Source organism: Nycticebus coucang, chromosome X (assembly GCF_027406575.1).
Source record: "Nycticebus coucang isolate mNycCou1 chromosome X, mNycCou1.pri, whole genome shotgun sequence".
NCBI lineage: Eukaryota > Metazoa > Chordata > Mammalia > Primates > Lorisidae > Nycticebus > Nycticebus coucang.
This window is the reverse complement of record NC_069804.1, coordinates 14481286-14553374: the sequence shown is the minus strand read 5'-3', so window position 1 is coordinate 14553374 and position 72089 is coordinate 14481286. Positions and strand designations below refer to the sequence as shown.

General features: G+C 39.6%; 1 protein-coding gene across 1 annotated transcript; it reads right to left on the bottom strand.

Annotated features, from left to right (window-relative positions):
• Nucleotides 1–14830: 14830 nt before the first annotated feature.
• On the bottom strand, nt 14831–62986 carry LOC128578024 (RNA-binding protein EWS-like). The gene is given in 3 exon segments (XM_053580428.1): nt 14831–16106; nt 16109–16819; nt 62876–62986. Coding segments are annotated over 3 exon segments (2067 nt in total). The 3' UTR covers nt 14831–14861.
• Between the last annotated feature and the right edge of the window lie 9103 nt (nt 62987–72089).

Sequence of the window (72089 nt, the reverse complement as noted above, 5' to 3'; positions counted from 1 at the left end):
TTATAGAGGTCCTTCACCTCCTTTGTTAGGTGTATTCCTAGGTATTTCATTTTCTTTGAGACTATGGTGAAGGGAGTTGTGTCCTTAATTAACTTCTCATCTTGACTATTATTGGTGTACACAAAGGCTACTGACTTGTGGACATTGATTTTATATCCTGAAACATTACTGTATTTTTTGATGACTTCTAGGATTCTTGTGGTTGAGTCTTTGGGGTTCTCTAAGTATAAGATCATGTCGTCAGCAAAGAGGGAGAGTTTGACCTCCTCTGCTCCCATTTGGAGTCCCTTTATTTCCTTGTCTTGCCTAATTGTATTGGCTAGAACTTCCAGCACTACGTTGAATAGTAAAGGTGACAGAGGACAACCTTGTATGGTTCCAGTTCTAAGAGGAAAAGCTTTCAGTTTTACTCCATTCAGTAAAATATTAGCTGTGGGTTTGTCATAGATAGCTTCAATCAGTTTTAGAAATGTGCCACCTATGCCTATACTCTTCAGTGTTCTAATTAGAAAAGGATGCTGGATTTTATCAAATGCTTTTTCTGCATCTATTGAGAGGATCATGTGATCTTTATTTTTGTCTCTGTTAATATGGTGGATAACGTTTATGGACTTGCGTATGTTAAACCAGCCTTGCATCCCTGGGATGAAGCCTACTTGATCATGATGAATGACTTTTTTGATGATAAGCTGTAGTCTATTGGCTAGGATTTTGTTGAGAATTTTTGCGTCTATCAAATAACCCCTTTTCTATGTGGGCAAGAGACTTGAAGAGAATCTTCTCTGATGAGGACAGGAGCATGGCCTGTAATTTGTTTTCTTGCATGCTCTTCCTTGGAGTTACAGCTTGCTGAACTTCTTTCTTGGCTCAGCTTCCCACCTTGGCTTCATAGAGTCCGAGTCCATCCAGTTTTTCTTCCTCTGCTCAGGACCCTCTACCGAGGGTTGCTACCAGTTATTCATCTTCCTAGTATTCAAGTGAATGTTCTGCCTCAGCCTCCCGAGTAGCTGGGATTACAGGTTCCCACCACAATGCATAGCTAATTTTTCTACTTTTGGTAGAGATGGGGTCTCTCTTTTGCTCAGGCTGGTCTTGAACTCCTGAGCTCAAGGGATCCTCCTGCCTTGGCCTCTCAGAGTGCTAGGATTACCTATTTTATTATTATTATTTTTTTGAGACAGAACCTCAAGCTGTCACCCTAGGTAGCGTGCTGTGGCATCACAGCTCACAGAAACCTCCAACTCCTGGGCTCAAGCGATTCTCCCGCCTCCGCCTCCCAAATGGCTGGGACTACAGGCACACACCACAACGCCTGGCTATTTTTTTTGTTGCAGCCATCATTGTTGTTTGGCGTGCTCAGGCTGGATTTGAACCCACCAGCTCAGGTGTATGCAGCTGGTGCCTTAGCCACTTGAGCCACAGGCACTAAGCCAAGAAGAGATATTTAGGAAAAGGAAAAACAGGGCTTGCTGTTTTCAGGTATAGCTTATTTTGTAGCATAATCCTTAAGAGATGGGCTCTGGAGTTTGAGCCCTAGCCCAGTTTATTTTTAGATATGTGACTTTTAACCTCTCTGTACCTCTGATTCTTCAGCTGTGAAATGAATGCAATAATACTACCTACTATACTGTGTGGCTGTAAGGATCAACTAAATCACGTGTAGCTTTAAGTCAAGACTTGGCATTGAGCAATATTCAATAGATCTTAATAGTGATGGTGGTGGTGGTGATGCTGTGGGACAGCTCAACCTTGGGAATTCTGGGAAGGTTTTGCAGATAAATAACAGTTGAACTTGGCATTAAAAGTGAGAGGTTTGCTAGGTGTAGGAGAGAGTAAAGAATATTTAGGGTATTTCTAGAAATGTGTGAGAAAAAAATTATAGAGTATAAAATAAAAGAGTTTACCTATAAAGAAAAAGCACTTCTGTGTAGCTAAATTCACTGCATTTTAATTGTTTTCAGAATTTCTTAAGGGGGGGATGTTAACTTGAGATTCACTTTCATGGAGGAGGCTTTTGAAAACACAAAATTTTATATTAATACAGAAATTTCTTGACTTATGGTGGGGTTACTTCCTGATAAATTCATTGTAGGCTGAAAAATATTATAAGTGGAAAATACATTTAATACACCTAACCTATCAAACATCATTGCTTAGCTTAGCCTACCTTAAACATGCTCAGAACACTTACATGAGCCTACAGTTGGGCAAAATCATTGAACATAAATGTTATTTTATAATCAAGTGTTGAATATTTCATGTAATTTACTAAATACTGTAGTGAATGTGAAAAATAGAAAGGTTTGGATGGATGGGTACTCGAAGCATGGTTTCTACTGAATGTGTATCACTTTTGCACCATGGCAAAGTCAAGTCAAAAATTGTTAAGTTGAATCATCAAAAGTTGGGGATCTTCTGTACTGAGAGACCTCGCATGTAACAAAGAAAAGAGAGAGAAACAAAGACATCATCCAAATGATTGGCCTCTAAATTTGATTATTTTCCTCCACTTTCAATGTTAGAAGTATCAACAAAGTAGATTTGGTTCCTGTGCCAGATGGGCCCTCTCTGAAAAGCAGAAATTAAAACAGAATTAAGTGCAAAAGAGATATGTTGCGCAGGTAATGCCTGTGAAAAATGAAAGGGAGATGAAGCAGCATTGGCTAGGGAGAGCCTTGGACCATGAATCAGCTCTAAGTCTCCACCAACCCAGTGGGAAGCTCTGGGGCAAAGATCACTGATGAAAAGAGTCCCCCACCAGGCAAAAATAACCAGATCCTAGTGCTGTGGTGATGCTGAGCCTTTGGGTTGAGGGCTGCCTAGGAAGAGTGTGGCCTCAGCTAGAAAATCAAGGTGGATCTTGAAGGCATCAAAGGATCTAAGTTAAGTGAACTCTTTGCAGCTGAGCATGTTTTGTCCTGATGAAAGATCTGAGTGGTGCATCACTGTGGATGCCATTGTTCTTCTGATGAAAAGTCTCCTGAGAGAGCATCATCCAGGTGGAAGAAAAAATATATACCTAAGCTCACAGGAGACCTGATTATTTCTTCTCATTCTTTTTCTTTTCTCTTCTTCTTTCCCCTTCTTCTTCCTCCTCCTCCTCCTTCTCTCTCTCTCTTTTAGTGGATTGAAAGAGCAATCATTTATTTAGTTTCCAATTCTGTGAGCCAACAATTTGAGTTAGACTTAGGTGATGGTTCTTCTCAGTGAGTCTGAGCTGGACCCATTCATGTTTCTGTAGATGATGATTGGCATACCTGGGAGACGTGTGATGTTTATGGCCTTAGATGTGATAGTCTGTCCTTATTTCATGTTCTATTTTATTCTCCAGCTATCTAGCCTGTGTTAATTTTGCAGTGGTAAAATTTAAGCATGTTAAGATTCTTAAGACCAAGGTTATAGCAGGCACAAATCCACTTCTACCACATTTCATTGAGGGAAAATATCGTAAAGGGAGGGCAGAATAATAGAGCGATAACCTCTGTATTTTAATGGGAAGAGCCTCAAAGTTGCATTTCAAGGAAGCATGGATATAGAGCTGGAAGAGTATGTGGACATATTTCTAATTTGTCATGGTCCGTAAGAGAAATATTAAAATTAGGTTTATACATAAGACACGGTCTTTGTATTCTAGAAGCTCCACAATATGATTAGAAAATGGTGCATGTTGTAGGAACTGGATGACAAAAACACAATAAGAATGTAGATAAAATCAATATTGTATGGGGACAGTCCCTTAACTTCTCTAGGTCTCAGTTTGCTCAGCTATGAAGGTGTGAAGACCTATTTGAGAGTTAAAAAATATCTGATTCCAGATAGCAAGAATTCTTCTCCAGAAACCCAATGAAACTAGAATGGTATTAAGAGCATGAAATCTTGGCCAGATTGCTTGAGTTTGAACCCAGGCTTTAGCATTCACTAATTGTGTGACTTCATTAAAACCTCTCTGGACCTCACTTTCCTCATCTTTAAAATGGGACTAATAATAGTACCTTCCTAATAAGGTTCAAAGCCCAAAGAGATATAAAGCATTTTGAATGGTGCCTGGCACATAGTCCATATTCAACAAATATTAATTCTAATTCCTACCTTCCTACATACACATGTATGCATACAAATTTTCTTGAATAGACCTGGAGATTGGAGTGAGAATTTAAGGGGTGAATGTGCCCAGGTTAGGTGTGGCAGTAGTTATATCTAAGGAAAAACTTTAGTGCTATTAATATTTTTCATGTATTCCAATTTCTGGGAAAAGGTAAAAAACATTTTTCATCTGGAGTACAATTTGTGTTGCTTAGTAACAAAAGCCTCTCCTCATTCTTTTTCTGCTCTGATTTGTTTTTACCTCAGTGATTTTTAACTGAAAGTTTTAAAAAAATTATTGAGTTCCGCTTCTTTGACCATTTGAAGTCACCAAATCTCAAACAGAATGTCTCAGAAGCCTATAGACATCATCATCTATTATAACCTGCTCAGAGTTATTAACTTTCTACTTTAAAAAAAATGTATATGCTTGGCAACCAGGCTTTCTTTGCTGTAGACATACGGGGGTCTCACCCTGAAGTCTGCCTCACAGCCTGGGAAATCTGGCCAATTTTTTTCAAAGGCGGGGATCCCATATGTTCAGACCTTTGATGAAGGAAAGAAAATATACTTTGGTAACTGATTCTAATGGTACAAACCTCCCCCCAGAAGACTCTTGTCAATCATAATCATCTGAAGGCAAGTTTTTACAGATGAAGGAAGAGGAGTAGATGTTTTCAGATTACTATAGTGAGTTCTCTTTAATCCCAACAAAGCAGAACAGCTGTTCATTTTGAAAGGGAGCATTTCATTGCTGGTCAAGGAATGGAGATGTGGGATTAGGACTGGGAGTGGGGTATGCTAGCGGGAGATGAGAAACCATGTTTCAAGCCTTGCTCTAATCCTACCAGAAGCCTCTTTACCGTGAGTTAAGAAATGGGGGCATGTTCACTGTTGCTAAGAGTTGCCCTGAAGCCTAGAAGTGTTTTCAGCAAAATGTTGCATAATTTGCTTCATGTGTCAACAAGGATGTTTCATGTTGTTTATTGAAAAAGGAAGCACAGTTGCAGTCCTGTTAGCGTTAGGAAGCTGTGAGCCTCTGCTTCTTTCTACTCCACATCTTAAATTACTTTGATATTAAAGAAATGTGACTGTAGATATAAGACAGGAACTGAGCATCCTGTTTATTTCCCTAGAGGCAACCCCCCAAAACAAAAAACACAAGATACCATTGCCGAGGTAGAAATAGAAGCCACAGCTGCTGAACAAAGTTAGGTTTTTTCCACAAGTCTTTCAGCTCTCTAATTCTTTATCCCTAGTTTCTACTTACTCTTACCCTTTTTTTCTTTTTCATATTTGTCCATTTTGCCTCCCAGCGGAGTGCTGAGGTGTGGCTGTGTCTCTAGTTCTCCCCCTCATGCCCTGGGAGGCAGTGCTGTCTAATGGTTAAGCACCCCATTACAGGAACACATTTATTAGCCTGTAACTGCAGGCAAGTCACTTTCTCTCTCTATGCCTCATTTCCTCATCTATAAAGGGGTAGAGAGTGCTATGTCGTAGGGTGGTTGTAAGGACATCACAAGGGAATACACGGACAGCATCTGGAATCAATGTCGACTCTATTATTATATCCGCTGTGCTCATCCCTTTTCACAGATCCTGTACTGCTCCTTATCTATTTGGCTATCTATTTTCCTTATGTGGGACACAAGCAGAATTGGAAATACACTAATATGTTGATGGGGAGGTGAGGAAGGATGGGGGGGCAGTGAAAAGAGCAAAGCGTTCCATTTTCCCACTGCAACTAAGAGCCATTTTCCCTAGGCTGATCACTCTGAAACCAAATCCATTCCGAATCACCGGCACCCCATGGCACTTTAGTCTTGGACCTTCAGATCAGTTGGATGACAGAGGAAATATGTATCTGAAAGGCCAGAATGATACACTAAATATGTATCTGAAAAGTCAGAATGATACACTAAGACTTTGGGGAATTTTCACTGTTAACTACTCAGCCACGGCCTCCAAGACATGTGAGTAGTTACGTGGTTGGCATTTAACCATGTTAATAAGAAATCACATTTTTAACAGTGCAAAAACTTTATATAGTAGATAATTTAAAACGTACACAAACATAGATGCATAACGTGGACCCCCCCACCCCCACATACTTTTCACCTGCCTTCACCAATTATCAACCCTGTTTCATCTTTACCCCTATCCACTTCCCATATAATTTTGAGGCAAATCCTGGCTGTCATATTATTTCATCCTTAAATATTTTAGCAAGTTTCTCTGAAACAGTGCCATCAAATTCTGACCTGTGCGCCAACGCCCAGTTTTGTAAATAAAGTTTATTGGAACAAAGCCACACCTGTTCATTTGCCTAGTATCTACTGGCTGCTCTCCAAGCCAGTAACAAAGTCTAAAACATTGACTATTTGATCCCTTATCAAAAAGTGTGCTCACCTTTGCTTTCAAAGATGAGAAACTTTAAAAGCATTCCAATACTGTTAGCACACCTAAAAAAATTGTAATAATTCACTATAGTCACTTAAAATTGTTTAGGACTTTACAGCTTTTCCAATGCCTTCATATTTGCTATCTTGTTTGAATTTTACAACAATCTCTATGAGATAGAGAAGGAAAATGTAAGCATAATTTAAATCCCATTTTTCGTGAAAAGAAATGGAAGCATAGAGTTTAAAAGTGACTTCATTAAAGGCAGACAGCTAACGAGCAATTTGAATAGAATTCTGCCTCTGATATCTTATAGTGAGGCAAGGGGCAGCTTGAATTTTACAATATGTGAATGATAAATTCCCTGTGTATTTCTCACCTGTTCCGTTTCAAGAGTATTTGACTTGAAGAACTTGGTATGGGCTATATATTTCAGATATGACTTGGAGTTAATTTAAGGTGAGCCTCTTTCAAGTAGCAAAAATAACAGGATTTTTATATTGAGTAAGAGTTCCCATGGAACCACTCTGAGTTTGAAGTGCTGTAGTGGCATCTGGAGAAAAATCTATGGATAAGCTTGTTTTCCAAGATCTTCCTTGGAAAAGAACATGGTGTGTTATTTTACAGGCCAAAGACAAAAGGTGAAATGTGAGGTTTGGATTCACTTTAGTTACATGAGCACCCAGCATCTGAGGGTACATCCTGGTTATTTTGTCCCATAAATCTGGCTGGAAAGAAAATAAAAGCCAGACTTTATCATGAGAAATTTGATGGCATTTTTATTGGTTTGCCCATGAGATGATAATACACCTCTGAGAAAAGAATTCAAGAGAGCATATAAAAGTGGAAAATAGTCGCAGAAAGTCCAATGATACTTTAGAAGCCATAAGAACATTAGTTTCCATTCTTATATGACCTTAAACCCACTATCCAATCAAAGGTGATTGCTGAAGCAGCTTCCAGATTGTTTAAAAAGGAATGCTTGTTTATATGTTTATAAAATAGCTTTCTTTAAAAAAGTTGAAAATGGTATCCTAGTGAGGCAATTAGCTCCTGAGGGTAGGGACCATTGCTCACTAATTTTTGTATTTTCTAGAACTAGGTCTGGCGGAGAGAAGAACTTAATATAAGTGGTGTTGAATGGCTATGAAATGTCAACATCATTACTTATTTAGATGGGAGTAAAATCCTATTTCTAGCAATTAAAAGTAATCTATCACCCCAAATATAACTTTATAATGAAGAACCCTAGCAGATACCACCTTAACCAAATGATCAAGGTTTACATCACCACTGATAAATTCTATGGATAATCATGTACCATGTGGTAGGCTGAATAATGGCTCCCAAAGATATCTACATCCTAATCCCTGGAACCTGTAAATATGTTTCCTTCCATGACAAAAGGGACTTTGCAGACACAATTAAATCAGAGAAGATTCTCTTCAAGTCTCTTGCCCACATAGAAATGGGGTTATTTGGATCCAGTGTTGTTAAACACAGAGAGGCTGCAAGTTCTAACTCAGAAGCAGCAGTAAAGTTTGTGAAGGAGTTTGAGGACTCTGTGAACAGTGAGGGGCAAGAGCTGCACCTCGACTGTGATTGGTGCCCACTGGTACTTCCATAAGAGCTATGCCACGCAGCGATAGGCGCCCGCCCGGACCTCCTGTAAGAGCTACGCTGCTACCGCAATCAGCGCCCGCCCAGACCTCTATAAGAGCTGTGCTGTGACCCTGATTGGTGCCTGCCTGGACCTCGGTAAGAGCTGTGCCCCGACACAAGACCCGGGCCTGCCGGGCCTCCGCACAACCTGACCAGGAACTGTGGGAGCCGTGCAACCCCACATCCTCCCTACTGTACCCTCCCTGCCTCCACACTGGCCCGCTCGTCTGGCCAGGGACTCTGGTAGCCATGTGCCCTCCAGAGCCCTCCCTGCCTCTGCGCGGAGCCCTTCTCCTGGCCAGAGACTGCTGGAGCCTTGGGCTCTCTGTGCCGAAGTCACTGGGTGCCAGGTACTCCAAGAACCATGAGCACCACCCCTGTCCCTGTTGCTGGATGCGGGTGTGTCACACTCAGGAGCTGCTTCCACAACCAGAACTCCCTGGCTGGGGCAGCGCCAGAGGAACTACACAGGGTCACTCCCTACAAAGATCCAGCAAAAATAGAGTGATCCCGCTGGGGCGTACTCTTGGAGAGTCACCTCCCCAACTCTGAGGACGGCCAGAGGCAACAGTGAAAAACAATCATGAGGCAAAATCAACAGAAAAACTCTGGCAATATGAATAATCAGAGTAGATCAACTCCCCCAAGGATCAATGGGGCAGACACAGCACAAGAGCCCATGCACAAACAAATAGCTGAGATGTCAGGAATCAAATTCAGAATCTGGATAGCAAATAAGATCGAATTAGAATTCCAAGCAGTAACCCAAAAGATATCTCAAGAATTCAACGAATTCAAAGACCAAATGACCAAAGATTTTGACACGTTGAGACAAGAAGTTGCAGCCCTCAAAGATCTGAGAAACACAGTAGAATCCTTCAGTAACAGAATGGAGCAAGCAGAAGAAAGGATTTCCGACATTGAAGACAAAGCTTTCAAACGCTCCCAAACTCTCAAAGAGGAAGAGAAATGGAGGGCAAAAATAGATCACTCTCTCAGAGAGCTCTGGGATAATTCGAAGAAAACCAATATTCGTCTTATAGGGATCCCCGAAAGTGACAAAGTGGCTTCACAAGGCACAGAGTCTCTTCTCCTTGAGATTATGAAGGAGAACTTTCCAGACATGCCAAGCGATTCTGATATTCAGATAGCAGACAATTTCAGAACTCCAGCATGACTCAACCCAAATAGGACATCCCCCAGAGACATCATAATCAATTTCACTAAAGTTAATATGAAGGAGAAAATTCTGAAAGCAACCAGACGAAAGAAACCCATCACCTACAAGGGGAAGAATATTAGAATAACTGCAGATCTCTCTGCTGAAACCTTTCAAGCTACAAGAGGATGGTCATCGACTTTTAATCTCCTAAAACAAAATAACTTTCAACCCAGGATCCTGTACCCAGCTAAACTGAGTTTCATTTATGATGGAGAAATTAAATACTTTAATGACATTCACATGTTGAAGAAATTTGCCATAACTAAACCAGCTCTCCAGGATATTCTCAGACCTATCCTTCATAAAAACCAGCATAACCCTCCACCACAAAAGCAAACCCACCCAGAAAATTTTGATCAAATTCCAACTTCCACAGTCACAAAAGGATTAAAAATGTCCACCGGACTCTCGAAAGGCTTATCAATATTCTCAATTAATGTGAATGGTTTGAATGGTCCTCTAAAGAGGCACGGGTTGGCTGACTGGATACAAAAACCCAAGCCAGATATCTGCTGCATACAAGAATCTCATCTTATGTTAAAAGACAAATATAGACTCAAGGTGAAGGGATGGTCATCTATACTCCAGGCAAATGGAAAGCAGGAAAAAGCAGGCGTTGCAATCCTATTCACAGACGCAATAGGCTTTAAACCAAAATAAGGAAGGATAAGGATGGACACTTCACATTTGTTAAAGATAATACTCAATATGATGAGATTTCAATTATTAATATTTATGCACTCAACCAGAATGCACCTCAATTTATAAGAAAAACTTTAACAGACATGAGCAACTTGATTTCCTCCAGTTCCATAGCAGTTGGAGATTTTAACACTCTTTAGCAGTGCTGGATAGATCCTCCAAAAAGAAGCTAAGCAAAGAAATTTTAGATTTAAACTTAACCATTCAACAACTGGACTTAACAGACATCTACAGAACATTTCATCCCAACAAAACTGAATACACATTCTTCTCATCAGCCCACGGAACATACTCCAAAATCGACCACATCCTAGGCCACAAATCTAACCTCAGCAAATTTAAAAAAATAGAAATTATTCCTTGCATCTTCTCAGTCCATCACAGAATAAAAGTTGAACTCAATAACAACAGGAAACTGCATACCCATACAAAAACATGGAAGCTAAACAACCTTATGCTGAAGGATAGATGGGTTATAGACGAGATTAAGAAGGAAATCACCAAATTTTTGGAACAAAACAACAATGAAGACACAAATTATCAGAACCTCTGGGATACTGCAAAGGCAGTCCTAAGAGGGAAATTTATAGCACTGCAAGCCTTCCTCAAGAAAACGGAAAGAGAGGAAGTTAATAACTTAATGGGACATCTCAAGCAACTAGAGAAGGAAGAACATTCCAACCCAAACCCAGCAGAAGAAAAGAAATAACCAAAATCAGAGCAGAAGTAAATGGAATTGAAAACAACAGAATTATACAACAGATCAATAAATCCAAAAGTTGGTGTTTTGAAAAGATCAATAAAATAGATAAACCTTTGGCCAACCTAACCAGGAAAAAAAGAGTAAAATCTCTAATTTCATCCATCAGAAATGGTAACGATGAAATAACAACAGACCCCTCAGAAATTAAAAACATCCTTAATGAATTCTACAAGAAACTCTACTCTCAGAAATATGAAAATCTGAAAGAAATCGACGAATACCTGGAAGTACGCCACCTACCGAGACTTAGCCAGAATGAAGTGGAAATGTTGAACAGGCCTATATCAAGTTCTGAAATATCATCAACTATACAAAATCTCCCTAAAAAGAAAAGCCCAGGACCAGATGGCTTTACGTCAGAATTCTCCCAAACCTTTAAAGAAGAACTGGTACCTATATTACTAAACCTCTTCCAAACTATAGAAAAAGAAGGAATATTACCCAACACATTCTACGAAGCAAACATCACATTGATCCCCAAACCAGAAAAAGACCCAACAAGAAAAGAAAATTATAGACCAATATCACTAATGAATATTGATGCAAAAATACTCAAAAAGATCCTAACAAACAGAATCCAACAACACACCAAAAAAATTATACACCATGACCAAGTGGGATTTAACCCAGGGTCTCAAGGCTGGTTCAATATACATAAATCTATAAATGTAATTCAGCACATAAACAAACTAAAAAATGAAGACCATATGATTCTCTCAATTGATGCCGAAAAAGCTTTTGATAATATCCAGCATCCCTTCATGATCAGAACACTTAAGAAAATTGGTATAGAAGGGACATTTCTTAAAACGATAGAGGCCATCTACAGCAAACCCACAGCCAATATCATACTGAACGGAGTTAAATTGAAATCATTTCCACTTAGATCAGGAACCAGGCAAGGTTGCCCATTGTCTCCATTGCTCTTTAACATTGTAATGGAAGTTTTAGCCATTGCGATTAGGGAAGAAAAGGTGATCAAGGGTATCCACATAGGGTCAAAAGAGATCAAACTTTCACTCTTCGCAGATGATATGATCGTATATCTGGAAAACACTAGGGATTCTACTACAAACTTTTAGAAGTGATCGAGGAATACAGCAGCATCTCAGGTTACAAAATCAACACCCATAAATCTGTAGCCTTTATATATACCAACAATAACCAAGCCGAAAAAACAGTCAAGGACTCTATTCCTTTCACAGTAGTGCCAAAGAAGATGAAATGTTTGAGAGTATACCTAACAAAGGACACGAAAGATCTCTACAAAGAGAACTATGAAACTTTAAGAAAAGAAATAGCTGAATATGTTAACAAATGGAAAAACATACCATGCTCATGGCTGGGAAGAATCAACATTGTTAAAATGTCCATACTACCCAAAGCAATATATAATTTTAATGCAATTCCTGTTAAAGCTCCATTGTCATATTTTAAAGATCTTGAAAAAAATAATACTTCATTTTATATGGAATCAGAAAAAACCTCGAATAGCCAAAACATTACTCAGCCATAAAATCAAAGCAGGAGGAATCACACTACCAGACCTGAGACTGTACTATAAATCGATAGTGATCAAGACAGCATGGTACTGGCACAAAAACAGAGAAGTAGATGTCTGGAACAGAATAGAGAACCAAGAGATGAATCAGCTACTTACTGTTATTTGATCTTTGACAAGCCAATTAAAAACATTCAGTGGGGAAAACATTCCCTATTTAACAAATGGTGCTGGGTGAACTGGCTGGTGATCTGTAAAAGACTGAAAGTGGACCCACACCTTTCTCCATTAACTAAGATAGACTCTCACTGGATAAAAGATTTAAACTTAAGACATGAAACTATAAAAATACTTTAAGAAAATGCAGGGAAAACTCCCGAAGGAATCGGCTTGGGTGAATATTTTATGAGGAGGACTCCCCAGGCAATTGAAGCAGTATCAAAAATACATTACTAGGACCTGATCAAACTATAATGCTTATGCACAGCCAAGAACATAGTAAGTAAAGCAAGCAGACAGCCCTCAGAATGGGAGAAAATATTTGCAGGTTATACCTCCGATAAAGGTTTAATAACCAGAATCCACAGAGAACTCAAACATATTAGCAAGAAAAGAACAAATGATCCCATCTCAGGCTGTGCAAGGGACTTGAAGAGAAACTTCTGTAAAGAAGACAAATGCACGGTCTACAAACATATGAAAAAAAGCTCATCATCCTTAATCATCAGAGAAATGCAAATCAAAACTACTTTGAGATATTTCCTAACCCCAGTAAGAGTAGCCCACATAACAAAATCCCAAAACCAGAGATGTTGGTGTGGATGTGGAGAAAAGGGCACACTTCTACACTGCTGGTGGGAATGCACACTAGTACGTTCCTTCTGGAAGGATGTTTGGAGAACACTTAGAGACCTAAATATAGGCGTGCTGTTCGATTCTATAATTCCTTTACTAGGTTTATACCCAGAAGACCAAAAATCACAATAGAACAAAGACATCTGTACCAGAATGTTTATTGCAGCCCAATTCATAATTGCTAAGTCATGGAAGAAGCCCAGTGCCCATCGACCCACGAATGGACTAGTAAATTGTGGTACATGTATACCCTGGAATATTATGCAGCCTTAAAGAAAGATGGAGACTTTACCTCTTTCATGTTTACATGGATGGAGTTGGAACATATTCTTTTTAGCAAAGTATCTCAGGAATGGAAGTTAAAGTATCCAATGTACTCAGCCCTACTATGAAGCTAATTTATTGCTTTCACATGAAGGCTATAACCCAACTATAGCATAAGAATATGGGGAAAGGGCCAAGTAAGGGGAAGGGGGAGGTTATGGTGGAGGGAGGGTAATGGGTGGGGCCACACCTACGGTGCATCTTAGAATGGGTACAGGTGAAACTTACTAAATGCAGAATACAAATGTCTAATACAGTAACTAAGAAAATGCCATGGAGGCTACGTTGAACAGTTTGATGAGAATATTTCAGATTGTATATGAAACCAGCATATTCTACCTTTTGATTGCACTAATGTACACAGCTATGATTTAACAGTAAGAAAAATATCTTTCCATAAACAAGAAATTTTAACCCAACATCCACTTAAAAAAATAGTAATAGAACAATATAAATAAATAAATAAATAAATACCTCTTCTTAAGCAATAAGTGACTTTCAGTTAAGTCTGGTTCATAGTCAATAGGACTATGGCAGGAGAAAGGGTGAGAGGGAAAGACTCTGATTTTGCCATTGATAAAGTTCATCTTGCAGATTTCTCAGAGCCCTCTTGTCTTCCATTGCCTTTATATTCCTTGGTCTGCAGTCTCCTCTCCTTTATACTCCTCAGTTCCTTGAAATTTAAAGTGGAAAACTGAAACAGTTATGCTCCTGGGTTCAAGTTATTGATGTTATTAGGGTCTATGTATTGGGGAGGAATGGTAAAGCTCTGGTTTTCTTGATTTAAAGCTTTGATGTAGAAACAGTGCAATGACTTCCTAGTTCTTATTGCTGGGTGGTGTCCATGTGTGCATCCCCACATAGTGAGGAGGAAAGAGCATGCATCTGAAGTATGTTAAATTGGTAGCAATAGTGTAACTGCCCATCCTGGTTTCTTCATATATATAAGATGTGAGACCTTGGGCAAGACTAACAACCTCTATTATTTCTATTTTACCATTTATAAAAGAGGAATAACATTTTCTAACTCAGAAGATAGCTGTGAGAATTAAATGACACATAGTGATACTCAATAACAGTAGTTCCTTCCCCCAAGATCATTGTCAAATTTTGCACTTGAAACTTGCAGTCAGCTCCAAGTCTCTTGAACCATATTTGTTCTTTTTTTTTTTTTTACCATTTAACTTGTTTTAATGTTTCTTCACAAATGGTGAAAAATACTAAAGTACAGACAAGGAATAGTCATATTGTTGTGGCCAACATTATAAATATGGAATTATAAATTTAAAACATTTTCTGGTTTAAAAAATAATTCTGGTAGTCAATGCAGCTCTGTGGGATCTCTGCATCTAGTAGGGCCGGTCTCTGCACTCCTGACAGTGCTCACCTTTATCCATTTTTCCAGGTCCTCCATGTCCGTCTCTTCTTCCTCCCATCTGTTCCATCAAAGGTCCAGGAGGGCCTCCAGGGCCACCTCGTCTTCCTCCACCAAAACCACCTCGGTCCATACCCCGGCCACCATGGAAGCCACCTCTGTCTTCACCATGACCACCTCTGAACATTCGACCAGGGCCACCATGGTCCATGAGACCACCTCTTCCTCCCTGCATGCCACCAAGGCCACCTCTGCCATGATCACCACCCGAGGGTGGGAAGGGTGGTGGGAGGAAGCCTTCAGGCTTTGGGGCCTTACACTGATTGCATTCTGTTCTCCAGGCAAAGTTCTGGTTTCCACAACCTGGATTGGGACACTGCCAGTCTCCAGTTTGGTGCTGGACGTTTCCTTCTCCTGAGGGGTTCCCTCTGGAGCCCTGGAGGTCCCTCAGAGGGAAAACTCCTCTGTCTCCTCCATGGCCTCCCATATGACCCATGGGTCTCCCAGGACCTCCTGGGCCTCCAGGACCTCCACAGAGTGGTGGTGGCACCCCTCTGCCCTCACGGGGTGGCATACCACCCTGCATGCTGTTCATTGGAGGCTTCTTACGAGCAAGAGAGACTTTAAGTTTGCTCCCCTGAAAATCTTTACCATCAAACTACTCCATGGCAGCCTTTGCAGTTGGTGGGTCTTCATAGGACACTGTGGCATCACCTTTGGGCTTTCCTGTTTCCTTGTCCAGGTAGATGTGGATCATGGGTTGTCCAGTTCTCTTGTTCATCTTAACAACCCCACACTGCTTAAAGAAGTCTGCCAGATCATCTAGGGTCACATTGTCATTTAATTCTTGCACATAAATTGCACTGTTGTCAGAGTCTTCATCTGGATCTACAGGTGGGCCTAGATCAAAATCTGGTCCTTCATCCATGGGTCCGCCAGGCTTATTGAAGCCACCTCGCTCTCCAGCGCCCATTCCACCGCGTTCTCCTCCCCGCCCACCTCTGCTCATGCCTCCATGATCAAATCCCCCTCTTCCCCTGCCCCGGTTATCAGGGCCACTCATGCTCTGGTTCTCTCCTGGTCCGGAAAATCCTCCGGACTCCTGCCCATAAACACCCATGCTACTGGGGTGGTCCTGTCGGAATGAACTCTGCTGCCCATAGTTGCTGCTCTGTTGGCTATATTGACTTGGAGCCTGGCTGTAGGATCCAGTTTTGGGAGTGGGTAACTAGTGGGAGGCTGCTGCCCATAGCTGCTTTGTTGACCATAGCTACTCTGCTTTCCATAGCTGCTTGGCTGCCCATAGGTGTTCTGCTGAGAGTAACTGCTCTGATCATAACTAGTCGGCTGTGTAGAAGAATAGCTGGTAGGAGGGTAGGATGGAGGTGCAGTGACTGGCTGCATGGGATAACTCCCAGGTACCTGGGGATAACTGTAGTTACTCTGTCCGTATCCTAGATTAGGCTGGTTGTAACCCCCTGTGCTAGATTGAGGTTGACTAGTCTCAGCAGGCTTGTTACCATCCTGGGGTCTTGTAGGTGCAGTAGCTGCCGGCTGCTGCCCATAGGCTGGGTAAGCAGGTTAAGTGCCATAAGCAGACTGAGCTGCATAGGAGGCCTGGGTGGTGGTGACTATAGCAGTGGTGGTATCATAAGCACCAGTGTCATACCCCCGGACAGGCTGGCTGTATGCCTGGGGGGCAGTTGGATTAGTATAACCAGTGGGAGGCTGTCCATAAGAAGTCGCATAGGCAGTCTGACCGTAAGTTGCAGTAGTCTGAGCTTGGGTATAGCTGACATCAGTGGGCTGTCCATAGGTTCCATAGCTTTGCTGCCCAGTGGTCTGTGCATATCCTTGAGTGGGCTGGGCAGTATAAGCACTGTAGCCCTGCTGGGCTGCAGCTTGGCTGTAGGTACTGTAATCCGTGGATGCCTATTTCTCTCCTTCCTCCTTGTTCTCTCAACATCTGTCTCCCTCTTGCTTTCCTCTTGAACCATATTTGTATTAAATTAGCTATTTCCTATTTTTAATAGAAAGGTTTGATTTTTCTTGATAAGCACACTGCATTTATGTGACTAATAAAATATATATAATAAAAATTGCATATCATAACCAATATACTTTTTTAGATGCTCACATAAAATTATTTGATAAGGAGGTTGATGTGTAAATTTGACTAAGAGAAACATATCTTATTGGTGAGGAGAAGATATTTTGTTCTAATTCATGATATGATGAGAAGGGATGTTAGACTTCTAATAAGGCATAGAATGATAAAATGGCTGTTAATTGAATGTGACCCTGGGGTAATTTATGCCTACGAGGCACTAAAATATTGGGGTAAATGACTTTTTAAAAAGCTATTACATCTATTCACACACCCACTCATTCATCCATGTACTTCGTCATCTACCCCCCATTTATTATTCACTCATCTTCCATCTACACATCCATCTTTCAATCCATTTATCAATTTATCACCCAGCTAGTCATCTATCCATCTGTCAGTCCTTCTGTCCACCCATCCATACCACTGACCCACTCAAGGTAGTAACACTGCAGTGCATGTAACCACATATAAAATGTAGTCCTTATTATATGTAAACTTTCTACTCAATAGGGGAGAAAAGAAAATAAGGAAATATGAGTTAAGTTCCCCTGAGAATTGTATAAGTCTACAGAGTTCTCTGGGCATGAGAAATCACATCTGACAGAAGAAAAAGACAAAATTCTTGAATAGAAGAAACAGAGTTTCTTCATTTAGTTATTGAAGATTCTTAAAGAATTTGTATAATACTTCTCTTAGCCCATTTGAGTTCCTATAAAATAAATACATTAAACTGGGTAACTCTGCTAACAGAAAAAATCCAACTATGTAAAATAATTTAAAGAGGTTTATTCTGAGCCAATGTATATGACCACAGTCCAAGGAACACAGTCTCAAGAGGTCTTCAGAAAATGTACATGAATCAGCAAGATTATAATTTTGGATTTATACATTCATAGAGATAGAAATTACAGGGAAAATCATAAATCAATATGTGAAAGGTTTACATTACTTTGGTTCAAAAGGCAGATCATCTTGAAGTGGAAACTTACAGGTTATAGGTAGGTTCAAAGATTCTTTGAATTGTAATTGGTTAAAGAAATAAAGCTTTGTCTAATGGTTTCAAATGTTTTAAGATAAGAAAGTCTGGGCCAGGCATGGGGCTCATGCCTATAATCCTAGCACTCTGGGAGGCTGAAGCAGGTGGCTTTCTTGAGCTCAGGAGTTTGAGACCAGCCTGAGAAAAGTAAGACTCCATCTCTACTAAAAACAGAAAAATTAGCTGGGCGTAGTCTGTAGTCCTGGCTACTTGGGAGGCTGAGCCCAAGAATTTGAGGTTGCTGTGAGCTATGACACCATAGCATTCTCTCCAGGGCAACTGAGTGAGACTCTGTCTTAAAAAGAAGGAAGGGAGGGAGGGAGGGAGGGAGGGAGGAAGGAAGGAAGGAAGGAAGGAAGGAAGGAAGGAAGGAAGGAAGGAAGGAAAGAAAGACTGACTGTTAATCAGAGATAAGGCACCTGCAGGTTATTTAACCTTGCCCTGCATGGCCTTAGGTCCTGTTAACAATTTAGTATCTTATTGTCACAAGGAGTCTATTTTGTCAGTCTTATGATCTCTTTTAATATTAATGCTGGTAAATTGTATCTAAACTCCAAAAGGGAGGTGTGTCTAACATCTCTTCCCTTCATGGCCAGAAATTGAGGTTCAAGGTTTTTTTGGGGTCTCCTGGCCAAGACGGAGTTCATTCATTCAGCAGAAGGTTTAGGATTTTATATTTAATTTGCAGGGTATAAGCAACATAAATTTATTTCTCATGGTTCTGGAGGCTAGAAAGCTTAAATCAAGGTGCCTATGGATTGAGTCTGATGAAGGCCCTTTTCCTGGTTCAAAGATGGCCACCTTCTCACTATAACCTTACATGGTAGAAGGGGTAGCCAAGGTTTCTGGAGTCTCCTTTATAAAACCATTAATCCAACAGAAGACTTGTTGGGCAGACACAAGATGGCTGACTGAAGCCAGCTTTCCATAGAGGCTCCCATACAGAAGGAGAGTTATAGGACAGAAATTTAGCAAGTAACCTGGTGGATGAGATCTGCACCAAGAGGGAAGGTTAAAGAATGCACATCAATGCTGCTGAGGTGAGCTGTGACCCCAAGGATACAAACAAAAGGTACAAAATACATCACCAAGTGGACGGGAGTCCCCTCCCCCATGAGAACGGCTCGGAGTGCCCCACAAACAAACGAGCAGAGTTCAAAGGTCCTCCCACTACACTCCATGGGAGAGACCCTCTAAAAACTGGACCTACCTCCCCTACTAGGGTGCCACGGCATTCTCCTGCCAGGCATAAAACTGTATAAAACTGTATATATTCTCCACCTGCAATTCGGAGCTCCCAGCACTCCCCTCCACTCTCACTCTGAGGTCTGGAGGCCTGTCCCCCAGGAGTCCAGATTCCTGGGTGTTTTCTTGATAGGTGTGGACAGGGCCTGAACTGCTGCTGGTCAGTGCTGATTCTGCAGCATGGGAGTGAGGAGAGGATGGTTGGGTGAGAGGGAACAACACTGAACAGGCGGTGCCCCGAGGTGCAGAGCAGCAGCCATTTTGGGGCAACAATAGGGCTCACTCCCAGATATTCCGAAGCCACACCCCCTGTCTCCCTGGGCAACCAGAGGAGGCTGGGCATCTTCCCAGGTGGCAACCACTACGGAACAGATCTGGGACACAAATGCAGGCCCCATGAGTAAAGGGTTTGTCTGAGGTGGTACCAGGCTATGTGGAGCACAGGGACTAGAAAACGCACACGCAGAGTTGGGAAATTCCCAGGGTGGGGATGACCCAGAGGACCACTTTACTGAGCCTAAGATGCACCCGGCCCTCAGGGAATTGTCAGCCTATAGACAAAGGAAGGCAGGAGGCTAGAACTGACAGCTAACCGAATACAAACCTGCAGGAGCAAAGACAGGATCTGAGGTGCAGGCTCTGGGAACTCAAAACAGCTTCTCTTCTGCAGGGGAATTTAGCAGGGACAGAAACAAATTCCCACAAAGTTGTTCTATTTTGTTCTGTCAGTAACATCAATCAGGGGCGGGGCTGGAAATGAGAGAACACCCCCCAGCCTCCATCAAGCACCTGAGGTTGTCAGGCCTCACCTCCCCCTGCTGGATAGAGGCAGAGCACAGCAGCCTGGCTGAGCAGAAATAGATTTCCTTGTGATTCAGGCAGGTGCAACCCCCTGGAGTATCTGTTCACTAGAGGCAACTGGGTCACAGCCCTGCAGGGCAATCAGTGACTGGGTGTGACAGAGGTGCAAGGTGGGGAAGGAGGCATCAACCTTTCCAGACTAATCAATTTTCTGGGTGGGTCCTCCTGACTTCACGGAGCACCGGAGTAAGTCATGTCTGAGTTGTCACCAGACCCCTGTGATCCAGTTGCCAGAGACCTTTTAAACTCTTCCACCTGAGACAGGTGCTGACTGAGACAATTGATCTGGGCCTTTTGAACTGAGCCAATCGCCTGAGAACTATTCAAGTGGTGCCCTGGGTGTGTGGTTATAGGAAGGTTTGATTTTCCTTTTCCAATTGTTGCCTCTGGGGGGCGGGGTGACTTAATTTCTGGTATTTCTCCACAGCTGAGACTTCAACCTGGAGTAATGGTTTCACTAGGGTCGAACAGAGACCAGCTGAAAACAAGACAGAATCACTTAGCCCCACCACACCAAACAGGTCCCCAGTTTCTCAGCCCATGGCACTGTACGGGCACTTGTCAAAGCTCCAGGGGAAAAATCAAAAGGTGTAAAACAATCATGGGGCGGAATCAGTGGAACAACTCTGGTAACATGAATAACCAGAATAGATCAACCCCCCAAGGAAAGATATGGCAGATGTAACTGAAGATCCCATTCATAAACAGCTGGCCGAGAGGTCAGAAATCGAATTCAGAATTTGGATCGCAAATAAGATTAATAGAATGGAGGAAAATTTGGAATTAGAAATTCGAGGAGCAATTCAAAAGTTGGAATTAAAAATTCGAGGAGAAATTCAAAAGTTGTCTCAAGAATTTAACGAATTTAAAGATAAAACCACCAAAGATTTTTATGCACTGAAGCAAGACTTTGCAGCCCTAAAAGATCTGAAAAATACAGTAGAATCCCTCAGTAACAGAGTGGAGCAAGCAGAAGAAAGGATTTCTGACATTGAAGACAAAGCCTTTGAATGCTCCCAAACTATCAAAGAGGAAGAGAAATGGAGAACAAAAATGGATCATTCTCTCAGAGAGCTCTGGGATAATTTCAAGAAGGGTAATATCCACCTCATTGAAATCCCTGAAAGTGAAGAAGTGGCCTCGCAAGGCACAGAGGCCCTCCTCCATGAAATTATGAAAGAGAATTTTCCAGACATTCCAAGAGATTCTGAAATTCAGATAGCAGATAGTTTCAGAACCCAAGCATGACTCAATTTGAATAAGATATCCCCCAGGCATATCATAATTAACTTCACTAAAGTTAATATGAAGGAGAAGATTCTGAAAGCAGCCAGACGTAAGAAATCCATTACCTACAAAGGGAAGAATATTAGACTGACTGCAGATCTCTCTGCTGAAAATTTTCAAGCCAGAAGAGGGTGGTCATCGACTTTTAATCTCCTAAAGCAAAATAACTTTCAACTCCGGATCCTGTACCCAGCTAAACTGAGTTTCATTTATGATGGAGAAATTAAATACTTTAATGACATTCATATGTTGAAGAAATTTGCCATAACCAAACCAGCACTTCAGTATATTCTCAGACCTATCATCCATAATGACCAGCCCAATCCTCTACCACAAAAGTAAACTCACTGAGAAACTTTTGATCAAACTCCAACTTCCACAGTGGCAAAAGGATTAAAAATGTCCACTGGACGTTCGAAAAACTTGATACCCAAAATTTTACCAGACTTATCAATATACTCCATTAATGTGAATGGCTTAAACTGTCCTCTGAAGAGGCACAGGATAGCTGACTGGATACAAAAACTCAGGCCATATATTTGCTGCATACAAGAGTCACATCTTACTTTAAAAGATAAATATAGACTCAGTGTGAAAGGATGGTCATCCATATTTCAGGCAAATGGTAATCAGACAAAAGCAGGTGTTGCTATTCTATATGCAGACACAATAGGCTTTAAACCAACAAAAGTAAGGAAGGATAAGAAGGGTCACTTCATATTTGTTAAGGGTAATACTCAATATGATGAGATTTTAATTATTAATATTTATTCACCCAACCAGAATGCACCTCAATTTATAAGAGAAACTCTATCAGACATGAGCAACTTGATTTCCTCCAGCTCCATAATAGTCGGAGTTTTCAACACTCCTTTGGCAGTGTGGGATAGATCCTCCAATAAGAAGCTGAGCAAATAAATTTTAGATTTAAACCTAACCATCCAACATTTGGATTTAGCAGACATCTACAGAACATTTCATCCCAACAAAACTGAATACACATACTTCCCTTTATGAAAGAGAATTTTCCAGACATTCCAGGAGATTCTGAAATTCAGATAGCAGATAGTTTCAGAACCCGAGCATGACTCAATTCGAATAAGAAACATACTCCAAAATTGATCACATCTTAGTCACAAGTCTAACCTCAGTAAATTTAAAGGAATAGAAATTATTCCTTGCATCTTCTTGGACCACCATGGAAGAAAAGTTGAACTCAGTAACAACAGGAATCTACATACTCATACAAAAACATGGAAGTTAAATAACCTTATGCTGAATGATAGCTGGGTCAGAGATGAGATTAAGAAGGAAACTGCCAAATTTTTGGAACAAGACAATAATGAAGACATGAATTATCAGAACCTCTGGGATACCACAAAGGCAGTCCAAAGAGGGAAATTTATAGTACTGCAAACCTTCCTCAAGAGAACGGAAAGAGAGGGAGTTAACAACTTAATGGGACATCTCAAGCAACTGGAAAAGGAAGAACATTCCAACCCCAAATCCAGTAGAAGAAAAGAAATAACCAAAATTAGAGCAGAATTAAATGAAATTGAAAACAAAAGAATTATACAACAGATCAATAAATCAAAAGACGTTTTTTTGAAAGGTCAATAAAATAGATAAAACTTTGGCTAACCTAACCAGGAAAAAAAGAGTAAAATCCCTAATCTCATCAATCAGAAACGACAAAGATGAAATAACAACAGACTCCTCCGAAATTCAAAAAATCCTTAATGAATATTACAAGAAACTTTATTCTCAGAAATATGAAAATATGAAGGAAATTGACCAATACTTGGCAGCACGTCACCTTCCAAGACTTAGCCAGAATCAAGTGGAAATGTTCAACAGGCCAATATCAAGTTCTGAAATAGCATCAACCATACAAAATCTCCCTAAAAAGAAAAGCCTGGGACCAGATGCCTTCACGTCAGAATTCTACCAAACCTTTAAAGAGGAACTACTACCTATATTACTCAACCTGTTCCAAAATGTAGAAAAAGAAGGAAGACTACCCAACATGTTCTATGAAGCAAACATCACCCTGATCCCCAAACCAGGAAAAGACCCAAAAAGAAAAGAAAATTATAGACCAATATCACTAATGAATATAGATGGAAAAATATTCAACAAGATCCTAACAAACAGAATCCAGCAAGACATCAAACAAATTATACATCATGACCAAGTCGGTTTTATCCCAGGGTCTCAAGGCTGGTTCAATATACGTAAATCTATAAGTATAATTCAGCACAGAAACAAATTAAAAAACAAAGACCATACGATTCTCTCAATTGATGGAGAAAAAGCTTTTGATAATATCCAGCATCCCTTCATGATCAGAACACTTATGAAAATTGGTATGAAAGGGACATTTCTTAAACTGATAGAGGCCATCTACAGCCAACCCACAGCCAATATCGTATTGAATGGAGTTAAATTGAAATCATTTCCACTCAGATCAGGAACCAGAAAAGGCTTCCCATTGTCTCCATTGCTCTTTCACATTGTAATGGAAGTTTTAGTCACCACAATTAGGGAAGAAAAGGCGATCAAGGGTATCCATATAGGGTCAGAAGAGGTCAAACTTTCACTCTTCGTAGATGATATGATTGTATATCTGGAAAATACTAGGGATTCTACTACAAAACTTTTAAAAGTGATCAAGGAATACAGCAGCGTCTCAGGTTACAAAATCAACATTCATAAATCGGTAGCCTTTATATATACCAACCATAGTCAAGCTGAAAAAACAGTTAAGTACTCTATTCCATTCACAGTAGTGCCAAAGAAGATGAAATATTTGGGAGTTTATCTAACAAAGGACGTGAAAGATCTCTATAAAGAGAACTATGAAACTCTAAGAAAAGAAGTTGCTGAAAATGTTAACAAATGGAAAAACATACCATGCTCATGGCTGGGAAGAATCAACATTGTTAAAATGTCCATACTACCCAAAGCAATATACAATTTTAATGCGATCCAAATGAAAGCTCCAGTGTCATACTTTAAATATCTTGAAAAAATAATACTTTGTTTTATATGGAATCAGAAAAAAACCTCGAATAGCCAAGACATTACTCAGAAATAAAAACAAAGCAGGAGAAATCACGCTACCAGACCTCAGACTGTACTATAAATCAATAGTGATCAAAACAGCATGGTACTGGCACAAAAACAGAGAAGTAGATGTCTGGAACAGAATAGAGAACCAAGAAATGAATCCAGCTACTTACCTTTATTTGATCTTTGACAAGCCAATTAAAAACATTCAGTGGGGAAAAGATTCCCTATTTAACAGATGATGCTGGGTGAACTGGCTCATGATCTGTAAAAGACTGAAACTTGACCCACACTTTTCACCATTAACTAAGATAGACTCTCACTGGATTAAAGATTTAAACTTAAGACACGAAACTAAATACTAGAAGAGAGTGCAGGGAAAACCCTTGAGGAAATCGGTCTGGGTGAGTACTTTATGAGGAGGACCCCCCGGGCAATTGAAGTGGCTTCAAAAATACACTACTGGGACCTGATCAAACTAAAAAGCTTCTGTACAGCCAAGAACACAGTAAGTAAAGCAAGGAAACAGCCCTCAGAATGGGAGAAGATATTTGCAGGTTATGTCTCCGACAAAGGTTTAATAACCACAATCCACAGAGAACTCAAACATATTAGCAAGAAGAGAGCAAGTGATCCCATCACAGGCTGGGCAAGGGACTTGAAGAGAAACTTCTTTGAAGATGACAGGTGCACGGCTTACAGACACATGAAAAAATCCTCATCATCTTTAATCATCAGAGAAATGCAAATCAAAACTACTTTGAGATATCATCTAACTTCAGTAAGATTAGCCCACATCACAAAATCCCAAGACCAGAAATCTTGGCGTGGATGTGGAGAAAAGGGAACACTTCTACACTGCTGGTGGGAATGCAAATTAATACATTCCTTTTGGAAAGATGTTTGGAGAACACTTAGAGATCTAAAAATAGATCTGCCATTCAATCCTATAATTCCTGTACTAGATATATACCCAGAAGACCAAAAATCACATCATAAGAAAGATATTTGTACCAGAATGTTTATTGCAGCCCAATTCATAATTGCTAAGTCATGGAAAAAGTCCAAGTGCACATCAATCCACGAATGGATTAATAAATTATGGTATGTGTACACCATGGAATATTATGCAGCCTTAAAGAAGGATGGAGACTTTACCTCTTTCATGTTTACATGGGTGGAGCTGGAACATATTCTTCTTAGTAAAGTCTCTTCTGAATGGAAGAAAAAGTATCCAATGTACTCAGCCCTACTATGAAACTAATTTATGGCTTTCACATGAAAGCTATAACCCAGTTATAACCTAAGAATAGGGGGAAAGGGGAGAGGGAGGGGAGGGAGGGGGGAGGATTGGCAGAGGGAGGGTGATTGGGGGGATTACACCTGCGGTGCTTCTTACAAGGGTACATGTGAAACTTAGTAAATGTAGAATATAAGTGTTTTAACACAATAACTAAGAAAATGCCAGGAAGACTATGTTAACCAGTGTGATGAAAATGTGTCAAACAGTCTATAAAACCAGTGTATGGTGCCCCATGATCGCATTAATGTACACAGCTCTGATTTAATATTAATAAAAAACAAACAAATAACAATAAGGAGGATTTATTGGCTTCTGTACAGAGAATGTGAAATAATACCACCAAGATCTGAAAAAAATAAAAAATTAAAAAAATTAAAAATAAAACCATTAATCCTTTTCATGAGGGCTCTGCCCTCATAACCTAATCTCGTCCTCCAAAGACCCATTTCTTCATACTATCACGTTGGGGTTAATTGATTTCAATATGAATTTGGGGAGGGACAAATATTCACATCATAGCATTCTGTTCCCAGCCCCTCAAAACTGACATCTTTCTGACATGCAAAAGTTCATCCATTCTATTCCAAAAGTCCTCAAAGTCTTAATTCATTCCAGCATTGACTCAAAAGTCTAAACCCAACGTCTCATCTAAATACCATCTAAATGTGGATGAAATTTAAGGTAAATGCTCCTTCAGCAATGAGCCTGTAAAACTGAACAAGTAATATGTTCCCAAAATACCATGGAGGGAGAGGCACCAGACTGATGTTCCCATTTCCGAAGTGAGAAATAGAAAAGAAGAAAGGAATAACAGGTCCTGAGCAAGTTCAAAACCTCAAGGCTTGTGAATAATCTTTGCCTCCATGCTCTGTCTTTCAGACCCACTGGGGTTAATGTCTTCTGGACACAATGGAACAGAGAGCTTGCCTTTTGGACATAGTAGGATGGACGTCCTTCCTTTGCAGCCTTGCTGGACAGCAGTTGGACCCCCAAGGCTCTGCCCCCATGGCTTTGCTGAGCATAATGTTCTCTACACCATGGCCCACTTGAACCATACCTAGGGCAGCCAACGATGGCAGCAATGGAGTGCAGGGAGCAGAGCCCAGGATGGGAGGTGGCAATGGGCAGTAGCAACTCCACCTTTGAAGTCATTCTGCCCTTCCCCAGGTGCTTGCACTCTGGGTCTGTGATAGGAGGCCCAGCCCTGATGATCTCCAAAATGTCTTCAAGGTTATTCTTCCATTATTTTGGACAATAGGTCCTGACTTCTGTTTAGATGGCTGACTGAACTCCCCACTGTCTGGGTGAATAGTTCCTGGCTTCTATTGAGATAGCCTATCTACACTAATCTTGTCAAAATTAGCATTTGTGTCTTCTCCTGCACAACCTTTCTCATTCTTTTCAATATACATAAGCTGAGAATTACCCAAATTTTAAAGTTCTGCTTCCTTTTTGATTAACAGCTCTGTCTTTAAGTTATCTCTCTCCTCTCACATTTTACTATAACTGTTAAATTAGATCACTCATTCAACACTTTGCTTAGAAATTGCCTCAGCCAAATATCCAATTTCGTTGCTCACAATTTCTGCTTTCCACAAAACACTAGAACATGAGCACAATTCAGCCAAGTTGTTTGCCATCTTATAACAAGTATCACCTTTTCTCCACTTTCCAATAACATGTTTCTCATTCCTATATGAGACCATATCAAAATGGCCTTTACAGTCCATATTTCTACTAACATCCTGTTTATGACCACTTTAGGTATTCTCTAAGAAGATCGAGGCTCTCTCTACAGCTCTCTGCTTTTATCTCTGATCCATCAGCAAAATCACCTTTAAAAGTCCATTTATAGCAATGTAGGCCCTTTGTACCATGGTCCTCAAAACTCTTCTAGCCTCTACTCATTACCCAGTTCCAAAAATGCTTCTACATTTTTATCCATTTCTTATAGTAGCACCTCACTTCTCTGTATTATGGCATGGTGGCCTTCTTTTTTTTTATTTTTTATTTTTATTAAATCATAGCTGTGTACATTAATGCAATCATGGGGTACAATGTGCTGGTTTTATATATGATTTGAAATATTTTCATCAAACTGGTTAACATAGCCTCCACGGCATTTTCTTAGTTATTGTGTTAAGGCATTTATATTCTACACCTAGTAAATTTCACATGTACCCTTGTAAGATGCATGGTAGGTGTGGTCCCACTAATTACTCTTCCTCCACCCATCCCTTTTCCCCTTCCCTCCTCTCCCCTCCCTCTCCCCTTTCCCCTTCTTCTTGGGCTATAATTGGGTTGCAGCTTATAAGAAAGCTACAACTTGGTTTCATAGTAGGGCTGACTACATTGGATACTTTTTCTTTCATTCTTGAGATACTTTGCTAAGAAGAATATGTTCCAGCTCCATCCATGTAAACATGTAAGAGGTAAAGTCTCCATCTTTCTTTAAGGCTGCATAATATTCCGTGGTGTACATATACCACAATTTATTGATCCATTCATGGGTCAATGGGCACTTGGGCTTCTTCCATGACTTAGCAATTATGAATTGGACTGCAATAAACATTTTGGTACATATATCTTTGTTATAATGTGATTTTTGGTCTTCTGGATATATACCACATGGTGGCCTTTTTGACCTTACCTGACCAATTTAATTTCTCCAGAAGCAGAGCCTGGGACATGGATTTGACTGCAAATAATTTATTTGAGAGATAATTCAGTAAGTTCTGGCAGATGAGTAGGGTAGTATGTCAGGGGAGGAAAGAAGCCAATAAAGGCTATATTATCAAGCAAGTTTCCATGTAGGTTAATGGAGATCAATTATACTGAGAAACTCTGGGAGTCAGTGTAGAACACTCACCTGAGAATTTATTCTACTTGAGAGACAAGGATATTGGGGTATTTATACACCAAGTTTCATCTGACATTGGTTAGAACTGTGCCCAGAGAGATGTTAATTTCTTGGTTCTTTTGGACTGCCCTATGTATGGATAGAAAGGTTGTCAGGGGGCAGAGAAAATCCTCAGGAAAGAAAATAAGATTTTGGCAGCTAGAAATCAAATCTGTCCACTAAAATGGTAAGGCCCAAGTAGATATGAGGAGATACAGATGCCAAATTCTTCACTAATAAAGTCTAGGAGGACAGCATTTATAAAAGTGACAGGGGGGCAGCATTTTACTACAAGCATGAATCAGAATATCTAGGAGGCACATATAGTTTGAAAAAAATATTTAACATAATTTTATATTTATAAAATAAAAATACTTTTTGTTTTTATCTTTTTCGTTGGTGAGTATATTGAGAAGATAGTAATTTTCAAAAGAGACTGGCATTAAAGTACAGCACTGGGACAGATGAGTCCCAGAAGGATCACTTGAAATGCTCATGTTTGCTGTTGGTTTAAAATGTTTGAGCGGGGTTAAGCCAGATCCCTCATTGCAAAGAGGTACCTAAGCAGGAAAACACTGGCTAAAGCAAGGCTTCCATTTTGTTTTTCTAGCCAAAGGAAAGTAAGGTATAGATATTTTAACTGAAAGAAAAGCTGGAATTTGGATCCCATTTCATCTACATCTTTAGAGCCATGTTGAAAGTGAATTTTAGCAAGGGGAAAAATGGCCTTTAGCAGAAGCATTTAGCATAAGATTCAGTTTCTAAGTACATTCTCAGCAAAATTAAATGGCTTTGCCATGTTCCACTTCAACTTAGTTATACCCCATGAAATTGAGAAGTTTCCTATAAATTGCATTTTAGAAACTATTAAAAAATCCTCAAATAATAATTTCAAAGGAGGAAAATGTGAAAGAACTACAGAGCAAGCCACTAAAATCAGCTTTTCATTATTAATTTCCCTTTCCTAATGGAAATGACTGACTCACTTCTTTGCTGAATTCCATTTTGGGCAATCATTTTTTAAATGTTTATCTGAGAGTTCATTCTTCCAGCAAAATATATCAATAAGGTTTTAGTTTAGTCCTAAACATTGATTCAAATATTTCCAGTAAATTTATATCTATAAACTGATTTACATAAACATCCTTGGCTGAATAAAGAGGAAATTTTCTCCATCACCTGGGAAAGAGTAAAAACTGGTCTTTTGAGCTAGGTAACAGTGGCTAATGCCTTGTAATCTCAGCCACTCAGAAGGCTGAGATGGGAGAATCACTAGAGCTCAAGAGTTTAAGGCTAATGTGGGCTATGATCATGCCACCGCACTCCAGCATGGGGAAGAGAACAAGATCCTGTCCCTTAAAAAAAAAATACTTTGAAAATGGTCTTTCAAATACAGGTCTCTGGCCTAATGTCTGAGTTCTCTGGAGAGATGGGCTAATGAGAAAAACTGAGGAACCCATTTTCATAAGAAATTCTGAACATACAGTTACAAGCAATACTACAGCTCTGAGGACAGTGAATGACTTGAGAGTTCACACAGTTGTGGAGCACCTGTAGTGATGAACAGTACAAAGTAGCAGATACTCTTGAAGTATTCAAGGGAAGGAAAATAGGAAGACTTATGAGCCACCAGAAAGAGATTTTGCAAAACTAGTGAAATCTGGACTTTTCTTTTTAATATGACCACATTAATATCCACAGGTTAGAGAAACTTGAATTGACAATAAATGAAAACAGTATCAAGTTTGACATACATCAATATATAAATATGCCTTTGTAGACAATAATTATAGAATTCAATGAATGACCCTTAATGATTATGTGGATGGAAAATAGTAAATTAAGATAATATAAATGCAATTGTACAGTGTTGTGTCATTTTGATAAATTACATTTTCTAGAGAGATATTTTAAATGTATCTATTGTTTGCTTCACTGAATGCTTGCCTGGCTAATGGGAAAAGCTCTGCATTTGGGATGAAGAGCCCCGAATTCTGGTGTTGTAACTGGGCCCTCATGTAGTTTTTTGACCTTAGACAAAATTTGAGGAGGGCAGAGTAAGATAACAGACTGGAGACATCTCCTTACCAACTACTCATGGTGAAAGTGGACTTCAGCTACCTCTGGCTGGAAGAATCACCCCAGGGGCACAGTGAAGCAGTGGGAAACTTCAGGAGCCAGTGAGAAGGTCTGGAAGGTGAAGAAAACCAACACAGAAGGTAGGTGCTTAGTACTGGCAGAGGCTGGCCAGTGGGCCAGCTTGCTAGTGGAAGACTGGGAATGGAAAGGGCTGTCCTGCAGTTTTTTGATTTTGGATTGAGCTGTTCACTGGGATAGCAAGTAAACTCGAACAACTTCTGGTGGCTGGGGTTGAATACCAGGCGAGGTGGTTGTCCCATGGGTTTGGCTACTGGTGGGGCACCACCGTTGTGAGAAGTTTGCTCATGGGAGGAACAGTTTGCGGGGTCCTAGTGCATGGCCCACTCTGGCACACTTGCTGAGCTCAAGTGGCCATCCTTGGGGTGAGCTGAGCAGACCCATGCATCCCCCCTAGAAGGGCTGCTTTGTTATCAGGGGTCACTGTTTGATGGGCCCCCAGAGAAGTCTGGCAAGAGCTTTGGGACCCCAGTCCCATGGGTACTGAATGCTGGTGAAGCAAACAGGCCTGGATTGAGGGCAAAGAAGTCAGGAAGACAAGATCTGGTCTTATTCGCAACTAGAGAAGGGCTTCTGACCCCCATCATACACAGTAAATCCAGTGTGTGTTCTCTGTCTCCTAACACCACAGCACCACCTGGTGTCCAGGCAATATATTGCTACAGTTTAAATTGCACACAAACTTTATGGACATCCTGTATATACAAACACACAAACACATATATACTATATTGTTTTATATTTTTTGCATCTTTTTTAACTTTTTTTTCTCAGTTTTTTCTTTTCTTTTTTTTCTATTTTCTTGTTCGTTTAGTTTTTTTTTTTTTTTGGTTTGGTTGTATTTTAAGTTTTCATTTTTACTTTTTTCATTAGCAAGGGCTCCTTCATTTGCGTTATGGTTTCTCAACCCCTTTTATTCTTTCTTTTTTTTTCTCTCTTTTTTCTCTATTTTGGTAGAGATTTTTCCACCTTTCTCATCTTTCCCACATAAATTTCTCATACAACTACTAAGATACCCCCCTTCTTTTCTTTATCTTATAAATTGTATTTGTAATTTCCCTTATCTATTTTTATTTTTTTTTACCTTTTTTCCCTCTTCTCTGAGGACTGGGGGGGTCATGGCATTGGTCTGGCTCAAGGAGACCACGAGCTCATGATCTAGGGTGTCCTTCTAGCTATGGCCTATGGAAAGAAGGAGTTGGTAGGTCCCCACTGTAACATACTGTTGATTTCTTTCTATATTTGGCAGAGGTGGAGTTTTACTTTTGCCCAGACTGGTAAGAAGCTCCTGACTTCAAGGGACTCACCCAGCCCAGCCCTCCAAAGTCTTAGAGCTGTGGGTGGGGTTGAAGTACCCTGTCAAACACCACTATTTCTCCTGTTGCCCTATTTCCCTCTTAGCGTACTTTTTCTCTCATTTTCTTCAATTCTTTCCTTCCACAGCCCTTCTTTTTTTCCTTTTTATCTTTTTCTTTTCTTTCTCCCTTCTCACTCTTTATCTTTACTTTACTTTTGGCCTTATACCAAAAGGCCATTTCAACACATAAGTGCTGAGACAAGGTAATTTAAAGTCAAGGAGGTAGTGAGAATGAAAAAGTAGGGGAAGGAAGTGAACACATGAGGATGAACCAACAGAAAAATTCTGGCAACATGAAAAACCAGAACAGAGCAAGCCCTTCCTCCCACGGGATCATGAGATACCTACCACAGAGGTTTCCACCTATAAAGAAGTAATGGAAATGACAAAAAGGGAATTTAAAATAAGAATGGCAGAAACAATAAAGGGAATTGATGAACAAATAGAAAAATGGAACCAAAAATGGATGAAAGGTATGAAGAATATAGAAAGGATATGGCAGAGCATTAGGATTTAAAGGAGTCAATCAGGGAACTTAAAGATGCAGTATAAAGTACCAATAACAGATTAGACCATGGATAAAAAAGAATCTCAGAGTTAGAGGATAAAGCTCTTGAGCTAACTCAGGCAATTAAAGAAGCAGAAGAGAGAGAAAGCAGAACATTTGCTTAGAGGATTATGAGACTTCATGAAGCATACAAACATATAAATTATAGGTATTCTTTAAGGGGAAGAAGACTGTCCCAAAGGAATGGAAGCCCTGCTTGTGGATATCATAAATGAAAACTTCCCAAGTGTCACTAAAGAGTCCAAAACATTCCTTTTAGAGGGATATAAAACATCTCAACACAAATAGAGCATCTCCAAGACACATTATAATGAACCTGTTCAAAGTCAAGATGAAAGAAAAAACTCCGCAATCAGCTACAAGTAAGCACCAATTGACATATGGGGCAGGTCCATCAGGGTGACAATGCACTTCTCAGCTGAAACTTTCCAAGCCAGAAGAGAATGGTCAGCTATCTTTAACCTTTTTAAACAAAACAATTTTCAACCCAGAATTCTATATCCTGCTAAGCTAAGCTTCAAAATCATTGGAGAAATCAAACCTTTTACTGATATGCAAGCTTTGAGGAAATTTGCCATAACAAGACTAGCTCTACAGGAAATACTTAGATCTATTCTCCACACTGAACATCACTATAGACCACCAGCAAAGTAAACCCCCAGAAACTAAGGGACAAAACCTAGCTTCTGCAATGGATATATAAAATATAGAACAGACCTTCACAAAAGTAAGCAATGGACCTTCACAAAATAAGATGAATAGACCTCCACCACACTTATCAATTCTCTCAATGAATGTTAATGATTTGAATTCCCTATTGAAGAGGCACAGCCTGGCTGACTGGATAAAAAAGCACAAGCCATCAATATACTGTCTCCAGGAAACACACCTAACCTTGAAAGACAAAAGAAGACTCAGGGTAAAACAATATTTCAGGCAAATGGAAATCACTAGAAAGGAGGGGTTGAAATCCTATTTTCAGATACATGTGGATTTAAAGCAACTAAAATAAAAAAAGACAAAGTTGTTCACTTCATACCTGTCAAGGGAACAACACATCAAGAGGACATTTCCAATTCTAAGTATTTATGCACCCAACTTAAATGTTCCCAGATTATATGAAACAGACCTTGATTGATCTGAGCAATATGATATCCTATAACACCACAATAGCTGGGGACTTTAACACCCCACTGAATCCCTGTATCAGGTGCTAAATTTAGACAGTTCTAGATTTAGACAGATCTTCTAAACAGAAACTAAACAAAAATACAAGGGACTTAAACATGACCCTAGAACAAATGGGCTTAATAGACATATGTACACACACCATCCCAAAGTTAAGGAATGTACATTCTTCTTGTCAGCCCGTGGAATATACTCCAAAATAGATTATACCTTGTGTCACAAATCAACCTCAACAAAATTTAAAGAATTGAAATTATATCTTGTGTTTTCTCAGACCACAAGGCAATAAAGGTGAAACTCAACTCCAACAACAATTTTCATCTCCACACAAAGGCATGGAAATTAAATAATCTTATGCTGAATGACAGTTGGGTTAAAGAAGAGATAAAGGAAGAAATTATTAAATTCCTCAAACATAACAACGATGAAGCTATAAGTTACCAAAACTTGTGGAATACTGCAAAAGTAGTCCTAAGAAGGAAATTTATCACATTAGATGCTTACATCCAAAAACTATGAAGAATACACTAACAACCTAATGAATCATTTTAAGGAAATGAAAAAGAAAGAGCAATCCAATCCCAAACCTAGCAGAAGAAAAGAAATAACCAAAATTAAATCAGAAATAAGTGAAATAGATAAAATTTGCATGGATGATCAAATAATTGCCTCTGATCCTTCACCCCACCCCCAATTCATACCTTTAGCAGGGCCTTATTATGGGCAGACAAAATTTCCCTGCCCTTGACTTTGAGCTTGTCTATATGCCTGACTTCAGCCAATGACAAGTAACAGGGCTTCAGTTCCAAGCGTAGGCTTTATAAAACCTTATACAGATCCACTTGTTCTCTTGTGCCTCTACCATCATCATAAGAAAAACCTTCTCCAGTTGGTCCACCATTCCAAAGAAGATGAGAATCATGTACAGCCAACCCAAAGACCTAAGTCCTAGATTATCCAAATCTCAATTATCCCAGAGATGCATTAGCTAAATATATGTTTAATTGTCATAGGCTACTAAGACTCCATAGTTGTATGTTATGCAGCAATAGCTTACTGATATATTTGTTCTCTTTCTGGGTCTCAGTTTGTTTGTATGTAAAGAAATAAGTCTACTATATAACTTCAGATCTCTTCTAGGTTTATTTTTCTAAAATAAATTCCTCTTTATATGTGGCTGAATTTAAAAAAATCTTTTCTTATACTTTTACAATACACTGATTTCAGGAAGTATTGCTCCTCTGGCTGGATATGTCAGTTCTGTATTTAATGACACTCCCTGGGTAGCAGAATGTCTTTCAACCAAAGCTAAAGAGCCATATGAAATATGCAGAGATCGAGCCTCAGATAAATAGTATGCATTTAAGTTCTGGCCTTCAAAATAAAAGTTTCAGAGTTATTTCTTTATTGACTCAAAACAAGTAGGTCTCCTAGACAGAAAGGTGTGAGGGGAAGGAGAATCAGCATCTTGTAAACTTTTGGGATGCATTTTTATTTTTGGCTTAAAGAATTCAAGTCAAGAGTATCCAACCATGGTTTACCTTTGAGAACCAACAATCTTTAGCCTCTTTCCTCTCTGGCAAGGTATCTCTACTCATCTTTTATAACAGCTTCTTGACTATACCATATGATTTCTTCACATAAAAAACTAGAGTACTCAGTCTCTTTCAATCTGGACAATTAACTTTTTGTCCTTTTTTCCCTTTCCTTCACTGCTTTAGAAGGATCTACAAGAAGATACTTTATTTGGGTTGAGTAATGTTTATCATCTTTAATCATCAGAGAAATGCAAATCAAAACCACGTTGAGATATCATATAACTCCAGTAAGAGTGGCTCACATAACAAAATCCCAAAACTACAGGGATGTTGATGTGGGTGTGGAGAAAAGGGAACACTTCTGCACTGCTGGAGGGAGTGCAAGCTAATACGTCCCTTTTGGAAAGAAGTATGGAGAATACTCAGGGATCTAAAAGCAGACCTGCCATTTGATCCTGCAATTCCTCTACTAGGTATATATCCAAAAGACCAAAAATCACTTTATAACAAAGATATTTGCACCAAATTGTTCATTGTAGCTCAATTCATAATAGCCAAGTCATGGAAGAAGCCCACGTGCCCATCAACCCATGAATGGATTAATAAATTGTGGTATATGTATACCATGGAATATTATGCAGCCTTAAAAAAGATGGAGACTTTACCTCTTTTTACATCTACATGGATAGAGCTGGAATATATCCTACTTAGTAAAGTACCTCAAGAATGGAAGAAAAAATACCCAATGTACTCAGTACTATTATGAAACCAATTTACAATCACTCACACTTTTATATAAAAAATAGATCACAACTATGGCCCAGGATGAAGGAGGGAGGAGGGTGGGATGGGAGGAGTGGGGGGGAGGTCAGATCAAGGGAGGGTGAATGGTGGGATCATGCCTATGGTGCATAATGCAAGGGTACTTGTTGCGTTTATTAAGTATAGAGTATAAATGTCTTAACACAATAATTAAGTAAATGAGATGAGGTTTATATTAACCAGTGTGATGTAAACAATCCTAATTCTATATGAAATCAGCACACTGTACCCCATACATACATTAATGTATACATGATCTATGTGCTTATGATTTAATAAAAAAAAATAAAAAATAAAGAATGAAAAAAAAAGGATCTACAAAAACCTACTCCACCTCCAGCACACTAGTATAGGTAGAGTGGGAACTAGTCCTTTACAGCTGGAGCTGAGCCCTCCAGGCTAATGAGTTTTAAATCACTAAAGATTTGGGTCATCAAGCTCTATTGAGGAAGAAAAGGAGAAGGGAGGTGGGGGAGGTGTGTGTGTGTGTGTGTGTGTGTGCGTGCAAAGATAAAATATGGGGCTGAACACCTTGGAAGAACTAGGGGAAGGCAGAGCGGGACATGGGCATGGTAGTCTTAACATGGCCCCCCAAATTTATCAGGTTCTAATCTCTGGAACCTTATATGGAAACAGGATCTTTTCAGATGGGATTAAACTAAGGATACTAAAATGGGGAGATTATCCAGAATTATCAGTGTGGGCACTAAATTCAATCATTTGTATCCCCATAAGAAAAAGGCAAAGGGAGATTTGATAGACAGAAGAAGAGAAAGCAATGTGACCACAGAGGCATATTGGAAGATAAGGCCACAAGCTAAGGAAGCAGGCAGCCACTCACCAGAAGCAGAAAGAGGCAAGGAATGAACCATCCTGTAGAGCCTCCAGAGGGAGCCTGGCTATGCTGACACCTTGATTTCAGCCCAGTGATATAGTCAAGACCCTTAATTTAATCACATCTGAAAAGATCCTGTTTCCATAAAAGGTAACATTCTCTCTCTCTCTCTGTCTCATCTCTACCTCTGTCTCTCTATCTCTCTCTCTCTCTCCCTGTATCTCTCTTTCTTCTCTGCTGCCCAAGCAAATGTCAAACTGGAGAATGAGATAATGGTTTCCCCTACTTATAGGTTTATCAATTCCTAGGAATTATTTTATTCCTCTACTCCCACTATTTTACATGGCTTCACTCATGGAAGTGTGAAAATCATTTTATAGTTTTTTTTTTGTCACATTTTCTAAAGCAAGATTAAGACTATATATTTTTCAACTAATGAAACTTTCAATGTAAAGATATATTTTGATTATATATATATATATATCTTTTTTTTTGAAGAATCATTCCCCATGCTCTAGCCTAGAGACATTCAGGAGATATGGTCCAATTCAGCTTCCATTGTCCCAATGCTCTGAATGTTACCCAGAAGCCAACTCAGTTCTGAGGGTTTGTTCAAGGACATTAAGAATTCGTGCTGATCTTTCTTATCTTCCTAATTGTTAGACAGCACAAGGAGTCCTGAAGCTTTCCCCAAATCTGGCAGTTTGCTTCAAAATCACTCCTTCTTGGCCGCTAAGCACTTTTGAGGAAGGAGATCAGTCTCTGGCAGACCCAGCTACTATGTTATGGATTTAATAACTTAGCCCCTTCTGGGTGCTCAAATAAACCTCAGATGCAAAGAAGACTTATTGAGGGTTAGAGGAAAAGCTCTACACGTTGTGAATAAAGGACTATTGAATTCACTTTCTCATTCTTCTGCTTGTCTTTAAAATCCCAGATTGATTTCTGCAGAATTCAGTGTCATCCTGGTAATGCTGTTTCTAGTTGCTGACAGAGAGTTCTAATAAAATAGCACTAATGTGATGGCGCTTTTGCAAATTTAACAAGTATATCACATAAAAGTAACTCCCTCCCCCAGCTCTTCTGTGTGTGTGTGTGTGTGTGTGTGTGCTTGGCCATACTAATTTCTCTGTCCACTTCCTTTTGGTTGTGCACCTGCAATTTGATCTTGCACTATAATAACTCAATTTTGTTTAATATTATCATACTTGACTGAAAATGAAAAGCAGTGTTTGTGTGATATATTGAAGGATTTGCAAGGGGAAACTGTTTAACCTTGAAGCAGATTGTAACAGTTTAATGCAGGGTTCCTTAGCCTTGTGACTGTTGACATTTGGGCTGAAAAATTCTTTGTTGGGGAGTGGAATGTCCTGTGTATTGCAAGGTGTTTAGCATAATCCCTGGCCTCTACCTACCAGATGCACAAGTATGCCAGTAATGCATTTGAGACAACCAAAAATGTCTCCAGACCTTGCCAAATATTCCCTGGGGTGGAGGGAACCAGTCGTTTAAGCAGTACATTTATTTTTTATTTTATTTTATTTTTTGCTGGAAGAGGGTCTACCTCTTTATTTTTATGAAATCATAGCTGTGTACATTAATGCAATTATGGTGTACAACAGGCTGGTTTTATATACAATTTGAAATACTTTCATCAAACTGGTTGACATAGCCTTCACCTCATTTTCTTAGTTATTGTGTTAAGATATTTATATTCTACAGTTAGTAGATTTAATATGTACCCTTGTAAAATGCACCATATTTGCACCAGAATGTTTAGTACATTTATTTTTAAGAGATGTTTGGCACAGTCCAAGAGGGATTATGTTGAAAACGTGTGCTAGTTAAAAAGTCTGGTAGCTAGCCTCCAAGATGGCACTCAATGAGCCTCCTAAAAAGATTTACTGTTTGTTATTGTTTATTGTTGTTTTAAGCTTCTAAGATTTGGGGCAATTTATTACACAGCAATAGATAACTAGTAGAATTTAGAACAAATATCAATTTGGAGCAAATAAATTCATTCTCTGTCCAATTTTTTTTTTAATTTAGAGAGATTTTCATCATACTTTTCTGGCTGAAGTAGACTACTATGGATCATAGCACAGATAACAGAAGGATAGAAGCAAATCAAAAGAATAAAGCTAGAGTTTTGTTAGGAAAAAGCAGAAAGCCTCTTTTAATTGGCTAAGTTTAGAGAGATCCTAATTCCTGAAAAAATGGGATTAAGCAAATAAATACTTAATTTAATGGATAAAAACATGTACATGTTTTATCTTTATAAATATTAGATTTTGTTTATTAATGATTTGGGTTCCACATAGAATATACTTATAGGTTATTACTATGTTAGTCCCTCCTTAAAAATTTTAAATAATCACAGTTTATTTTGTGAGACATCTATACATGCAGCTTATATAACCAGTTGCCACATTATTGTTTATTGTAAACTGACCCTCTCAAATAGGAATATAAGAAGTAAAATTCCCTTGCTACTAACACTTCCTTTCCCAGCAAACAATTTTCTCAAACCATAAAGAATGATGGGCAATTAATGAATGAACAAATCATGAAATATCACATAATAGAATACTATTCATGGATAAAAAGGAATGAATTGTTGGGGCGGCGCCTGTGGCTCAGTCGGTAAGGCGCCGGCCCCATATACCGAGGGTGGCGGGTTCAAACCCGGCCTCGGCTGAACTGCAACCAAAAAAAAATAGCTGGGTGCTGTGGCGGGCGCCTGTAGTCCCAGCTACTCGGGAGGCTGAGGCAAGAGAATCGCTTAAGCCCAGGAGTTGGAGGTTGCTGTGAGCTGTGTGAGGCCACGGCACTCTACCAAGGACCATAAAGTGAGACTCTGTCTCTACAAAAAAAAAAAAAAAAAAAGGAATGAATTGTTGATACATACAACAATATCAATGAATATCAAATTAATTACATTGAGTGAGAGAGGCCATACAAAAAGAATATGTACTTTATGATTCTATTTATATAAATTCCAGAAAACAGAAATCAATCTGTACTCTCAGAAAGCAAATCAATGGTTGCCTGGGAATGGGAGTGGGGAGGGGAGGGAGGATGTCATTATAATGGGGCATGAGAAAATCTTTGGGGGTGATGGATATGTTCATTGTCTTAATTATGGTGATGATTTCACAGGTGCAAATATATGTCAAAGCCTATCAACTTGTACACTTTACATATATATGGTTTATTATATGCCAATATTACCTTGGAAACTTGTTTTAAAAGTGATAGATGACATGCCTATCCTAAAAAATAAATGAAGGCATGATCATAAGAAAAAGCAAAAAAAATGGAACACAGCAAAAGTAGTTTTCCAGATGAATTCTTAAAAATATTATTCAGTCACCTAAATCATAAAAATGCTGGATTCTATGTGAGCTTAAGTTTACTGTTCTATAATTCAGTGCTTCCATTCAAAGGTTGGGCGGGGTGGAGGGGGCGCAAATAAGCCTAACTACTGTTGGGTTCCCAGAGACAAGATGGATTGCTTTCTCGGTTTCTCTTTAGCTGTTTTGCTGTTAGTGTATAGAAACACCACTGATTTTTGTATGTTGATTTTGTATCCTGTGACTTTACTGAATTCATTTATCCACTCTAGGAGTTTTTTGGTGGAATCTTTAGGTTTTTCTATCTGTAAGATGATGTCATCTGCAAACAGAAACAATTTGTCTTCCTATTTTCCAATTTGTATACCTTTTATTTCTTCCTCTAGCCTCATAGCCCCTACCTCAGACCCCAGGGTCTCAGTTAGCTTTTATGATCTAGTGGGAATGCTCCATGAGAGTAGCTATGGAGTAGAAGTGGTAACACTTGAACCTCCACTTCATTGTCCTCTCAAAATAAGGATAAACACCTTTCTGTTGGTTTAAAAAAATTTTTTTTATTAAATCATAACTGTATACATTAATGCATTTATGGGGTACAATGTGCTGATTTTATATACAATTTAGAATGCTTACATCAAACTGGTTAACATAGCCTTCACCTCACTTACTTAATTATTGTGTTAAGACATTTATATTCTACTCTTAATAGATTTGACATGTACCCAAGCAATATGCACCATAGGTGAGGCCCCACCATTTACCCTCCTTCCATCCAATCTCCCCCCTTCCTTCCCTTCCCCCTCCTCTTCTCTCCTTCATCTTGGGCTATAGCTGTGTTTTATCTTTCATATGAAAGTGTGGGTGATTATAAATTGGTTTCATAATAGTACTGAGCACATTGGTGCTCAGTATCTCCATTTTTGAGATATTTTACTAAGAAGAATATGTTCCAGCTTCATCCATATAAACATAAAACAGGTAAAGTCTCCATCTTTTTTTTGTTTTTATTTTTTTATTAAATCATAGCTGTGTACATTAGTATGATCATGGGGCACCATACACTTGGTTCATAGACCGTTTGACACATTTTCATCACACTAGTTAACATAGCTTTTGTGGCATTTTCTTAGTTATTTTGCTAAGACCTTTACATTCCACATTTACTAGGATTCACATATACCCTTGTAAGATGCACCGCAGGTGTAATCCCATTAATCCCCCTCCCTCCACCTACCTCCCCCCTCCCTCCCCTCCCTTTCCCCCTTCTCCCTATTCTTAGGTTGTAACTGGGTTATAGCTTTCATGTGAAGGTCCTACATTAGTTTCATAATAAGGGTGAGTACATTGGGTACTTTTTCTTCCATTCTTGAGACACTTTACTAAGAAGAATATGTTCCAGCTCCATCCATGTAAACATGAAAGAGGTAAAGTCTCCATCTTTTTTAAGGCTGCATAATATTCCATAGTATACATATACTACAATTCATTAATCCATTCATGGGTCAATGGGCACTTGGGCTTCTTCCATGACTTAGCAATTATGAACTGAACTACAAAAAACAATCTGGTGCAAATATCTTTGTTGTAAAGTGATTTTTGGTCTTTTGGATGTATACCTAGTAGAGGAATTGTGGGATTGAATGGCAGGTCTACTTTTAGATCCCTTAGTGTTCTCCAAACATCTTTCCAAAAGGAATGTATTAGCTTGCATTCCCACCAGCAGTGCAGAAGTGTTCCCTTTTCTCCACATCCACACCAACATCTGTAGTTTGGGGATTTTGTTACGTGGGCTACTCTTACAGGAGTTAGATGATATCTCAAAGTGGTTTTAATTTGAATTTCTCTGAAGATTAAAGATGATGAGCATTTTTTCATGTGTCTATAGGCCATGCATCTGTCTTCTTCAGAGAAGCTTCTGTTTGAGTCTCTTGTCCACAATGAAATGGGATCACTTGTTCTTTTCTTGCTAATAAGTTTGAGTTCTCTGTGGACTCTGGTTATCAAACCTTTGTCAGAAACATAACCTGCAAATATCTTCTCCCATTCTGAGGGCTGTCTGCTTACTTTACTTACTGTGTTCTTGGCTGTGCAGAAGCTTTTTAGTTTGACCAGATCCCAGTAATGTATTTTTGGTGTTGCTTCAATTGCCCAGGGGGTCCTCCTCATAAAGTATTCTCCCAGGCCAATTTCTTCAAGTGTTTTCCCTGCACTCTCTCCAAGTGTCTTTATAGTGTCATGTCTTAAATTTAAATCTTTTATCCAGTGAGAGTCAATTTTTGTTAATGGTGAAAGGGGTGGGTCCAATTTCAGTCTTCTACAAGTCACCAGCCAATTCACCCAGAACCATTTGTTAAATAGGGAATCTTTCCCCCAATTTATGTTTTTGATAGGCTTATCAAAGATCAGATGATGATAAATGTCTAGGTTCATCTCTTGGTTCTCTATTCTGCTCCATACATCTACCTCTCTATTTTTGTGCCAGTACTATGCTGTTTTGATCACTATAGATGTATAGTATAGTCTGGAGTCTGGTAGCATGATCCCTCCTGATTTATTTTTATTTCTGAGTAATGTCTTGGCCATTTGAGGTTTGTTCTGATTCCATATAAAACGAAGTACTATTTTTTCCAGATCTTCAAAGAATGACAGTGGTGCCCCAATAGGGATTGCACTAAACCTGTATGTTGCCCTGGGCAATATGGACACTTTAACAATGTTGGTTCTTCCCAGCCATGAGCATGGTATGTTTTTCCATTTGTTAACATCATCAGCTATTTCTTTTCTCAGAGTTTCATAGGTCTCTTTATAGAGATCTTTCACATCCTTTGTTAGGTAAATTCCCAAATATTTCATCTTCTTTGGCACTACTGTAAAAGAAATAGAGTTCTTGACTGTTTTTTCAGCTAGACCTGCAGTTCTCAACCTGTAGGTCGTGACCCCTTTGGGGGTTGAATGACCCTTTCACAGGGGTCACCTAATGAGGAACTGTAGTAAAGGGTTGCGGCATTAGGAAGGTTGAGAAGGTAGTCTAGCTCTACCATTGAGCTAAACTATTGTTGGTATATATAAAAGCTACTGATTTGTGAGTATTGATTTTGTATCCTGAGATGCTGCTGTATTCCTTGATCACTTCTAAAAGTTTTGTAGTTGAGTCCCTGGGATTTTCCAGGTACAAAATCATATCATCTGTGAAGAGTGAAAGTTTGATCTCCTCTGACCATATTTGGATCCCCTTGATTGCCTTCTCTTGCCTGATCGTGATGGCTAAAACTTCCATTACAATGTTAAAAAGCAATGGGGACAATGGGCAACCTTGCCTAGTTCCTGATCTGAGTGGAAATGTCTTCAATTTCACTCCATTCAATACGACATTGGCTGTGGGTTTGGTGTAGATGGCCTCTATCAGTTTAAGAAATGTCCCTTCTATACCAATTTTCTTAAATGTTGTGATCATGAAAGGATGCTGAATATTATCAAAAGCTTTTTCTCCATCAATTGAGAAAATCATATGGTCTTTGTTTTTTATTTTGTTTATGTGATGTATTATATTTATAGATTTATGTATATTGAACCAACCATTGAGACTCTGGGATAAAAGGAACTTGGTCATTGTATATAATTTGTTTGATGCATTGCTGGATTCTGTTTGCTAGGATCTTATTGAATATTTTTGTATCTATATTCATTGAAGGTATTGGTCTATAATTTTCTTTCCTTGTTGGATCTTTTCCTGGTTTGGGGATCAGGTTGATATTTGCTTCATAGAATGTGTTGGGAGGTGTTCCTTCTTTTTCTATGGTTTGGAAAAGGTTATGTAATATAGGTACTAGTTCCTCTTAAAAGGTTTGGTAGCATTCTGATGTGGAGCCATCTGGTTCCAGACTTTTATTTTTTGGGAGATTGTGTACAGTTGATGCTATTTCAGTACTTGATATAGGTCTATTCAACATTTTCAATTATTTTTAGCTGAGTCTAGGAAGGTGGCATGCTTCCAAGTATCCGTCTATTTCCTTCAGGTTTTCATATTTCTGAGAATAGAGTTTTTTGTAGTATTCATTAAGGATTTTTTGAATTTCTGAGGTGTCTGTTGTTATTTCACCTTTGTCATTTTTGATTGATGATATTAGGGATTTTACTTTTCTGTTTCTGGTTAGGTTAGCCAAAAGTTTATCAATTTTGTTAATCTTTCAAAAAACCAACTTTTTGATTCGTTAATCTTTTGAATGATTCCTTTGTTTTCAATTTCATTTAATTCTGCTCTAATTTTGGTTATTTCTTTTCTTCTGCTGTGTTTGGGGTTGGAATGTTCTTCCTTTCCTAGTTGCTTGAGATGTCCCATTAAGTTGTTGACTTCCTCTCTATCAGCTCTCTTGAGGAAGGCACGCAATGCTATAAATTTCCCTCTTAGGACTGCCTTTGCAGTATCTCACAGGTTCTGATAATTTATGTCTTTATTATTGTTTTGTTCCAAAAATTTGGTAATTTCCTTCTTAATCTCCTCTATGACCCAGCTATCATTCAGCATAAGGTTATTTAGTTTCCATGTCTTTGTATGAGTATGCAGATTCTGTTGTGGACTTCAACTTTTACTCCACGATGGTCTGAGAAAATACAAAGAATAATTTCTATTCTTTTAAATTTCCTGAGGTTAGACTTGTGACCTAAGATGTGGTCAATTTTGGAGGATGTCCTATGGGCTGATGAGAAGAATGTGTATTCAGTTTTGTTAGGATAAAACTTTCTGTTGATTTTAAAGATGTTGCTATTATTCATATAGAGAAATGCAGAAAATAGCAAATATGGGGAAGTTATGAATTTTTAGGGTCATCCTAAGTGCTTATAATCATGGTTCTGCGTTTCTTTTCCCAGTTCTTTTCTGAAATGGTAACTGAAAACCCCTTAGGATTTTCTCTGGTTTTATTGTTAAAGACAGGATGTCAAACCTCTTCCTATCCCTCTTTAGAGCATCTTTTCCCAGCTCCCACAAAGTCAAAACCTACATCAAGGATCTTCTTCATAGCCTATAGGACTGAAGAATCAACCAAGAAAGAATAATTTTGTTAATTTGGGCTGGAGTTTTAGTGTGACTAGTGTAGTTGGGTAGGATTATCTTCTGCTATTACAATATCTCTCCCTATGAGATTATGCTGTTGGGGTTGTGTATTAGTTAGCTATTGACACAGTAATGCTGTGTAATATTCTACCTCAAAACCCAGTGTTGTACAATAACATGTCTCACGCATGTATCCTGAGGTTAGCCAGAGTTTGGCTGATCTTGGGTGAGCTTAGCTGAAGATTCAGTTCAGCTCTATTCCACACATGTCATCCTTCTTAGACTAGCAGCTCACCTGAGGCAAGTTCTTGTCATGATGATGGCAGAAATGCAAGAGCATAAAGCAGAAGCACATTATATCTCTTAAGACCTACACTCAGAAGTAGTACCCTCACAATTGTGCTCACGTCCCATTGGCCAAAGCAAATCATATGGTCAAGCCCAACATCAGTAAGGAAGGAAAAGTTCACACCTGTAATGTCAGCACTTTGGGAAACCGAAGTGAGAGGATCACTTGAAGTCAAGAGTTTGAAACCAGGCTGGGCAACATGGGAGATCCCATCTCTACAAAAATAAAAATATGAAAATTAGCCAGCCATGATGGCACACACTTATAGTCCCAGCAGCTCAGGAAGCTGAGGTGAGAGGGTAGCTTGCGCCCAGGAGTTCAAGATTACAGTGAACTATGATCACACCACTGTATTCTAGCCTGGGTAACAGAATGAGACCCTGTTGCTAAAAAAGAAGTTAAAAAAAAGAAAGAGAAATATACTTTTCCCATGGAGTTTTGGGAAAGTGGGGTGGGAAGAAATAAACATATGCTTGAAAATAGTCTAATCTACAGGTTGGTTTCTTCTTTTCTGTTCCTATATATTTATCTTTCTTACACTGCTATAGATAAATAGAAACTTATGTTTAACAATTTGCAAGTATGACTTATGTTTCACAATTTACAAAGTTGATTTCATGGATTATAAGGCTTCACTTTCTATCACTTTTCTGACAGTTACAATATTTTTTCCCTTGGTTTATCAGGCTATTATATTAAAACATTATGGTGGGGGCCGAGGTTTATACCACAGAGGTGATGTCAATTGGTAATGCATTCAACAATAAATAACATGAAACAACTTACAGTTGCTGAAACAAATAGGGATTTATTTTTCTCACATCTTAACCAATTCAAAGGCAGGCAATCTTGGGCTGGCAATATTATCAAAGACTCAGTTCCTTCTCTCTTTAGAATCCATGATTGTTAGTGTATTGACTTTTGTCTTCATGGTTGTAAGACAGTTAATGCAGCTCCATATCTCAAGTCTATATTGGAAGCAGGGAGAAAGACCATGGCAGCTGATACAGTCTCTCCCCTTGTGTTCGGAAAGCAAGATTTTCTCAGAACCACCCTCTATGGATGTCCATTTATATCTCATTAGAAAATAAAGTTTTGAGTGTTATAGTCTTTATGACAAAAGAAGGCAAGGGTGAAGACTGTTGGAAAGGAATGTTAATAGACAGTGTCTATCACAAGGTGACACACATGCTCCTTTGTACTCAACCACCTTTTCCTTCAAGCAATGCTTACCTTGAGGTATCCCCTTGTAACAAGTACAAAATATACACCCCATGGGTACCTGTCCTGGTTTTCTATTCTACTTAGGAACATGCCCATCTGTGTTTTTCATCAGGCCACATAGAAATTCATCCTGAGTTTTATGCATTGATTTAGACATTTTGATATTCTCAAGCAATGCTAGAATGTTTACTGATTTTTAAAATACCAGGAAAGACTAATATTTTAAGTTTGTGTCCTCGGGCAAGTTATTTAAGTACTCTGAGCTTCAGTTTCATTACCTTAAAAACGTGCTTTAAGAAAACTATCTTGCAGACCAGGTACTGTAACTCATGCCTGTAATCCTAGCACTCTGGGAGGCCAAGGTGGGTGGCTAGCCTGAGCACAGGAGTTGGAAATCAGCAACTGTGGCTCAAAGGAGTAGGGTGCTGGCCCCATACACGGAAGGTGGCAGGTTCAAACCTGGCCCTGGCCAAGGTTTGAAAAAATTGCAAAAGCAATAGCAAGACCTCGTCTCTACTAAAAATAAAAAAACTAGCTAGGCATTGTGGTGGGTGCCTGTACTCTAGCTACTCGGGAGGCTGAAGCAAGAGAATCGCTTGAGCCCAAAGAGTTTGAGGTTGTTGTGAGCTATGACGCCACGGCACTCAACCCCAGGGCAACTGAGTGAGACACTGTCTCTCCCAAAAAACAAACCAAACAAAACAACAACAAAGAAAACAACTATCTTACAGTGTTGTTGAAATCATGTTTAAAAATAGCTTCACAATTTGCCTGGCATTTAGTACGTAAGTTGAATTTTGTTACTTGCAGGTAAATACATTTCCAATTGGTAAACTCACTGTGTATTAAACCTCACCACCTCCCACAATGTTTTGATGTAACACTCTGACAAAACCAAAGGGGTAACATGTGCTCATCAGACTTATAATCAGTAGTTGACATCATTACTATTATTAATCAGTAGTTGACATCATTATTGGTCTAAGGAACATTAACTCATTGTGATTAAACAGCTCATCTTCCTTTGCTTTGCAGAGCATGATAAGGCTTCCAATAACATGTCAAGAATCTGTACCCAGGGCAGCGCCTGTGGCTCAAAGGAGTAGGCGCTGGCCCCATATACTGAAGGTGGCAGGTTCAAACCTGGCCCCGGCCAAAAATTGCAAAAAAAAAAAAAAAAGAATCCATACCCACCATTACTTTTGTTTGGTTGCTAACTGTACATCACCATTATATACCAGCCTTCTGGTGTGGTCAGATGTTAATTGGGGGACGTTTTAAAATACAAAGGGGAAATGTAGAGGAATATAAAAATATCTTGCTTGAAACATAATCTCCAGGCCAGGCAGAAACTGTCTTCCTCCTTCCTTCCTGTCCCTGCATCACCAAAGATCCTCTCTGCTCCTTCTTTGGGCAGGAATAGAACATTGGGAGGAAGTATCAAAGTTTCTGCCTGTTCCATCTCTTTCTAGGGAAAAGATAAGTTGCTTTTTTCTTTCCTTCCTATTTCTCAAATTCATTGGTTACAACTTTTACACATTTGTTATTTTCCACTCAACTGCTGTCATTGGGATTCAGCTCCAGCCCCTGAACTGAAAAGTTAACTAGATCATGAAACAATTAGAGTAGCCAGTCATTAATTGCACCTGACATTAAACTAGATGAATAGCTGCATGGCCTGTTACAAACTCATTGGTAGGCTGAGTGCTTGTGTTGGATTTCTCTCAATCTTACTCACTAGAAGTAATCATAGGTTCTCTCCTTTTATCCACCAAAGATTAATCCCAGTAATTTGGGGAGTGAAGAGAAAGCAACCACCAAAATTGCAAATAGTATTTCCTCCTGCTGTTAATACTTAGTGATTGCTTCAAATGTGAAAGAGTTTAACTTTAATAACAATTTTTAAATCAAACCTTTCATTTAAAATTGTTCATTCTGTACATATTTCCATGTTTAGATTAATTTTCATAATCTCAATAAATGGGAGTATGGATATCTGTTTTACTCTCTTGCCAAGTGATAGGTATGAAGAGAAAGATGATGGCTCTGCTGGCAGTGGGGTCTTCTAAGTGTTATTAGCACCTACATGGGAGAGAGGACATTTCCCACACTTTAGCGAGGTTTACTCACAGCCTGGATTTGCTTAAATCATAAAAGATCGTGGCTTGAAATTGTCTTAACAATCATCCCCTCATTATACAGACAGTTGTTTGTCTGATGTTTGTGTGTATATACAACATACGGCAGAGACGCCTTGATGTGTGTGTACCTACACCAATAAGTTTAGTGCAGTAAGTATGTGGAGGGGATTTGCACAAATCACTCCTAAAAAGTTAACATGGACATGCATCCCATTCCACAAGCAGGAATATGTTCTAATGTTAATTACTGTGTAAAAGGCATATAATGCTTTTTATCTCATACTCATGAGGGTTGAAAGGGGTTTGGTGGTGTACCCAAAGAAAAGACTGGAGAGGTTCAGCCCAAGTTTAATGAAAGCGGACTGAGACCCCCCTGGGCAAAGACCCACCCCTACCCAGGGTGGTTGGAGGCTTGTTTTCATACTGGGTATAGGGGGAGAAAGATTCCACAGCTTGCTGGAAGGTTCTGGAGGGCTAAGGTCTTTCCTGGGGAACTCTTGGGGCTGGGCCAGATAGGCCTTTTGTTCTGGGAGGAGGAATGGGGAGAGTTTAGGTCCCAGAAAGAGTCAAGGGAGCATGAGAATGTTGGGTACATAAGGTGAAATGGGGAGTGAAGAGAGGAGAAAAATGATCAGATAGAGGGGACAGTGGAGGTTACCACTTTGCCTGGGAGCTCCTGAATCCTAAGCATAAATATGCTTGAGATTAAACTAGTGGTTCTCAAAGTGTGGTTTCCAAAACAGCAACATCAGCATCACCAAAGAACTTGTCTGGGCTCCACCCCGGCCTACTGAATTAGAAAGAACCCCTGTAGGTGATGCTGATGTCTGATCAGTTTGTTAAGGGAAGAAAAATAATTTTCTCCTCTACCCTGAGTTTTTAGCTGAGACTCCCTGTAACAAAAAACAGATGCAGCTTGGCGCCTGTAGTTCAGTGGTTAGGGCACTGGCCACATGCACCAGGGCTGGTAGGTTCGAGTCCCAGCTACTTGGGAGGCTGAGCCAAGAGAATCACTTAAGCCCAAGAGTTTGAGGTTGCTGTGGGTTGTGATGCCACGGCCCTCTACCCAGGGCGACATAGTGAGACTCTGTCTCAAAAAACAAACCAACAAACAAAACAGATAAATAAGAGAAAAACGAAAAGAAGTTTAACGACATGTATACCTTCTGTGTACATGGGAGAAAACCCAGAAAAATGAATAAATCTCTAGAGTAGATCCCAAAGAGTTGCCTTAGACTTCAGGTTTAAATACCATTGTTTACTGAAACAAAGAAAGGTATGGGGAAAGCCTAATTATGAAAAGTATCTTAAACAAGGATTTGTTATGCAAATTTAAGTCGATGCTTTCTCCTTAGATATGAGTCCCTAGTGATTGAGTCATCTTTCTCTTTCTAGAGCAATGAGGAATACATTCTTACAAATGGAGAGTTCCTTTATAGATGTAAATTTCTCTTACAAAAGTGTAACTTCTCTGCTTTCAAAGTTTCTCCTGTGTTTGCTGTTTACCAAAATAACTAGTTCTTGGGCAGCACCTGTGGGTCAGGGGGTAGTGCGCCAGCCCCATATACCGAGGCTGGTGGATTCGAACCCAGCCCTGGCCAAATTGCAACCAAAAAATAGCCGGGCGTTCTGGTGGGCACCTGTACTCCCAGTTACTCAGGAGGCTGAGGCAAGAAAATCGCCTAAGCCCAGAAATTGGAGGTTGCTGTGAGCTGTGATGCCACAGCACTCTACCAAGGGCAATAAAGTGAGACTGTGTCTCTAAAATAATAATAATAGGGTGGCACCTGTGGCTCAAAGGAGTAGGGTGCTGGCCCCATATGCCAGAGGTGGCAGGTTCAAACCCAGCCCTGGCCAAAAACTGCAAAAAAAAAAAAAATATATATATATATATATAAAATAATAATAATAATAAATTTAAAAAAAGTAGTTCAAAATAATTCTTTCATCATAGATAGATAGGGAGGCATATTCTTATCTCTTCCAGTCATATTTTGGGGCAACATGTCCTGAACCCCATCATTTGAGAAACACTACTACATTAAACATTAGTCATGATGTCTACCTGGATATGAAGGCATTCCCATTGGATCATGGGTATCTCAAGGACACTGAATAGGAATCACTAATGCATATCCAGCCCCTAGGAGCAGGCTGGCATGCAGCCATATAGAATATATTGCTTGAATCAATAAATTATTCCTGTTTGAGAATGGGTAAGTCTTTTTCCCTGACAGCAAAATTTAATATGGTAAGACCAAGTCAGAGAGAATCAGGGAGAAAGAAGTGTTAGAAGTGGGTGTGTGAAAAAAGTAACAATTTCACACTTTGGCCCAGCATTGTCCCTTCCTGTTTAGAAAAAACATACTCAGGAATATCACTTTAAAGGTAGATTCCAAGTTTTACAGAAAATAATTTTAACATCCTCTCTTTTCTGTTTTTCACTTGAACAACAGGTTAAAATAGCAATCCATGTGATTTACAAGCCATCATGAATGTTGGTGGGCCTAATGCAGCCCCACACAGGCCCTGCCCCCTCCTCCTCTAACCTCCCTCCTGGAACAAAGACCACAAAGGGCCTAGCTAGCCTTGCCCCAGAAAATCCTGCCCAGCCTGCCAAAATCCCCAGCCTGATAGTGGAAATTTCCACTCCCTGTGACTCAATGTAAAAGCTGTCTCAAACTGTGCCGGGTGCAGACACCATCTTCAGCTCTACCTGGGAGGGTTTCTTTCCCTTTCATTAAACGTGGTTTGAACCTCTCCATTCTCCAGTCTCATCTGTGGCACTCACTCCCTTTTATTGGGACTGGTGGTTGAGTGCTTTGCTCCATCTTGGTGGTTCCTTGCAATCTGGGAAGCAAGGGACTGCCAAGCTGGTGGCAGCTTGCCTGGGCTAACTCTCAGATCCTGGGACACAACTGGGGCCTCACCGGCTACCCAACTCCTTTCTGGAATACCCTGGGACCTGGTTCCAGTTCCAACCCCATCAACCTGCCTGTCAGAGATTCTATAGGCCTTCACCCTGACCACTCTTTAGGGTGAATATGGTCCCTGGGACACTTTCAAGCAGAACTCCTACTCTGGCCTACTCCATATCTCTGTGTTCTTAGTTTCTCATTACCTCTCCTTATGCCCCTAACCAGGAACTTGGTTTTCACTTCAGTCCCAGCTCTGGGCCCTCGTCCAAGCTCCTGGCCCTGAGGGCCTTGGATCTCTGAGAAGATCAGGAGACACCCAACTTCTCAGAGTTTCCCCCTTCCATACCCTGGGTTTTGGGACACAGGGAATGCCCTCTTTTCCACTCAGGTGGGGAAAGTGCCTCATATTTTACTGAAATACAGAATGGCCTTAATCAAAATGGACAATGGGTCCATCTGACCTAAAAATGAGACGTTTGGTTTCACTATCTTAAGGACTTAGATTATTGCAGGAAGATGAGGCCCAGTGGAGAGAAAGAACACCCAAACAACATGTTTAAAAGAGGAAGGGCTTTATTCCAGCCTGTGGAGCAATGGCAGACCAGAGTCTGAAATGGCTGCACTCCCCACTGGCTCAGTCTCCTTTTTATCTTCAGTTAAAAAGTTCTGCCTGGAGGTTGTTTCTCATTGGTCAGTTTGAATCAAGCTGGAGAAGTGGGTTTGGGCTTTTATAGAACCGGAAGCAAGTGTCAGTTTCCAGGTCCCGGGAAGTTAAGTTTCTACAAATTCCTAAGAGCTGAGTCACCACGGGGAGGACCTTGCAGGTGTATCCTTGGGGTGGCCTTAGAGAAGACCTCTGTTCTCTTAGACCTCACTTTTCCCAGGTATCCTCTCTCAAGATCATTTTCTCCAAAGAAATGGCAAATGTAGCAAAATCCCCCATGTTGTTCAGGCCTTTCTCTCCCTCTGCTTTTGCCCCTCCTTATGTGAATCCTGCTCTACTTGCCATATCCTCGTTGCTCCAACAGCCCCTCCAACTACCTGCCCCTGATCCTTCTCCCTAGACTCCCTCCTCCATAGATTCCTTTGATCCTGCTGACCACTGGGCCCCTACCATCCCTCCACCTCCCAACCTGCCCAAGGGGCTACAAGGCCCCCCTCCCCTACCCTGTCGGTCAGTCCCCTCATGCTCTGGCCCTCACCAACTTCCCCTGTGAGGCAGGGAGCTGAGGGAATAGTTTAGGTTCACAGCCCCTTTTCCTTAGGTGATCTTTCACACATTGAGAAGAGATTAGCTCCCTTCTCCCCAGACCAAATATATAAAGGAATTCCAGTACCTGGTCCAATCCTATATGACCTTACCTGGCATGATCTTCACATAATCATTAACTACCCTTTTCCTAGGGGAGTGGGAAAGGTGTAACCTGGCTGCATTCTCTTTTGCCTACATACCAACTCCCCCTCTGGGAGATTTCTGGGGTCAAAAGACATAATGAATCTCTCAGTGTCAGAATAAAAATCCAGCCTTTTTTTTTTTTTTTCCTGTGTAAAGCCTTTTTGACTCTTTACTAACTTAGATCTTAATACCAGGGAAGAACAAACTATCTTAGCAATGTACTGCGTCTCTCAGTTAGCCTCAAGGTTCAGCATCAACGCCAAAACTTAAAAGGGGCCTCAGAATTCACAAGTGGAGCTATTAGACCTGGCCTTCATGGTCTTTTAATAACTGAAATGGAAAAGGGACAGAGAAAAAGAGAAAATGGGACTGACAGCAGCTCTGAGAGCAGAAAAGGTTTTTAAATCGTGGCTGCCACTTAAAAGCTTCTCCAGAGAAAGTTACTCAAAAGGCCCAGGAAAGAAGATCATGCCCTTCTACAGAAATGGAGCCCTGTCTCCACTACTCCCTGGAGTAAAATGTCCCAGGAAGCATACTCCACTAGGACCCCGGAACTGTGTCCTCTCTGCAAAAGAGAAAGAAGAATGTATCCTCCTTAGAACAGGAGACTACACTCACCCTGTGGAACCGGGGGCCCCTAAATTAACATCCTCCTTATCCAAGGATCCATGAGAACTGCTTCCATCCAACTGACATGTCTGACTCAACTTCATCACAGTAAGGTGGCCTTAGATGACTCGATCTCTGACATAGGTAAGCATATTAATTCTAATAAATATTGGAGCCACGTCTTCTATTCTTCCTAAATTTTAAAGGCCTCTGTTTCTCTCTCCTATTTCCATCATTGGAGTAAAAGGTAAAATACAAGCCCCCCCCCCCATGTATTACAGTTTGTTGGTTTGCTAGGAGATAAAATTCTTTTGCTTACCCTTTTATTACTTCCCAGTTACCTCCATTTCCCCCAAAGTTAAGGGGAACTTTGTACCAGGCCAACTGCCTCTCCTTTTGGTTCACGTACTTCCCCTACAACATTTACTGTCCCCTACAATTACCTACATCCCCCATTTTTTTTCTCTCCCCAGTGAAGCGGGTATTTAAGCCTCAACCATCTAGCCCTTCTTTGAATCTCATATTTAAAGAACTTCTGTGCTTACACACTTTAATAAATTTTGTATGTCTTTTCACCAGTTAATCTGGTTTTTGTCAGTTCATTCTAACAAACCATCAGTGGGTGGAGAGGAAGCTTGACTTTCACTCCTACAGAAAATACTAAATTATACAGGAAACAATGATTCTGCCTGGCAATTGTTTGAAATAAATATTTTCCAATTAAAATATTTGTCTTAATTATTTTTCTTGATATTTTCATATTAAGAGTTCAAAAATAAGAAACAAATAAAAGTATTGTAGATTCTTTATTTTTTGTTTTTTATTAATTTTAGTTTTTAAATTTCAGATTAATATGAGAGTACAAACAATTAGGTTATAAAATTTACACATGAAAGGTTAAAGGCAGAGTTGTAGCTATGCCCTACGGCCAGGGAGTGTGCCATACATTCATGCATTGTACCCATTGGATAGGTAGCTATCAAACCCCATCCCCTCTTCTTGAATTTAATTGAGATTTTCTCTTATATGGGTCTGTGATTGTTAATCTCCTAGTTTCAGATTGGTATTGAGCACATGTGATGCTTGTTTTTCCAATCTTGTGCTACTTTACTTAGGAGAATGTCTTCCAAATCCACCCAGGTTGTTACAAAGGATGCAAACTCTCCATCTTTTTAAGGGATGAATAGTATTCCATGGCATACATATACAACAATTTATTAGTCCACTCGTGTGTTGATGGGCACTTGGGTTCCCACATTTTTACGATTGTGAACTGAGCTGCTGTAAGTGCAAATGCCCCTGTGGCAATGTCTTTCTTTCATTTGGGTAAATGCCTACTAATGGGATTGCAGAGTTTTGTGACAACCTGGTAAAGTCTGGAAGATCATTATCAAGTTCATCATCTAGGGCAGAGGTTTTCAACCAGGGAAATTATGTCCCCTAGGGCACACTTGCAATGTCTGGAGATCACAACTGGGAGAGTCTGCTACTGGCATCCTAGAGGCCAGCAATTCTGCTAACCATCTTATAATTCACAGGACCTCCCTCCCACAATGAAGATTTAGCTGGTGCCAAATGTCAGTAGTGCTACGGTGGAGGAATACTAGCTAGAGTCAGGAGGCCCTGTTTCCTGTAGTAGGAGGACCATATAATTTATCACATAAACCAGGACACTCTCAAGAGTAATACAAGATGCCATTAGTAGTTATGCCAGGAGAATAGTCCCAGGCCAACCCCCTGATCGTCTCACCTAAGGGCTACATGAGCCTGGGCAAACAACATCCTCATCTGTAAAATGAGAAAATGATCAGATTAGCTCCCAGGTCCCTTCATGCTCCAGCACTCTAGTTCCAGGGATGTAAGCACTTAGCATATTAGTTATTCTTCATGTGTCACCTTCACGTGTCATCCATGAGCTCTTCCAAAGTAGGCTTCTGTCCTATTCGTTTTTTGGTCTCTTTTACTTTCTTAATCTAAGACCTGCAACAATAATGCTTGTTCAGCCAGATTCCGTCCATCAGATTTACAACTCCCCATACCCACAAAAGGTTAACAGGAAAGATTTTAGTAACAATCCTATTGGGGCATACTTCTCCATGGGGAATGCAAGTAGGACTTGATGTGCCCTGCTGACTTATAACAACCAGGGCCATGTAACTTATTTTCTAACCTGGGATACATTTGAAAGCAAAAGGGATGCTACTGATAACTATACCAGGACAATAGGTATGAACTGGGAGGTGTGATTGCCCTAGCCTGTTTGAATATCATTAGAATTCAAAGTCTGTGCTAAAGGTATGTGCGTGGCTAGCAGACATTTTATGCCTACCTCTTATAATTATTGACCCCAGTTATATGGCCTCTTTGAAGATAAAACATAGCTAGTTCCTTTCATTCATATTGGATAGTATTTGAATCTTTCCTTCATTCTTGTAAAGCCCAAAACTCACTGTTCCCCACACTTATTCCACATTAGTCTAGCTGACCCTTCAAAGCAAATGGAAAAAGTACAAAAGCTCAGTTTACATTCTATTCTTAGCTTATATTTTTGGACAGCCAATCCTTTAGAGAATGCCGAGGCACTTCATGAATCACTTGTGTGGGTAAGGAAAGGGAGGCTCTTCTTCCTTTCCTTTGAGAAAATGGCAAAACATTTATTTCAAGATGGGAGGATTATAAAGTAAAAAACAGACCCCTCCCACTTACATGCATTTACTTTTTGACCTGTTTTCCTCTTCCAAAGAGTCCTTGTGAGCATTAGTTACCTTTCTATCTCAAGATCTTGCACAAAGGTAAGTGTTTATGTTGTTGAATGGGTGGATGGATGGATGAATCACAAGGAACTTTCACTTGTCCTCAGTGTGGATAGAAATTGATGACAGCATGCTGCATGAACCCCGCAACAGTCCTGGGACTAAAGCCAATTCTACCTGGAAAGGCTCCTTCTTATGTCCCCTCCCTCGTCTGAGGCAGAGAAATCAACCTGATGGAAGTCTATAGACAATGGATAGCCAGCAGGAAGGAATTGATACTCCTCACTCAGAACTATAATGAGCTGATGTCTATAGAAGAGTTTCTAAACTGTAGGATAGCATTATCATAGCAATTGTCATCGTTAACTGAACTTTAAAGGTCACTGAAAGTGAACTGGCAGCAAGCAGATTAATAGGAAAAAAAGGCTTGCAAATTTGTTAATGTGTATAAGCACAAGGGAATTGCGGGAGAATTATTACCCAATAACTTAATGAGGTCCAGGTACTTGTATATCGTTCTTTGTAGGAGAAGAGGGAGTGGGGGAAATGTGGTCATTTTGTGGGGTAGTAGGGTAATCTTATGTAAGAAATGAATGGGCCCAATGCTCAGACAATGGTTAGTAAATAATTCTCTTTGGAAATCAGAATAGGATCTAAGAATAGACAATAGTTTGATACAAAGTTCATCTGGGCTCTAGGTGTGGTACTTAATTTTCAGTCTCTTTGTCTGTGATATCACTTTAATCTTCTCTGATTAATAAAATTACAGGGAGAGGATTGAGACAATCATATTCCTCAAGTCTGCTTTCCAGGTAGACAAAGGAACCTCAGAGAACAGCCTCATCTTGTGCTTTGGAAGAGACAGAAGATTGTGAGGTGGGGGTAGTCAGGGAGACCTTGAGGCCGCTTCTTTTGTTTAGCATGTCAAAGTAGCATATATTGGGGTATCATTTTTGGAGCCTGAACAAGCCCTTAACACAAACCACCAGTTTGTCAGGGATTCTTTGTTCAAAAGTACCTCAAAATTTGATGGATGAATAAATTGCTACTTCCCTCCTGACTGTCTGCCCATCGGCAGAACAAACTGCCAAAATACTTCCTGTAAAAACACTAGAAACTAGAGCTTTCTGGCCATTCAAAGGAGCTATGAGGAATTGATAAAATAGCACACACATGTTTTTTCCCCACATGGTTATTCGTAAATCATATTGTAGCTCTAATTTACTTTACAATGATTTATAGCTAAGTCTTACTCAAAAGTCACCTCCAATGTGATCAATGCACACTGTTTTCTAGTAATCCTATTAGCTTAGCGTAACTTTGCAAGCGAACTTTTGCTGGTAACAGCTGTCATCTGTTTGGTTTCCTTAGGAACACACCCAGGGGATGCATTTGATGAAAAAAAATAGTGTGGCCAGGATGTGGGGCACCTGGAACTCCATACATAGCTGGTGGGAGTATAAAATGGTACAATTACTTTGTAAAATGTTAGAAAGGAACTTTCCTTATAAAGTTGACATCTATCTCCCTATGACCCAGCAATTCTACTTCTAAGAACAAAATCTATGTCTACCTAACAAATTGTACAAGAATATTTATTCTGTTTTATTCATAATAGCCAACAACTCAAATGCTCATCAAGAGGGGAATGGATAAATAACATTTTGGTGGAAGCATGTAATGGAATACAATTCAGCAATAAAACAGGATGCACCCTGGTACATACAATAATATAGATCAGCGGTTCTCAAACTATGGGTTGTGACCCATAGGAACTGTATTAAAGGCTCGAGCCTTAGGAAGGTTGAGAACCACTGATATGGACAAATCGCAAAAGTATTCTGTTAAGTGAAAGAAGTCAGATATAAATGAGTGCACGCCAATTACGCCCCACATAATGTTTTTGCTCAATGACATACCACATGAGGAATGGTGGTCTCATAAGATCTTAATGTTGTATTTTCATTGTACCTTTTTTATGTTTCAATAAACAAATACTGATCATTGTGTTAGAATTGCCTATGGCATTCAGTACAGTAACACATGCAGGTGTGTAGTAATAGCCTAGTAGTAATAGGCTATACCATATAGTTTAGGTGTGCAGTAGGCTGCACTCTCTAGATTTGTGTAAGTACATGCTTTGATGTTAACACAATGACAAAATCACTGGCCAATGCATTTCTCAGACAGTATCCCTATTCTTAAGTAGCATCTGTCTGTATTATATAGTTCCAATTATATGAAGTTCTAGAATCCAAGTTAAGAGAAATCAAAACAGTGATTACCTATGGAGAGGGAACACTGATGATAGAAAGTCACAAGGAACTTTATGGAGCAATGAAAATGTTCTATATCTTGATTGGGGAAGGGGTTATAAGGGTGTACCCCTTTGTCAAAATTCATCAAACACTATACTTAATCTCGGTACATCTTATTAAAGATAAATTGTACTTTATATGTACTTGTAAAAAATAAAGGAAAGAGGAATGGTGCCCATAGCTCAGTGGGTAGGGCACTGGCCACATACACCCAGGCTGGAGGGTTCAAACCCAGCCTGGGCCAGCTAAACAATGACAACTGCAACAAAAAATAGCCAGGCATGGAGGCAGGCACCTGTAGTCCCAGCTACTTGGGAGGCTGAGGCAAGAGAGTCGCTTAAGCCCAAGAGTTTGAGGTTGCTATGAGCTGTGACGCCATGGCACTCTACCCAGGGCGACATAGTAAAACTCTGCCTAGATAAATAAATAAATAAAAGAAAAAACATTAGCAGCATTGAAATGTATAGTTGTAAGGGACCTCAAAGATCACTACACTGTAATCGCTTCCATTTTGATGGCAGAAAGTTTCATATAACAACCCAAGTGGATAACCACTAAGCTCCAACTGTAGGGAAAACACACAATTACAGCACAGTCTATTCCATCTTCTGGCGCCCCAGCTAAATCACACTGCTGACTCATGTTGGGCTTGCAGTTAACTAAACTTCTTGCCTCCACCAGTTAGGACTTCTCATGTGAATCCCTGTCAGCCCTGAATGTCCCTGCCCTTCTGTGTATCTCTCAGCATGATTAGTGTTGGCACTAAGCATCAACATTTCTTCCAGTGTCTGTAGACACTCTGCATGCCATCCATGGACCCTGGAGTTGTCATTTGAGTAGATTATCTCAGACAACTTTATGAAATTGGGGGGCGAAATTACCCAGAGTCCCTTCGAAGATTGGTCTCTCCTAAACTCATTTTATGAACACAGCAGGAAAGAACTGCATTACAACCCGAGACCTACATCAAAATAAGATCTTAGTTGCCTACGTAGCTCATGTAGAAAGCCTTATAATTAGGCTGTCATACTTGATAAAACCAGGGCTGGGAACACAGCTTAAATTGTAACTGATGTGATGTTTCTTCCCTGTCATCCAATATTACAGTGTTAAGTTACACTCAGAGTGCCACTGTAGGAATGAAGGGAGGACAGTGACCTTTTTCTCATGACTGGGCCTGAAGGTTTAGGAAAAGCCAAACCATTCTATGGGATGAGGGTGAGGCATTATTGCCCACAAAGAAAAAATTATGAAGACACTCACAGGAAAGAATGCAACTTCATAGATTCTTTCCTTCAGAAATATGAAATACTTAGCTTTTGTGATTTTTTAAACTTTGTTTTTAAATAACGTTAGGCAATAAGTTTATTGGATAAGCACAAATGTATACTAAAATCTTTATCATTTTCTCACTCTGACTCAACTAGGTAAGGGGGAGACGGGGCGAAATAGTTAAGCCGTGTACAAAATGGGAAAGATTTGCATGTTCTCGTGTTCCCTACCCAAGAAGTAATAATAGCTATCACTTATTGAATGCTCACCATTTGCAGTCACTATGCCAAGCGTCTAGAAACACTCTGCTTGATGCGTCCTATTACCATGGATTGTTCTCATCTTAAACAGGGGACGAAACTGAAGCTTGGAGAGGCTAAATAACTGGAATATGTCTAGAAAGTAGTAGGACCAGGATTTGAGCCAGACCTTTTCCTGGGGAGCCTGAGTTTGTCTTCACCACATTACCCTGTTTTTACTTCCCAAGCGCCAGCCCATCTCCATTATGGGAAAACCAATGTCTCTTTTAGAAGTTTATAAGGAAAAACAACTGAAATCTGTCAAATCTCTCAGAGCAGAAGAAAGTAGTATCTCAAAGTAAGTTTTTAACCTTTACACGTGTGTGTGGATACGTGGCAAACAATGAAAGGAAACAAGAAGATTGTTGAAAATTACATGTTCTCCTGAAAGCGGAATAAAAGAGCTATAGCATTTCTATCCCAAGCCATTTTTATGGGTTTCTGTTAGGCTAGAAGAACTGTCAAGTAACAGTTTATCTTAAATTCAAAACTGACATAGGCTTTAAAGTTAAATGAATGCAAATTAAAAAAAAAAAAGCCAAACACTCGCCTGGTAAATTATTCAGTTCAGCTCTTTGCATCGTCTCATTCCTAATACGTCTTTCTGATTATCACATTGGCAACGTTCACAACAGCGCTGTCTGGACTCCCCATCTATCATTAGCAGCTAAGTGTTCTGGCTGTTTACCTCCTATCTGACTGTTCCAAATTTGCTGGAAAAAGAAGAAAAACTTTCAGACACAGTTTTATTTTTAAAATCATTTCTCAAAGTCATTAATATTTCTCCATAAAGATTCTGACTTTCAGACCAGGGTTTAGCAAAGCATAGTATTTTAAACATTACAAACATGACTCTCAGACAAATACAGGTCGGACAATTAAGTTCATGAACTCATGCTAGAAAAAGTGCTTTGAAGGGTGGACTAGACATTGGCAGAGGTGCATAGTTTCCCAAGGGGAGTATTTTGAGGGAGACCAAGAGGTATTCAGCAATGAGATATGTAGCACTTTTTCTAACATGACTTTGCAAACTGAATTGTCCAACTTCATGTACCATGAGCACATATCACCTATTTATCTCATCGTTAATCAGAGAATAGCAGGATAGAAAAAAAGCCAGTTCAAAGGAGAGTTTGAGAGACTGAGTGGATACAGGCACTGAAAGAAGAAATGCGGTAATAACATTACTAAATTAAATACAAAAGTAGCTACTGTCCTTACAGAGCAACAACAATGTAACTTATGGGACTATATATTTTACTGGACAAAATTATTTACATCTCAGCAAGACAAAACAAAAAGTTCAAATTATATAACCTCTCAGCATCTGGGTCCTAATCAAGAATAAATAGTGAATCAAGTGAAGGTATGTTTCCCTCTGGAATTAAATAATCCTTGGGTCAGCCTGTTAGGAAAAGCTCCCATATCTCACCAGAATAACATGGTAATCCTTTTGCCTTATTTCCAAGTATTAGGTCATTTTTCCTGAATTTTATATCTAAAGCATAATCTTGATTAGCAACAGGCAGGGAATTTCACAGTCTCACAGTCTTCAAAACTCCCATGAGCGGGCAGCACCTGTGGCTCAAAGGAGTGGGGCGCTGGCCCCATATGCCAGAGGTGGCGGGTTCAAGCCCAGCCCCAGCCAGAAAAATAATGCAAAAAACAAACAAAAAAAACCTCCCATGAGCAAAAGTATTCTTTCTAGAATGGACTTTGATTTATGACTCTAGACCTCTAGCCTGACCCCTGGTAGTCAACTTATTCTAGGTGGTGTCAGATAAATGCCTTCCAATCCAATGACTCTGCCATCACATTTAGTACTGTTAACCCAATTCCAGTTTACTTCCAAGCTCCCTAACTCTATCTTCTCTGGCACTGATTCCGAAGCCCGAAGGACATGGTGAGAAACCACAGCCAGGTGTCTTCAGGAGGAGGATGTAATCTACTTTTGAGTCACCTTGGTTTAAATTCCTCTAGGTTCACTGTTGATGTCTTGTCATTGTTCTTTCTGGAAGCACCACTGACCTTGAGGGCTCTGGAAGGTTGCACACCGTTCTCGCACATGTAAGTGCCTGCTCTCACTTCCTCTTCAGCTGTGAGCAGGCTTGGGGGACTCAGAGAAGCTTCATAAAGCATGCCCTACTTGACCTGACCGGGGAGTGTGTGTAGAAACTGGAAGCATGGAAAGAACAATTGAGTGTATTCATTCAATGCAGGAATAATAAGGCGAGTGAAGGCATAAGGATGGGAATGCAGGGCTGGTAGCTTCACTAGAAAAAGAAGAGTGACAAACAATGGGTGTGGGTTATATAAGGTAAGAAGAAAGTAACATTTGTTGAGCACCTACTATGTGTCAGGCCCTTTTAGAGACTCATTTTGGCATGCCAATATCAAATATTTCTTATTCCCTAAATCAACATATTGGAGTGTGAGACACTTCACAATTAGAATACAGCAGCAAGGCTCAGCGCCTGTGGCTCAAGCGGCTAAGGCGCCAGCCACATGCACCTGAGCTGGCAGTTCGAATCCAGCCCAGGCCCGCCAAACAACAATGACGGCTGCAACCAAAAAATAGCTGGGTATTGTGGCCAGCACCTGTAGTCCCAGCTACTTGGGAGGCTGAGACAAGAGAATCGCTTAAGCCCAGGAGTTGGAGGTTGCTGTGAGCCGTGATGCTACAGCACTCTATGCAGGGTGACAGCTTGAGGCTCTGTCTCAAAAAAAAAAAAAAAAAAAGAATATAACAGCAAAGCAATTCTTTTCCTAAGACTATGTGACTCCCTCTTCCCTTATCAATCAACCTACATCAGATAGCAACTTCTCCTAGAAAATCTGGCCTGAAAGCGGCCTTAGCTGAAAAGTAAATGCAACCTATTCTCTGATGCTTAAGTCTTACATGACAAACTATGCTTAAATATGTGTGGTAATCATAATAATCATAATCCCAGTTTACTATTTACTGAGTAATTGTCATGTGCCAGACATGATACAATACAGGCTGAGCAGTGTATGTGTATTGTCACCTTTAATCTTCGTGACAACCTTATAAGGCAGGCCCTATGATTAATTTCCATCTTATAGGCAAAGATTTTGTGAAATGAAGAGGTCTGCAAGGGCCACAAGGTCACAGACTTAGTAAGCGGTGGCACCAGGATTTGAATCCAGGCCTCTGACGCCACATTGAAGAAAACCTGCTACAATTACTACAGGATAGTCATGGCATTTGCAGGACTGTGATTCTGTTTACTTGTCTCGCTGAAATCTCACGCCAGTACGCTGATGAAATTATTCTAGCATTACAATGAGCAGGACATTCAATCAGGTATGATGGGGAAAGAGAGAGTAGGGAATGAGGATATAAGACACTGAGGTTAGGCTCGGATTCTGGAACCAGACTTCCTGGGTTCAAATCCTGACTCCATTGCTTACTAGTTGTGTGACTTTGAGCAAGTTACTTAACCTCTCTGTACTTAAGTTTTTCCATCTGTAAAATGGGGATAATGATAGAATGTATCTCAAGGTCCTTATAAGGATTAAATGAGTAACTATTTGCAAAATACATAGAAAAGTGCCTGGCATGTAGTAAGTGGGTAATAAACTGAATTGGGGAAATTGCAGGTGGGTCAGTCATCATCCTTGTTGATGTGTAGAACCACACCGACATGTTTAAAAACAGCATGTAAAATCGAGAAACAAATCAAAGACTAGATTAGCTGCTCCTTTACTGGCAAGCAGATTTTTTTCAGCAATCTGAAACAAAGCCACACCAAGGGTAGCAATTAGCATGTGTTGGGGGAAGGCACAGTTAGCTCCCTTTGGTTTTAGCACATCAGAATTGACATGTATCATAGTGTGTGTCTTCAAAATTCAATAACAGAGAGGCTTCTGTCCACAAGCATTCAATAAAGAAAGCCGAGTATCCCCCTAAAGTAACTCAATTCTCCTAGTGGGTGATCCATTCATTGTGCTGACTGAAAATGGCCAGTCTGCCGCACAAAATAATATTTCTCAGGAATAGGAACTATCCCCATCTGGATAACATTCCATTAAAACTTTGCGGTGGGAGTTATAAAATTGCAGGATTGCATTTATCTCATCTGGAAATTGGAGAGGCGCAGCTTGGTGGGTTGAGGCTTGCCACCTTAGCTATATCCTGTTTTTCTCCTGTGGATTTCTGCCTTCTACGTCAGTGAGATTCTTCCCTCTCCCTTTTAGGATCCTTCCTCACAGAAGCATCATTTTATCAAGGAAATAGACTTAACGAAACATAATTACTTGCAAAGCTGGATCTCATGTGAGTCCCTTAACTGTACACTATAAAAACGCTTGTCCTCAGACACCCTACGTTATTGCTGTGTTCCTCTGTTACCATTATTTATCTTTCATTTCCTATTTAACTGTTGTTCATCAATTTCTTCTCAGATCACTGCTAAAAGCCAAAGCTTCTACCTTATGCAGTGAAATAGGATCTGACAGTAATAGCTATTGTAGAACATGGGGGAAAGTAGGTTGATAGTCACAAAATTAATTTTTAGTGCCTTGAACTTTGTCTAGTTTCAATTTTACCTTTAATTGTCGTACCAAATGATCAAAATATTCTAGCAAAATTTAAAATTTATAAAAATAGCAATATTTGATCTAGTTGTTATTTTATCCTGAAGCACAGATTTTGCTGTTAAAAATTTTTCTGCATCATTCAATATGATATTCTTATATCTTAGGGCCTGAATCTTCTTCAGATACCTCAATTGTAAAATGTTCTGTCAATTGGTGACTGAAGGCAGATTCATTTTTCAGACTGGTTATCTGTTAGAACACATCTACCACTTCACTAGGAGTCATCTCTTAGCTTTTTCTCCCCTTTTCCTGAATAGGTGGGATATTTCCATGGAAGACCCTCCCTCTTGCCAAGGATCCTTGCTTCCTATCAACACACATAAAACACACAGACTCCAAAAAGAGCATTTAACCTGATTACAAGCAAGAATCCCAACAGGAAATTATGTATAATTTTGTGTGTTGCTACTGATAAACACCAAGTGTTTCTTGTCTTTTGTTAAGGGATTATTTGTGTTGCATATTTTACCAAAATTGCCCTATGTGAGGTTGTTTTGTTGCTAAGTACCTTCTTAATATTGTGCCACAAATATTCAGTGCAGCTAACTACAGCCCCTACAAAAGAAGCAGTTCTTTGTTCTGGAATGTCATGCTGCTGATTCACCATCAACATATGCGTTGGTATTGTCCTGCCAAAATTGCTTGGTCTCATTTGTGATAAAGACATACAGGTGTGCCTATTAGCTGGCTGACGTCAGAGGAACGGGCTGTGCCCATCTGCCGTATTCAAGTAAAGCCAAATGGTCTATAAAACTTTCTAACATATAGCCTTTGCCTTATCTAATAAGTAAACTTATCCTAATGATTCTTAGTCCTAGATTTGAGAAAGCTTCCAGGCTTCTCAAGCAACTTCAAGATATGTCACAAAAGCTTTTCAGAAATCAGCAAATGAAATAAACTTTGGTTCAACCTAAGCTTGATTGGATGTTTCAATTTGAAGGTAGTAACATCCATTAAATTAAATAAAAAATGGTAGAAAAATTAAATCATAGGGGAAAAAAACCCTACTTTTCCTCTACAGTAGAAATAGATACTAATTTACTAAAAATGTAGTATACTGAAAAATAGACAAAAGCAAAAAAAGCAATCTCTCTCTCTCCCTACACACACACACACACACACACACACACACACACACACACACAGGGTCTGACAATTAAGTTTGTGAACTCATTCTAAAAAAAGTACTACATACATCATTGCTTAGTATCACTATGGTCATCTTCAAAGTCCTCCCCTTGGGAAGCCATCCACTGACACGAGTGCATAGTCCACCCTTCAAAGCAATTTTGGAACTCTATTTCTGGAATGACCATCAGAGCTATCGTTGCATCTGACAATTATGTTGGCAAACTTGCCACCTTGTGCTTACATGGCAACACTGTACAAACAATTCTGTAAGATTTCATAACCTTTCCACATCAGTGTCTCACAACTATGTTCACATCAACATGTGGCAGGGTCTTGCTGAGTGGCATTCATTAGTGTTGTTGCATGTTTTTTTGTGCCATATGACAATAGATTTGATGGTCATTCCAGAAAAAGAGTTCCAAAATTGCTTTGAAGGGTGGACTAATAAGTAAACTTATCCTTATCCTGGTGTCAGTGGATAGCTTCCCAAGGGGAGTACTTGGAAGGTGACTGTAGTGATACTCAGCATTGATGTATGTAGCACTTTTTCTAGCATGGGTTCACAAACTTAATTGTGTAACCTTGTGCACATACACACACATATACAATAAATTGGATGTTGAAATTTCAAACACTATTCTGCCCTCAGTGGACTATACCTCTTGCCACTGAGGCCTGCTATTGTATCGCACTGACACAATGAAGGGAATGAGCCTACAGTGAGATTGCAGTTGTCACAAAATAATTTGGAATAGAAAAAACTTTTAATATTAAAAATATTCTAAATGTTAAATATCTGAGCAACAGGCAGGCATGGTGAGTCTCCTTTAGTACCTCAAGTTGTGCTGTAAACAGAGCTCATCTTAACTTCAAACAGCCTTTGCTTTTACCCAGAGATGTAAAAAAGCAAAATTAAACAGTCTCTTTTATCTTGATCCTAGGTGACATCAAATACCCCTAAGGTTTACTTATAGACCTAAGGTGGAATGACTCATAGATGAAACAGACTTATCATAGCATCCCATGGTACCCCTGAATTTTATTTTATTTTATTTTTTTTTTTTTTGTGGCTTTTGGCCGGGGCTGGGTTTGAACCCGCCACCTCCGGCATATGGGACCAGCGCCCTACTCCTTGAGCCACAGGCGCCGCCCGGTACCCCTGAATTTTATGTACGTGTGTGTGTGTGTGTTTAAAATACGTGACCCAAGAAGAAGCTTACTTCCACTTAGTTTTGCTTTTTGCAAGATTTCTCACACCGATTCCTAAATCAGCACTTCTTAAATAGCTATTTTCCAGCCGTCTTCCAGTGAATATTTTGGTCTACTAAGAGAGGAAAAAAATAGTTTTTGCAAGATAAAAATATTGGCATTTCAACCACCAAATCAAAGGTGATAGAGCTTTCATTAGTTATTATTTTCAAAGTGCTCAATATTTGTGTGAACTCAGTGAGGATCTTACACCGTAAGAAGATAATTACACAGCCAACAGATCCAAGCTCAGCAGGGCTTCATTATAGACGCATGAGTAGTTCAGAAATGTGATTCAGGCCTCACATGTCCAAACAATAACTGAAAGATAATGTGTCAAATTAAAAATGGACACTCATTCTGTCCACAGTTTCCACCTAGAAGGGTGGTCTATTTGTCCTCTCCTTTGAACCTGGGCTGGGATGGAACTACTTTAACAACAGAATGCAGCAGAAATGGTGCTGTATCCATTCTACACTCAAGCCTTTTAGAGGCCTGCCATGTAAGAAGTATAATTCTCGTTGAGCCAAACATGTTCTGATACTCTCACCCATGTGGGAAGACCCCAAAGAATGAGACATCATGCAGAGAAAGAGCCCAGAGAGTTCCAAGACACCAGATATATGAGTGAAGAAACCATCTTGGAAATGAACTCCCTGTTGTCCAACTCCAATTCCCACACCCTTTCTGCCTCAGCCAAGAACAAGTGGAGCAGAAAGGAGCTGACCTGCTAAGCCCCATATAAATTCCTGAAGCATTAAACCATGATCAAAATAAAATGGTTGTTTTAAACCTGTAAGTTTTAGGGTGGTTTGCCGAAACAAATGGATAAACTAAGGACTACTCATTTTGCATGATTGAAAGTTCAGCTTTAAAAGTTCTCACCTAATGTGCACAATGTAAGGGTATACACCACATTCCCTGGGTGAAGGTCTCAACTAAAACTTGAACTTTACTTTAGAAATTAAAACAATGTAACCTAAACATCTGTACCTAAACATCTCATATCAATCTGAAATTTATTTATTCATTTATTTTTTGAGACAAAGTCTCACTTTGTCACCCTTGGTAGAGTGCCGTAGTGTCATAGCTCACAGCAACTTCAAACTCTTCAACTCAAGTGATTCTCTTGCCTTAGCCTCCTGATGGGACTACAGGCACCGACCATAACTTCCAGCTATTTTTACACATGGGGTCTTGCTCTTGTTCAGGTAGGTCTCAAACTCCTGAGCTCAAGCAATCCACCTGTCTGGGCTCCCAAAATGCTAAGATTATAGGCATGAACCAACGCACCCAGCTTTCAATCTGAAATTTAAAAAAAAAAAAATAAGTGAACAAAGAAAAAAAAAATCAGCTCTAAAATAACTTTTAAAAAGAGGAAAAATTCCACACAAACTGAATTTTCTTCCCTGTAGACTAGTAAATGAATACCAGGAAAATTATTGCCCTGTTAGCTAAACTTGACTTTACTTTTCCTTATCTAGTCTAATTTAGTAAATGAACACATTAGATTGATAGTCTAATAAATGTAGACTGGCCCTGCTACAGGACCAGTTTTTATTATAGCCAATTTAAAACATATACAAAAGAAGATGCTCCGCCACAGGGCTAGTTGACAGTAGTACTGGAGAGAAAAGTGGCATTCTTGAGAGCTCTTACCAGATTTCATTTTGAAAAAAAATAAAAAGTAACATATTGGCGTGGAAGTGAAGACAAAGGCACACTTGTACACTGTTGGTGGGACTGGAAACTCATACACCCTCTATAGAAAGTAGTATAGAGACACCTCAAAGAACTAAAAGTAGACCTACCATTTGACCCAGCAATCCCACTGCTATGTATTTACCCAAAGGAAAAAGGAACATTTTATCAAAAGGACACTTGCACTTGAATGTTTGTAGCAGCATAATTCACAATTGCAAAGATGTGGAAACAACCTAAGTGCCCATCAATATATGAGTGGATAAATAAAATGTGATATCTGTATACCATGGAGGACTACTTAACTATAAAAAAAAATGATGACCTAGTATCTTGTGTGACAACCTGAATAGAACTAGAGACCACTAGTTACTTCACTTAGACCACTTCTAAGTGAAGTATCACAAGAATAGAAAAACAAGTACCACATGTGCTCAATACTAAATTGGAACTAGTCTATCAACACTATGTGTACATATGAAAGTAAAACTCAATGTAAATCCAGTAGGTGGGAGGGGCACAGGGGTTGGGTAAATTCTCACTTAATTGGTACAATGCACATTTTCTGGGTGAAGGGCACACTTAAAACTTTGATTTACAATGTACAAAAGCAAATTATATAACCAAAACACATGTACCCCTGTAATATTGTGAAATTAAAAAAAAAGTAACATAATATCTTACACCCTGTACACTTTTAAAAATGATAGAAAGAAGAAGGTTGTTTCAGAATTAGGTAGCTTTAGGAATTAACTATTGGTGGAAAAAGCTGTGTGGAAGACTAGAGTAGATCGAGCCATTGATATTTTGAAACAATATTTATTGAGCATTGGCCTTGCACTAGAAATCTGAAGACACAAAGGAAAGCTCTCATCCTTGCCTTCAAGGAGTTTATTCACTAGGTAGAGAGATGGGCAGATAAAAAATTACATTATTATATGATAAATTCAAAAACCAAAGTGTGGGCCTGGTGAAACAATGGAAAATAGAAGAGAGAGCCAAGCATCAATTATATTCCGTTGAATAATAGGTAGTTGCCAAGGTTTGACTGATTTTTGCTTGCAGACATGATAACTTCTTATGGTTTGACATATTACTTTGGAATATGTAGGACATAGCGTAAACAGGGAAAATGTCCAATGATGAGGTGGGAGAGATAAATAGGGCAATTTCAAATTTAAAACAAAAACTAAGGCTCTGTAAATGCCAAACTATAAGATTCCTTTTTGCAATGAGAAGATATTAAGCCTTTTAAACAGAGGAGTAAGACTCGGAAACTTAATCTTTAAAACACCACCCGTAATTGTGGCTCACCTAAAGAAGAGTCTTTGCCTTTAAGAGACACTTTCTGAAATATGTGTGATGAAATGATATAATGTCTATAATCAGCTTCAAAATAAAACAGAAGATAAATGAGGTTGGTAGAAGTAGAGATGAAACAAGATTGGCCATGAGTTGATAACTATTGAAGCTGAGGCAATGAGTATGGGATTGATTATACAATATACATCTGTCTTTTTTTGTATATGTTTTTAATTTGCCATAAAAAAGCAAACACACACAAAACATAAAAGGAGGTAAAGATAGGAAGAAAGAAGCGTCCTTTGCTGCAGACTGGATCAATTTTGTGTGTATTGGGGTTGTATTAGTTTCTTAGGGCTGCCATAATAACCACAAACTTGGTGGCTTAAAATAAGAGAAATTTATTCTCTCCCAATTCTAGAGGCAAAAGTCCAAAACCAAAGTGCCAGTGGGGCCTCACTCACTCTGAAGGCTCTGGAGGATAATCGATTCTTCCTTGCTTCTTCCAGCTTCTGGTGGCTCCTGGTGTTCCATACCTTGTAGATACATCACTCCAACCTCCACCTCCACCTTTGAGTTATCTTCTCTTCTGTGTTTCTATGTCCTCTTCTTATAAGGACTCCAGTCATTGGACTTAGGACCCACCCTCAATCAAGTACAATATCATCTCAAGGTCCTTAAGTACTTGCATGTACAGAAACCCTGAAGTTCCAGGTGGACATGAATTGTGGGGATGGTGCAGACACTACCCAACTCACTACAGAGGAATAGAATGGGAGTGAAAACTGAAACTGGAAATGGAGAAAATGAAAAAATACACATAAAGTAATGAGGCTAAAAAATGAGGAAAGCCAAAATTAAGGTATTGCCTGTGGGGATTCAGCTAGGTTTTACACACAGCTATAGACAACATGTTATTATTTGAGGAAGTATGTTAATTATTAAGGTAAGTCCAGGAAGCAGGAGGAGGCCCAAGTGAACCACAAGGCCAGTTAGTTGTGGGAGCTGGTTAGAGAAGGTTTTTAAAGGATCATCAAGTGTTGACAGGCCAAAGAGAAGGGGGAGACATATTCACTCTTGAGAACAATTAGAATAAAAGCATGGAAATGAAAATCAGTGAAATGGAATCTGGAAAAAACAATGAACAATATGCCATTTGGGGGGTGTAACGTGTAAGGCAAAAAGAAGTGAAACCAGAGGCTAGAGTGGTAGGGAGGAACTAAATAAAGGAGAGCTATGA